The following is a 71,174-nucleotide window of genomic DNA, read 5'->3' on the forward strand; positions in this document are numbered from 1 at the left end:
GAATGGAAACCCAAATGCAGTCAGCTTCTGCATATTGTGTGCTATGTTGGTGTCCCCATGGCAAGCTCCAGCAGATACACTTCTTCTTCTGACCAATCTCTACAGACTCTAGTCATATTTTTTTCATAGACAACCTCACATATCTGCCTGAATCAGAGGGTTACACCACCTTACTGGTGGTAGTAGACACATTTTTAAAGGGATGCCATCTAATACTCTCCATCTAAGACTTCCAGCTAGTTTCTCCTGAGGCTACTTGGAAACTTGATCATGCACAGATTGATCAGGCATAGTGAAATTATGTGAAGGAATGTGTTGGCTGACATCACATGAATGCCACAACATATCAGCCTGACAGAGGGGATTGCATGCATGATCTCCATTTTCATCTTCCCTGCTGTAAACTAGCATCCAGATTCACTGATCCCTTAAGGTTAATAACAAATCAGACTGAAGACCTGAAACACAGGTAAAGAAGGTTCAGATGCAGGATTTGAGGAGAAACAGGTTATTTTATTCTTAAACAGAAACTTTTACATTGGTAGTCTCTTGTCATGCATCACAGGCACAGCAATGTAATAAGTGGCTCATAGTGCTGGCCTGCTGCCACCATAGGAATACAGTGCACTGTCAATTAATCAGTGCTCATTAGTGTGATTACCCACATGTGTCTACTCACTTATATGAGGGCTTCACGAAGACCACAAAATGTGCAACCTTTTCGCTGGTAAATGGTATTGTCAAAGGGCTCCTTCATGTAGGAGTTTGCATTCAGTAACTGGTGGACTGGGATAGGTATAGCTGAGATGTGCAGTGCTGGGGCCCAGTCTGCAATATACTGGACACCAGCCTCATAGGGGAATTCCATGAACATCACATCAGCCAGCCTGCATGGTAACTGAGGGGTCACCCTCCAGTGAGTTGGTTTGATGCAACTGGAGTTACCCCTGGACTGTCACTTCCCCTGCCCTGAGTATTTAGCATTATTGTCTTATTGATCACCGGCGACATCCCTTTCACCTGTCTCCAATTGACTTCCACTATTTAAGACCATGAACAGTGTACCATTTTTTTTTATTTGGTTCATGTAAGCTTGCACATAATATCGTCTCATTATTGGCAACAGAAAGGCAGGAGTAGCAGATCAAGACCATAAAAAGACCATGTGAGACTTTTAGTTCTTCTTGTCAATACATGATTTGAATCAATTTTAATATCAGAAAACAGCTAGGGACAAGAGTTCAGCACCATGGAGAGGGCTTAATTATTTCACAAAAGTTTCCTAAAGAATGCAAAATCTGTGTCAGTCATGAAGGTATTTTGGAGTACATTATTAAATATTTAAATACATCCCAGATGAAAAACACAGACATCACAGTAGGCTACCACCCCAGACAATATAGGAAAAGACAATAAATTATACAAATGCTCTTACCACAATAGTTATGAAGCCTGGTTCAATATATGCTAAGAAGCTACCCAAGAGGTCATTAAATACATTACTTTTTAAACATTGTGGTACATTGATACTTTGGTTGATGCATTGATTTGTGTCTTGCAGATCTGAATTTGATACAGATGCCCTAACATGCTGATTCTTGAGAAAAAAACAACAAAGAAAAACACTGACTCTTTCTATACTAGTCTAAACTCCTTTATGATGGTGAGACTTGGCTTTCCTGTGACTAGATTTCCTCAGCTTTGTATGAGAGTGTGTCCCTGCCTCATTGTTCTTCTGTAGTTTCCTCAAATTTGACCTGACACCTCATATAACGTCACCTAGACATATTAGAATTGAGATTATTATCAAGTAGATAAATACAATTGTATGTATTGTTGTTAGCTTCATCTATATATGGTTCAAATAACAGAATTTGTCAATACACTGATTGGTGTGTCGTTACCAATACGGCTTTAACTCAAACCAACAATGACAACAAACATATTTAAATGATTGATGTAATTTACTTACATTTACATTAGGAATCTAAAAATGGAAACTTAAAACCAATAGGAAAACATTTAGACAAGAATGTCTAACAATATGACCATGGGTGTTCAATGGTTTCCTTTCAGGAAGCAAATAGAATCAGTCAGTGTTGCTGAACCCTCAAGGAGGCAGCAGGAGTACATAAGTATATAAAGACTTGTTAGCTTGTCACCAGTATATCTCAAGAGTGACACAGGGGCGCAACAAGCAAAAGGCATGTTAAACACAAATGCAGACTCAAAAAGGGCTGTGCACTAAAATGTCAGTTGTGCTTTATGTGATATCTTTGGTCTTCTCTGAAATGTGTAAGTTCAAGTTTCTACTGCAAAATATTCTGAAGTGTATATAACTATGCCTGCTATGTGTCCGTTTACATTTTTTCTGTCTTATCTACAATCGGTTTTAGTTGGAAATCTTCAAGGAAAGATTTTGCAGCTAGATTCTGTTCTGACTTTTAAAGAAGGAGAAGATGTGGAGTTGACTTGCTTTCATCCAAAAGAACAAATGCACAAGGTGTTGTGGTACAAACAACCGGTGGGACAGAAGCCTTTACTGGTCATCTCTTCATATCACTTAAGCCTACCCTTTAATTTCCATAATGATTTTGACAAGCTGAAACGTTTTCATTTATCAAGGTCAGCTGGCAGCTCAAATTTAACTATAACAAAAACTATTCCATCTGATTCAGCAGTGTACTATTGTGCTGGATCTTTCTCAAATATTGTCATCTTTGGTCCTGGCACAGTTTTGATGCTGAAAGGTAAGCAATGGCTTATTTTGTTGCAATTTTACTTAACCTGTAATAATAAATAAAAGTGTTTATATAAACCAGTTGTATAAAGTACATAATCTACATAAACCTGTAAAAACTGAATTCAGTTATTCATGAGTGACATATTTTTATAGGTAAAGATTCAAATAAATATACTGTTGTACAGAACACCGTACCACAGCTACTTCAGCCTGGAGACTCTGTGACTCTACAGTGCACAGTCCTCTCTGAGAGATGTGCAGGAGGACACAATGTCTACTGGTTCAGAGATGGCTTGAGAGACTCTCATCCAGGAATCATTTACACTCATGGAGACAGGAGTGATCAGTGTAAGAAGAGCACAGAGCTTCACTCTCCTACACGGAGTTGTGCCTACAAGCTCCCTAAGAGGAACCTCAGCTCCTCTGATGCTGGAACTTACTACTGTGCTGTGAGTGCATGTGGAGAGATCCTCTTTGGGAATGGAACTAAACTAGACTTGGACGGTAAGCATTTAAGTTTACTTGGAATATTGAAACACTTTTTCATTGTTTTGGAAGAAAATGCTACAAAATTTGAAAATGCATGTCAGTGTACAACCATGCTTGTGAGTGGACTTTACAAATGGAATAAGACTAACATTTGACACTCTCTTAGAGAATACTGCTTCACACACTTAGCACATATGAATACAAACATACGTGTGTGTGTGTGTGTGTGTGTGCAAATGCATAGTGAGTAACTGCAGTGTACAGTAGTAAAAACTGGAAGCTGAACGTTTTGGAAGCTTTTTATATATTTGCAAGAGGAGGCCTAATCTGTCTCCTCATCCTATGCATGTTTATATATATATATATATATATATATATATATATATATATATATATATATATATATATATATAGATAGATATAGATATATATATATAAAGAGAGAGAGAGATTCAAAATTGATTTTCAAGAGAAATAGAACATGAAGAGGTCCTTCATCAAACAAAGTGCACACACACACACACACACAATATATATATATATATATATATATATATATATATATATATATATATATATATATATATATATATATATGTATGTTTGTTGTTAAATTTAATTATATTATTTGCAGTAGATAATCAGAATGTAAATGTCAATGTGATCAGTCAAAGCTTATTAAAAATGTTTTCAATATGTAATAAATTATGTAATTTAATTATCATTTAAAATAGCAGTAAGTTACAAATGCCTAACATTAGACAAAATGAGATGTTTTTCATCAATGTTTTAAAAGATGTTTTCCCTTTGTCCTGCAACCACCAATGTCTTTAAAAACCCAGTAAAATACATTCATAAATTTAGTTTTTTATGTTTCAGGTGTGCCTGATGGCAAGAGCATATACATGTTCATGATAGTTGGCTTGGCAGTGCTATTACTTATAAGCTTGGCCATCAATATTCTTTTATGTGTAACACGCAGAAAAAAAGGTAGGCATTTTAAAGAATGTACTCATATGGATAACAGATTTACTTGATATTTACCTGTGGTAAAGCACATGTACATATGGTGGTGTATGCACATGTACATATATATATATATATATATATATATATATATATATATATATATATATATATATATCTCCAAAGGTCTAAGTTAATCAGGAGCTTTCTTAAAGCCAGCCCCACACACTCGAATTTAAAATATTTTCCTAAGATTTTAAAAATGTATTCCAGAGGGCATTCTTTATTTATGTTAGTCTTTGGTGCTTACAGTGTGTTAAATGTGACAATGTTGTGATTTTTTCAAAGAAAGTTCCTCATACAAGAAAATTTTGCAATATTATCTTAATTTCTTTTTAAAGTTGTTTTATGCGGTGCTGTGAATAGCATAATTATCTTGAAAGGCAATGTTACCTTGAATAATCTTGGAAGGCCTGATCGATTTGACAAGAAGTATCCTATGGGATATTGACAATTAATATCGATGATAAAAATGATTTAAATCACTTAATTTTAATTGGAGGTTAATTTGCCACTAATATTTTTCAGCAGGCAGCATGGCTATACACATCGTCTTTGTATAAGACCTATTTGCAAAATAGCAAATACAAATTAATAGGTATTTTTGTGATTTAGGTTTTTCATACACTTTGGTCCTGGAAAGCTAGTTTGTTGTAATTTAAACAGAAGAGCAAAACTTTAAATACCATTTTAAAACTTGAGAATAATCTCAGAATGATCTTCAAATTCAAATAAATAAGAAATACAATCCATTATGTGAAACCTGTAGTGCATGACGTAGTAAAAATCTGGACCAATCTGTCCATGAACTGTATTTGTTGTTTTTTGTTATCATTGAAAATATAACATCACACAGTAACTGATCAAACAAAACACCATACTTTAGATTTACACTCTGCTGACAGTTTTTTTTTATGGATGTTATTTCCATATTGCAGACACCCAGCGCATTACAAACTGCCCATCACAGCAATTCAATTCTAACGACACTATGTCAGCAGCACAGGTTTGAAGTTTTAAAGTATCATTCATTGTATATGCACTCATATGTAAATGTTGAAATTTCAGATTTTTAATATTGATTGTTTTTACAGTACCATACAACTGATGTGTTGAACTATGCTGCCTTAAAATTTACTGCACAAAGCACAAGAATGAAGAGAGAGCGACACCAAGAGGAAACGCTGTACTCAGGCATAACATGTCAAAACCTTATATGATACCCCTAATTGTTCTCATTTCCTGCTTTTATTTGGCCACTGTCAGAAACTTGAATTTACCATAACTTGAAAACACAGGCATGAGAACAAAATTTTGAAACAATTATAAGGTGAAGTTAACTATGCATATAATTTCACATCCCCAATCCCCAAATATCACACTTGAATAATGAAATGATCATTTATGTAAATAAATATTTTTCCAGTGTCTTTTACTTACTTTGGTACTTTTACTAAACCTTTTCTATATAATTAATCATTCTATCTAATAGAGTAGGTCAAGTTCTAAGTTTCAATTCTTAATTTTCAACATTAAAATCACAGATTTTCTAATGCACCTATTGTGTAATGTTCATGTTAGTAAGTTTGTAAATCAGAAGGCAGCCATGGAAATTTACCAGTAAAACAGGCATCAAGTGACCCTGGCTTGATCACATGTATGCCCCAAGCAACATAGTAGAAGCCTCAAGGGATTATGTTTGATTCTTTTGTGTCAGTAATTCAGAAGATAGATTAAAATTATAATAACTCTTTTCAAGTCTGCACAAACCAGTAAACAGGAAGGTAATTTTTGTTCTTGTGGCCAATGCCTGTCCTTCCACATGATTGACTACAATTCTGCCATTCTGGATCCATATAGTTTACAAAATTGCTTTCTTTAGTTCTTCTTTGTTCTAAAATCTTATCCATAAGATGTAAAAAAGCATAGCCTAAAATGCTAATGCTTTAATCAATAACACACACAGTCTCCTTTGAAGATCATGCTGGTTTGAACTGCAAGTGATGGCCTATATATAGACTGTGCTCAAAAGGCCTCAGATGCTTTTTGGCCACTGAAAGAACGACTGCAGGATGACTGTTTTATATTTAGTCTTGCTGTTCATACCTATGGGTAAGTTAATCTTTGACTCTTTTTAGAGTGAATAATAGTAGTTTTCAGCCTTTGACAGTATCAGTTTTAATGTAGCTACAGCTCAGTAAAGTCTGTTAACCCTATTTAACTTTTTTACTACTCTATTTATTAAAAAAATATTTAATTCAGATAGGTAAGATTAGACATTTACTCTTTTGGGGTATGTAAAAAGATGAAAGGCAACCTTTGTTGGATATGTATATTTTATTTATTTCAAAAGCTTTTAATGGGCTAATAAAATCAAAAGTTATTTTTAGTGGCAGATAATAAATTTCTACTGTATTTAGTGTGAAAGCTTAGTGTTATTAAAATGGGTAACACTTTACGTTTTTGGCAGCACCTTAATAATTTATTATTAATTGTTAATAAGCAGAGTTGGGAGATTGACTTTAAAAATGTATTCCATTACAGATTACTGACTGCCTGTTAAAAATCTATCTATACTATAATCCAAAATCTTACTATATTAAAGTAAGGGAATCTGATTAATTTCTGTTACTTTTGGGTTGCCTTTTAACCCATTAACTGCTGAGGACTTCTGGAACATTGGTTACCTACACTATAACTCTTGGAATATAGACGACATGGACTGTACCATAACCCCTTATATTGTGTTCCTACAGTTATTGTTTATTGTATTTATAACTCAGGAGATGAACACAATCTGTCCATATAAACATGTTCCTTCCCAAGTGCAGCATTTCTGAGAAGGCCATTTAATTCAGAATGTCCAGACCCAACACTCTGGCCATATATATATATATATATATATATATATATATATATATATATATATATATATATATATATATATATATATATATATATATAATGGATTTATTGTATACATTTCATGCTGAGTAATGCAGACAAAAAAAAAGATGCACAAAAAAATAGATGCAGTTTGTCTAAAAGAATTAAAGGAATCTAGAAAGTCTCATAGTTTTAAAATCTGTTGGAGGATTAAATATCCCACATTTTGAGCTACATCATTAACCTAGTGCCATAAAGTTTTTTAAATAAAAATATTAGTGTTTCACAATCTAAGAGCCGAAATATTTGTGTAACAAACTTCCTATTACTGATGCCCATAAAGCTATAGAATTATAACAACAGTAAATACAAAATGTGCACTCTAAGTTTTTTAAAATGATATGTTTTAACGTTCATATTCAATCACTGTAGACATGAACAGGTATTTGTTTACAACAGTGGTCCATTACAACTATGTTTTAGGGAGCATGATTGAAGGGAAAAACTGTAAAACAGAGAAATATGAACATAACGGAACTATGACTGGATACACATTAGCAGAAGGTAAATATTTTAAAAGCATCTTTTTAAATAAGTATATCGAATATGTTTGAAGGCTATATGCCATTTTTAAAAATTACTTGATACATTGTGTGCAATTTGGTTATTGATAGATAATCTTTCTTTCAGAGGCTGGAACATCTAGCTGTGTAACTACAATACAAACAACACAGTACTTCCAATACAATAATCACCTTTCATACTTTAGGGAGTTATGGGAGTTGTAGTACTCCTTTCATAGTTGTGTTTGTTGGAAACACATTAATTTTGCTGTTAAGTGGAACTATCAACGTTGTCCTCTATAAAAGACTGAGGAGAAAAGATGAACACTGCAGAGGTACAGAGGTTTTTTTTTTTTTTTACCCCCACCCATGAAACAAATTGTTTTAAAAAAGTATATTGACAAACATTTATATATTATGAGCTGTATATGATTTTCTATAGATGAGTAACCCTAACTTATTTCTTACAATTGGGCAGTAATGAATAAGGTATTGGTTAGTAATTGACTTCATTTGCTTGACTTGTAAATTCATTATTTTCTTCTTTTATAGCACTAAGAATTCTTAGGAACACCTTTTCTGGTGAATTCCAGTTAGTTGAAGAGGTATGTTACAGTAACAGATGTCAAATCATGAAATTCCATACATCCACTGACATAGCAATAATTTAAGCCTCAGCACTTGTAGCTTTCATGCTTAAAAATATAGTTATTCATGAATTTGTACAAAATTCAAGTAAATTAAAAATGTTTTTCTTTAAAGTTAAAAAAAGAATTAATAGAAAATAGGTTAATAACTCCAGAATGTTGGTTTCAGAGTATAGCATCACTTATTTAATGCATGTTTTTTTTCAGATTTTAAAATTTTAATCCACAAAATTATCCAAACCACAAATACAAAAATGTCTTTTTTTTAGCCCGACGATGAAGATCTAAACTACACTACCATGCAACACCCTGAGGTTAGTGGAGATAACCAGGGAGATCAGAGGAAGAATGAAGAAGACAAAACATTATACTCCAGTCTGAAATGTCAACATTCAAATAATTAATGACTTACAATGTTCCGATATGTAGCATTGGCAAACATTTTTTATACATTTCTATAAATTGAGATTTTTTCATAAATTGCAATTGCGTATGTTACTGCCTTTATCAGAAATCTTTAAAACCAACAGCCCCCTAACCTCCATGTTATGGAAAACCATAAACCATAGCACTGAATTCACAATGCATGCTGTGCCTTTTTATTCACTGTTATCAGTAAGTCACCAACTGATGCATCTTCTGTTTTCGAGGCATAGCAAGAACACATCCAGGTACTTGAACCGTTCTTGGTACATGCGTGCTTGGAATATAATATTGGCAGTGGAATGTGTTGTCAGGCAAGAGCACAGGGACACAAGAACACAGAAGCAGCATATTGTCTAGCTGTACCCCTCCAAAGGCTATCAACAGCAATCATTTTTTGCAATTATTCATAGAAGCATTGCCTGCAAGTACAAATGTTAATAATGTACTTAATAATAATGTTTTTGTGTGTATTTGTTGAAAACTGTAAAATGTACAAGTTTTTTCAGATTAGATGCAGTGTGCTTCTGCTTTTAACCTGTTAGTTACCTAAAGCTCCTATTAAGGCAGACTTTAATACTCATATATATGTTTTTAACTATGTTTACTCAAGCTACTTGGTATTTAGCTCTGTAAAGCAGGCTCTTATACAATACAATCCTTCCCACTCCCCTCCCATTGGCTGATTCTCTAAGAAGTTATACCTCCTCCCAAGTCCTTCCCCCTACCCATACAGGAATACACTTTCTGGCAAAAATTGATATAAGGTGTCCATCCTCCAAAAACCAAACTCCTCCCAGGGTCAGAAATACACTAGGCCAGAATGTTCAAATTTTGCCTCCTATTTTCTTTCTATCCAACCAAACAGACCTGTGTATAAGAGGTTTCTTTAATTGAGAAATATTAATGTGATTAAAGAAAATTAAAGTTTTCAGTCTCATACTACACCAGTCTTTCTCCACTTTCTCTGTCTGTTCAGTATCCTCTCTGACACACACTCTGCAGTCAGAGGTCATTGACTCTCTCCCTCTCTCTCTCTCTCTCTCTCTCACTCACTCTCACACCTCCTGACATCTTATCTGCCATATGTACTCAAACAGGGCAATAAGCAAACTTTTCATAAAACATCATAAAGTTTCCATTTATTTATTTTTTCTGTGATCTCTAACCAAATGTGTTTACTCTATAAGTTTTATCACACAAGGTTCTTGTCCATTATCAAACATTGAGCCCTTAACACTTTTCAGTGCATTCCACATCTGAGAGTGGTGTTGGGGATGGGTGGATTGTAATTTACAGCTTATATCCGAAAACCATCTCTTTTCCCCACCAACCTTTCTTTCTTAAAGCCGTTGTTGCTGGTTCAAGTTGCCACTGTTGGGCCCCTGTGCTTCAATTGCTCAAGTTGTACTCAGTCATAATTGTAAGTTGCTTTGGATAAAAGCATTAGCTAAATGCTGTAGAGGTAAATTCTGAAGGGCAGACAAACAAAAACAGCCCACAAGAGCTTTGTGTTTAAATTATTACCATGAATAATATTTACATTTGTCAATTTTTCTGATTACAATGAAATAAAATTTAATCCTCTTACTTGATAAAACATGAGGCTGGCCACAGAAGGATTTGTAGGGTTTACATATTATTCACGTCTGTGTTTGTAATATTCAGGGCAATGGTGACAAATTTTGAACCAAGCTCTACACGTAAGGCATTTCCCAGCTTTGATGAGCAATGTATATGTATACAGTATACACACTCTCTACTATACACATGTACTCAATAATTATATGCATATATTTGCATAATTATTATTTCAATGTTACAGGGTAAAGTGTTAGGTTGTTGTTACTGTTGTTGTTACTGTGCACTGAAACAAAATATATAACCCACATGAATAAGGTCTGAGAGAAGCTACTATTAATAATAGAGGCTGAATTTATATTTATGTCCAACTCAGTGCCACTGCCAACTGTTCCAAAGAAAGAGACTCTAGAATGTACACAAACATATTCTGCACACTACTCAAGTTTGAAGGGAAGTTGTTTTGCAGCATGTTGAGTTAGCTGTTTTACATATGATGTAGTTAGTTCTGGTGGATCCTGCAGTTTCTGGTGAAACTGGTGGAGGGCAGAGAGCTCATGTTCTAATACTATTTCTTGCTGTTCAGAAAGCAGTTTGACAGAGACCGCTGAGATACCAAGGGATTTGCTGTTTAACACAATTGTGTCGGTTTGGTTCAGAGTAGTTAAGAAAATAAAAATATGCCCATTGAAGCTTTTTGTTTGTAGATTAAGGTAGATCAGACTTATGTAGTAGTCCGGTTGGACAGTGGTTGAGGGTCGAGGCTGCCTCCATGGAAATGACTCATTTAACAAATCTGCTGAAGAGCCTCTGTTTTAAGCCTTGCCCTTAGAACAAAAAGCTAAAAGAAGAATTGCAAATAGCCCAGCATACCAAGTCTGTAGACAACACATACATTGGAATGGAAGTAGGCTACATGAGCACTGTGACAATATGTGAAGGAGTGCAGGTCTGGTGAGGGGGTGTTACGGTATGACACAGTAGAAGACAAAACCGCACTAGTATGACATAGTAGAAGACAGCACTGCACTAATATATCACAGAAAACAATACTGCACTAGTATTACTAGAAGTCAGCACAGTGGCAATAGTGGTGACATAGCTTAAACATTGACTACAACAAGAATCAGCTGCCTTAGGACCTCTCAAGGTCCCTTTACACTCCACATCAAGTGTCTATGTAACTGATTGAGAGTGAATCAAGAATTATTTGCAATACCAACTGTATGAAGCAATGCTAAACATTACATTCCTATTTATACAGATAAAAAAATAACAAAAAATTTAAATGATAAATGAAATATATATAAATAAAATGTATAAAAGTTCACAAATAAGAAATTACCTTGGTCAGCAATTCTCTCCACAGATTCAAGGAACTCGTGAACGCCTGAACCAACGGAAATACATAGAACAGAATTATAGACTGTGAACAGAAAAGATAACCACGATGGTATCCTTTATAGCAAAACGCTTTGATGTTACCTTATTTATTGCTTAATTTAACTAAATAGAATCACCTACTTAGAAATTAAAGTTTTTCTATTTAGCTATCCATGAGAATAAGAATAGCGGTCGATCAAAAGTGTTTCAGTCAATCAAAATGTTTCATATACTCTATAACACAATGGTCATATTACATAATGATCAATAATCATCAGAATAAAGAAAATGTCCTTTCCCAGCTAGCTCACAAAAACAATACTTACGATAGCTTGTACACAATATGTAATGATTGTTTGCTAAAATACAATTAAGTTACACAACCGGTAAAGATATCCAATTGGCTAATTCATAAAATAGCTTTGTGAAAGAACATTACTATTTTCCCCCTAGTTTAGCTAATATGTGGTGGTGAAAAAAAACAATGTATTAATTTTCTAATATGATTATTAATTTTCAGACCCTAAGAGCGCAGGCCTTGTATGTTTTATCTATACCTGAAATTAATTACTACGTTAGGCCCCAACGAGTTAAATCATACAACGCGCGATAAAGTATTACAACCAATAGCTAAATAAATAGCTAAATACACGTCAGCCTTTTTAGTAACTTATACTAATATCAGTTATAACATGAATGGATAAATAGAATGTACCTGTTGATAATGGTTGAGCCATGTCCATGTTCGTTCAGAGGTCTTGGCAAAAGTTTTCAGATGTGTCGCTTACAATTACGGCTGTGAACTAAAGGAGTGAAGCACTGCAAAACAACGGCTTTAAGAAAGAAAGGTTGGTGGGGAAAAGAGATGGTTTTCGGATATAAGCTGTAAATTACAATCCACCCATCCCCAACACCACTCTCAGATGTGGAATGCACTGAAAAGTGTTAAGGGCTCAATGTGTGATAATAGACAAGAACCTTGTGTGATAAAACTTATAAACACATTTGGTTAGAGATCACAGAAAAAATAAATAAATGGAAACTTCATGATGTTTTGTGAAAAGTTTGCTTATTGCCCTGTTTGAGTACATATGGCAGATAAGATGTCAGGAGGTGTGAGAGTGAGTGAGAGAGAGAGAGAGGGAGAGAGTCAATGACCTCTGACTGCAGAGTGTGTGTCAGAGAGGATACTGAACAGACAGAGAAAGTGGAGAAAGACTGGTGTAGTATGAGACTGAAAACTTTAATTTTCTTTAATCACATTAATATTTCTCAATATTAATATTAGGGATGAGGGTTGTGTGAGGGGGCCTTATATCAATTTTTGACAGAAGGTGCATTGCTGTATGGTAGGGGGAAGGACTAGAGAGAGATACACACACAACTGAGACCCATACGCATGTTATTACTTAAAAAAAAAAATTAACATATGGCCTTGGTATTGTACATTAAAAATACATGATGTTTATAATTATAAATATTGTAACCTACCTTTTTAAATAATTTGAAAATGTAAATGACAGTTGTGGGGGCATAAAACCACAGATCTGTTGATCTTTACAAATCAAGACTCCATAGTGCTGAAAAAGGTTTACATAGCATTTTTAAGCATGACTTAAAAGAGCTGATTCTATTCTGCTTTTGCACCTGACATAAGGGTTGGCAGGGAGGATGTGAAGGGGGAAGTGGTAGGAAATGGCAATATGTCATCCTGGCCCAATGCAGAAACCTCTATGTTTATGGCATGTAGCTGATGCTACATGCCATAAAGCATGTACAATTTTGACTGTATACAACTTGAGCAACTGAGAGTTAAGGGAGAATCAGCCAATGGAAGGGGGTGAGTGAGTGGGTGAGTGAGAGAGAGACACACACAACTGAGACCCATACGCATGTTGGTGTATCAGTAAATGACCAGCAGCGGAGCAGAGCGGACATTAAAGTCTGGGTGGTACGTATTCATTTAAGACACATAACTTTTATTTACTTTAATCACTTGATTATTTCTTACTTTACTTTACACTTTACATGCTTACTTTAATTACTTGATTATATATATATATATATATATATATATATATATATATATATATATATATATATATATATACACACACACACACACACACACACACACACACACACACACACACACACACACACTATATATATATATATATATAGTGTGTATAGTATATAGTGTGTGTGTGTGTGTGTATACACACACACACACTATATATATATATATATATATATATATATATATATATGGGGGATGATTGACAGCTGTCAAATCAATCAATCAAATCAAGCAATAAATGATTTTGACTGTCTATACTATTACTCTCTCTATCCAGTACTCAGCCACCCATCTCAATACAGGTATCGGCCCATGCTCAAGCCAAACAGTATGCCAGATGTCCCGTGTCACACCCATATGTGGCCCAATACCACTATCTGCTAGCTGGAATGGGAACCATGAGGCAGGAAGGAGAAGGACAGCAACATCCAATTACCTCCATAGGGTCATCAAGAGCCAGTTCAATGGGAACAAGATCAATGTCATAAACACATATGCCCTGCTAGTCATATACCCGGCAGACACAATAAGATGGTCAAGAGACGATGCAAACCTTCCCCCTAAGATCCAACATCCAAAGGCGGTGTGCTAGCTGGCTGGAGGGTCCTACAAAGTGTAAGATCCACTGTCCAGGCTGATATGCGAGATCCATGAATACATCCAAGCAATGGCCCCCAAGGATGAGCTGATGGAGTGCCTCATTCAAATGGGGACCATGTAGAGGAGGTGCCATTGTAGAGCAGAAGCCCCTTTTAGTTTTGTTTTGCAGGTTGTCCAAGAGATGGCACTGCAACAAGAGCAGTAACACATGATTTATTGTGTTAATGGTCAAATAGGATTGATAGCTGATTGGTCGACAGTTGAGCCATTGAGCCAGTACAATAGGGCCATAACAGTACCACTGATAGATAGTGGAGGTGGCTGACATAAGACAATGCTACCAATGGCTGGAAAAGGTAGGACCGAAGGAGGCTGCAGAGTCAATAATCATGGCATCACAAGATCAGCTCTAAGCACTCGGTCGATTGAAGCAGAAGTGTAGGACACCAGACAAGAATACTATGCCACACCCGCCAACTCCCAGATCTCTGGTAGTAGGCAAAATGTAGGAAATGTAGAAAATGTAGTAAAATGTATTAAAATGTAGGAAAGGCAGAAAAAAGAGTCAAAGTGCCATGAAATGACATGTACATATTGATAACCTTTTTGTGCTTTGTAATACTAATGTCATAATAACAGGCTAAACATATAATAAGTCGAGGATTGGTAGACATAGGGGAGTAGTTTTGTCAAAGCTAAATTTATTTTGTTAAATTTTTAAATCATTCAATGACGCTCTTATCCATTCTAATGTTAAGGAACAAATTTGTAAAGTATATGTGTAAAACAGTGTAATATGGTGTTCTGACAAGGAAATGAGGCAAGCTATTGACTGTAAGAAATCAGCATCCAATAAAATAATATGTTGAATTTTGTGTACGTAGTATAGCTATCCTGGTCCCTTGTCAAACTGAACTTTTAATGGATGAATTCAAAAAACAAAGAACTGAAAAATAACTATTTACTGTATTATAGTGTGAACTGTCTATTCCAGACCTGCAATTAAAATCTTAACTGTAATTACAACTCCTGGTTGCTGCTGTAAGTTTATTGATTTCTTGTGTTGTCATTTCAGTCAAAGTGCCTCTGATGTGTTCAGCCAATCACATCAAATGCTGAAGTTTAACCATGCATGATGTGATGTGTTATTCCACCAATCAGGTTCAACATGATATTTTTTCATGATAGTTATGTACTTCTTCAGCTCATCAGACTTCTTTTTCAAGCTATGAGGAAAGAACTCAAAAATATGATCTACCCATCTACTCTTACATTCTGTTTTCTCTGTTTTGTTGGTAAGCAACTTTTTTATATTAAAATAATGTATAAAATTGCTTCTTCTGTATGAAATAATGTTATCAGGTGAAATGCAATTCATTTAGAAATAATGCATTTGTTTTTAAATTAGGTGGATTCAATGCTTCATTTATAACTCAACCCAGAGCTGTTCAAGCAGTCCAGGTTGGAGATAATGTCACTATAGAATGTTACTTGCCTAAGACAGACTTCAACACTATGGTGTGGTATAAGCAGGAGCTTGGCATGATGCCTGAACCCATGGCAAAATGTTATAATTACCTTAGGGAAATTACATTTTTGGATGGATTTAAAAATGAACGCTTTAATGTTTCAATAGGCCAAGGAATTTTTCACTTAACAATTTCTGCAACAAAACATGAGGATACAGCTATGTATTTCTGTGGCATCGTAATGTTAAATGAGTTGCGATTTGGGCCAGGAACATTTTTGATGATAAAAGGTAAATTTAATTGCATTATTTGCTTCTATCTTTCTTTTTGAAACATTATCTGAAGATGTCATAAAAAAATTCCTCAAAACAAGTGATACAATTTAGTGCTCCAGCATACCTGATCCAAGTCGTAAATGGTTTTGTTAAACATCTCTTATCAATTGATGACGTGTGGTAATAAGAACAAAGTATTCAAATTGACTTGTAGGACTGTAGTATTGTAATTATTTAATGAGAAGTCATTAAATTCGAAATCTGAAACATGGAAAAATCTTCCAGTTTTATTTTAACATGTTTTCCATATTTAAGGAGTACAGTTCAACACTCAAGCAGTTCTACAGAAGCCTATTGTAGAGTTAGTCTCTCCAGGAGATACTGTCACTCTGCAGTGTTCTGTTGTGATTGGAGAACCAAAGTGTGCAGAACCACATCGTCTCTACTGGTTCAGACATGGCTCAGGAGAATCTCATCCAGGAGTCATATACACTCATGGAGACAGCAGTGATCAGTGTAAGAAAAGCTATGAGGATGGCTATTCTACACAGAGCTGTGTGTATGAATTCTCAAAGAGGAACCTCAGCCTCACTGATACTGGAACTTACTACTGTGCTATTGCTGCGTGTGGTAAAATATTATTTGGGAATGGAACCAAACTAAACATTACAGGTAAAATCTTTGTCCATAGTTAATTAATAATTTTTATTTTATTTTATTGTTAATTTTATTACATACCAAAATATTCACTTCTGAGCCAAAAATGACTAGACACTGTCAAGAACAAATGGCTATAAATCTTATGTAAACCATCTCTAGGTCTGAGTTGTGAGATGTAAGCACAATGTGACAGTTTTATTAAAAATTGTTTTATACTCTCATAATGGGTATGTAAAATATGCATTTGCAGATAACTCTGTGAACACTTTCAGTCCAATATTTCTTATACTGGTCTTGACCAACATCATTTCAGTGTTGTTGATTATCATAACCATGGCTAGTCGATGTACAAAGCAAAACCCTTCATCAGGTGAGTTCTTTAATAGCGGTATAGATATCATTTCTGGGTTTTTTTCATTAATGGTATATTTTGGCTCTTTTTTTGTATTACATTCAGTATTTTTTAATGTATTATTTTTATTAAAGGCTCTCCAAACTGTGAGATGTCTTTGGACACTCATGTAAGTCAGACTATGATATACTACTAAACTTCATTGAAAGAAAAATTAGCAAAACATTCAAGTTAATTTTCATGTTCAGTTATGCTTTTTAATTTGCATATTTGACCTCATCTTAAGAGGCACAGCTAGGAGCATGCAGTAAAACCTGTAAATTTATTCTCTTTTTGCAGGTTGCATGTGAGGAAACCTTGAACTATGCAGCACTGAGTTTAGCCAAACCACTGTCCTCCAGAGGCACTAGAACACAACAAATGTTAGACATCGACATGTACTCCCAGGTCAAATATGAAAACTAAGCTGTTGATATAATACAACTTAAAGAATTATCTTCTTTTTTTTTTAAGGTAATATGTGCTGACAATTTTAATCTGGTGTGTTTTATATTTTATAAATCATTACTGCTCTTTTTTTCATATCAATATGCTGTAAAGAATAACCATTCATTAAAATAAATTAAATAATTTAGAGACAAATAAAATAAATTTGCTTTAAATTAAAGCATCCTTCTTGGTTACTGCTATATGCAACTTTTTGACTTCAATCAGATTATATTTCGAGCCCTGGATTAAACCTCTATGTACCTAAGGTGTGTATTATCATTGCTATACATATATATATATTTTTTTGTTATTAAGAGGCCATGATAGCATAAACTTCTTGTCACAAGTTTATGTACTACCCTCCAGTGGCTTGGGCACACCTAACTGAATGTTTGATCTTATGGTTTTCATAAACTTAAATGCATTTTAATCTAATGGTGCATGCTTAAATTTGTCTGACATTTGCACTTGCAGTCAGGATGAAAGTGAGAGTCTAGTAGAAATAACACAGTGTTTCATGAAAACAAAAGTAACCTCAAGAGTAAACAGACACATAAAGACATAAATCCAAACAACAAGGGAAAAAACAGAGCGGTATATATAGGCTACACTAGGACACATTAGGGAAAGAAACTAGGAACAGGTGAGACAAATAAGTGATAAATAGACACAGGTAGAATGACTCAAAGATAAGGATGATACAAGTGGGGGGGGTGGAGCCAGGGAAGACAAAAACAAAGAGTAAATAGAGAACAAAGGAAAATAAAAAGACAGAACCACATGGGGTTTTTCTGGCCTTACCTCTATGGCATCCCCTTTTTCCTGCGTACTCTTCATGCTTTGCTGACTTGGCTCATGCAGTTTTAAGAGCTTGAGGGCCAAGTCATGAGGTGGATGACAAAATTACAGGGATACTGTTCCACCATCCATCAATGTGCTTTACACCTGCATGGTAACACCAGTGTTGTTTATTGCCACCCTTGTGCTACCAAATAGTGCATGCAGTCACATTTTGGCAGTAGTTTCACCACATGGGCCCACAGCTAAGGTGCTCTATGCTAGATAGCCTCAGACTACATGATGAGGAGTTGTACCAGGGTAGAGAGATAAATGTATTCATCAGGGAACACAAGGCTTATCCACAAATGGTGGGTGTGGTTGCCAAGCAGAAATACACCTGACACAGGTCAACACTCCAGGGGTTTGTGAAACAGCTGGGCAATGTAGGCAATCCAAACTTGGGAGACATAAACTAGGCCTTAGGGAGATGGTGCATTCTAGGTTTAGGTGCCCTAGGTCATATGGACAGCCCAAATAGGTTGCATGCATTTGAACTGGAAGTTCCATACAAAACTCCAGAGGGTTGCGAAGCAGCCATTTGACCCACGGGCCCCAAGCATAACACACATATACTAGTTCTTAGAGAGATGTGGAGTTCAGGGGCCCTATGTCACACAGTTGACCTTTTGTGTGGTTGAACTGAATTGCTATGAATGGCCACCCTCCTATTTCCGTGGTTTCCCTGTCGTGTCTGTTTTCCTGTTGTTCCGTTCCATGGTTTCGTTTTCTCTGCCCCTCATTTGGTTTTGCACACCTGTCCCTTGTTTCTAGTCGTAAGTTCATTAAACCCTGCCTTACTCCCTGTGTGTTGGCTGTTCCTTGTATGTGAATGTGAATTACTGATTTTCTCGTATCTGTCATAGCCTGTTTCCCTTGTTTGCTACCATGTGTTTAGTTCTAGCCGCTGTTTGTGTTTAGTTACTCGTGTATCCTAGCCCTTGTCTTGTGTAATCATGTATCCTCGTATTCTCCGTGTTGGCTCTTTGACCCTGGACTACTCTGATGACACTGACTCTAGATTTTCCCTTAATAAATCTCGCTGTGCTCTGCACATGCATCTGCCTCCTTACCGCTCAACGTTACATGAATGAATGAATGCCTTTATTGTCATTGCACAAAGTTCAATGAAATTAGATGGCTGTACTATATAGTGCAGGAAAAGAAAGAAGAACTAAGTTAAGAACTAAGAACTAAGTGTCACGGAACTCTCGCCTCCCACGAGAGTACCGCAACCACTGTCCGTGCCTTCTCCGGAAGCGGAGGGGAACACCCCCAGGAATTTCTTGGGGGGCCTGAGGCTGTTGAGCCTGGACCGAGGAGGACAGAGGGGCACCACAAAGACCAGAAAGAGGGTGGGAGCGGGATCTTCTGAGTCCCTTCCCTTAAGCAGACTTGCCAGTGAGAATGGAGGGGTCTGCCCAAAGCTCCAGAGGCAAACCATCTCTGGGACACTCCTAGAGCGGCAGGCGAGAGGAAGACTGTCGGGGAGGGTAAAACGTCCGGAACCAGGGTGGACGTGCACCCCCACGTGTCTGTTGAGGCCAAAGACACGTCAAGGCACCTGCGAGGATGGCGAGCGCCACGTCACAGCACCTTATGTTTGTGTGTGGGCACTATTGTGTGTTTGTGTTTGCGCCTTTTATGTTTGCAGGGAATCTGCCTTTCTCACTCTCACCATGAGGTCTCCCTTGCTGGCGGCACCTGGCCCGCCTGGTACTGGGTGGGCACTGGGCATGGCCGTGCTGTGTTTGTGTTTACGTGTACATGGCACCTGGAGGTTCGCGTTCACTGGAAGGACGCATCGGGAGCCGTGCCCCTTGGTAGGGGGTTCTGTCACAGAACGCTCGCCTCCCGTGAGTCACTTGGTTGGCCTGCCATGTGCAGTGGGAGGATCCGGTTTCATAGACACACCTGCACACACCTGTATTGTGTTAGTCTTCTGTGTATTTAAACTCTTGTTGTTGTATGTAGTGTTGACGGTTATTCACCTAAGGTGTTAATGTTTGTGTTGAATGTTCTTGTGTTGGTGTTAAATGTTACCGTGTTTATTGTATTTGTTCTGTGTTAACCGTGTGGGGTTTATTGTTTGTAAATCACGTGAGTGCTGTTGTCTTTATGTTTCAATTAAATGTTTGTCAAGGACGTCTGTGCATCCTGCTCCACACCCTTTGGCAAACGTTACACTAAGAAGAAGTTAAACTACTAAATAAAATCTAATAAAAACCTAAAAAACATTAAAATATTAAATGATAAAACTTGAAATATTGCTTATTCATAGTATTGTAATGTGTGTGTAAATCAGAATGGTCAAGGTTGGGCAGTGTTCAATTATGTAATGGCTCTGGAGTAAGTGTTTTTGGGTCTATTTGTTCTTGATTTAATGGACCTGTTGTACCTTCCAGAGGGAAACAAGTCAAACAAGTGTTGTCCCAGGATGAGTTAATAATGGCTCTGCTGAGCAGTGAGAGGTAAAAATGTCCTCAAGTGAAGGAAGTGGGCACTCCCTCTGGAGTGAGGGAGGACCCTCTGGACTCTTAAGAGGAGCAGCCTGAAAAAACACAGAGATGCAGTAGCTCAGCACACTCAATAGAACAGTGGCAGAAGGATACTGGCAAATTCTCAGCCCGTGTGCTCTTCCTGAGGATCCTCAGGAGGTTGCTGCTGGGCCTTCTTGACAACAACAATGGTGCTGGTAGTCCATGAGAGGATTTCAGCTATGTATTCTCACAGCAACCAGAAATCTGAGAATTCATGTGGATAGACTCTAGATCAGATTTGTCCTTCCTATGTTGGTCTTTGAGGTGTTCAGAGCAAGGTTTTACTCTGAACACCATAATATCAGTTTTTGGACTTCATGACTTCATGTTAAGCTTAATTCAATCTGGCTGCAGAGATAGTTTCACTTATGTGGTTTGTGTTTTTTTTAATTTTACTGTGTAAGTTGTTCATTAAGAGATTTTATTTACTCAATATCTTTTTTCAATTTTTTCAGTTTTTACTGACATCGGTCTTTTTTGACTCCATGTGTGTTGAACTATGATATGCGACCAAACTGTTCAGACAGTGTTATCAATGATTCAAAACCATCACATGTTCCCAGGGAGGTATGCACCCAGACAATGAGGGAAGGGGCATTGGAGTGGGACTTATAGCTTGTTATGAGGGCAATAAAGGATTGTGGCAATAAAGGCCCTCTCTATGGCTCAATCCATGTCCCATCTGATGGCTTCAATGAAGCAGCGGGCAGCAGAATGAGCTCGACAGGTGGGACTGGTGGGAGAGAACATCAGGCTTACCAATCTTGAATCCAGGTATGTAGGTTATGGTGAAATTTAATTGTGAAAAGAAGAGTGACATCCAGGATTGATGAGCTTTCAGTATTTTTGCTGTTTGTAGGTATTGTAAGTTTTTGTGTTCTGTGTGATCTAGCCAGTGACACCACACCTCAAAATAATAAAGATCATCATAAAACTTCCCCAGTTGATTATTTACATTAAGACAATACTTGTATTACAAGTTTTCAGAAATTTTTTGCTTATATATGCGAAGACTCTGGTAGCAGCCTACACAGGAACAAGCACAGGCTTCTATGGTACCAGAAAGGGTCAATGTCAAGCACTGAAGGCCTGTTTCTGTGGGACTAAAATAGTGGGGTGAACTAAGGGCAGGTGAAGTGAATACTACTTAATAGGCAGGTGACTAGAAGGGAGGGACACAAGGGAGTATAGAGATGACTGTGTGTGTGCTGCTGTGTGTAGCCCGGGGTATGACATTGTAATAACAAGTTTGTAATTTTTTCAGTGAAACACTTTTAGTCTATGTAATAAAATGAAAATATGCATTTTTTTTATGGTTTGAGATGTAGGCTCAAACAAATGCCATCTAGAAAGAGCAGGAAGCATGTAAAAATAAGGGAATGCTACAACCATTGGGATTGGGAACAAACAGGAGCGTTGTGGGAAATGCAGTGGTAGCTCAGTAGTTAAGGTACTTGACTTGTAATTGGACGGTTGATGGTTCAAGCTCCACCACTGCCAAGTTGCCACTGTTGGGCTCCGGAGCAAGGCACTTAACCCTCAATTACTCAAGTTGTACTCAGTCATAATTGTATGTCGCTTTAGATAAAAGTGTCAGATAAATGTAAATGCAGGCCATAGAGGGGCAGACATAACAATTACCTGAATCATCTTCATTAATGCAATTATGCACATGTATTTAAAACATGCTACATAGTTGTTAAAAAGACTTAAAATGCAATATGCTGTCTATAGTTCACTGCTTCCCTTTTGTTCCTGTTTAAGAGAGATTTTATCCCTGTGTAAGAGTGTCTTAACAATGAAGCTAGAACATTATGTTTTAGCAAAATAATCGTGTACACTCAATGCACAGTGACTGATGACTTTGTGTGCATTTGGAGAGGTTTTTGGGCACTTTGGAGATGTCTAGCACGGTGTAGTACTGTGTAGTTACTTAGTAATTTCATGCATATGCTCAAAAGTGTTTATTATTTATTAGATAAGTCCCTGATGAATTAGGAAATGTAGAGCATGACTGAAAAGTAATCTCCAGCATCAACACACATTATAAACCCCCAAAATAAAAGCCGTTTTTTTTTTTTTGACATTTTTATCTGTAGTAGATGAGCTCAAATAGAACATAAATGATGGAAAAATAAGCCTTGATGTAGATGGATGTCTTGTCCCAAGACTCTACTTCAATTTGAATCCTGAATGATCAATTACAGTTTCAATACAATTTTAGATAACTAGTTCTAAAGTGAAGAAGTACAAATCGTTAAAAAAATGAGCCTAAAACTGGAGGTGCGCATAGTGGTTTTAATAGAAAGGGATGATAGAGAGAGAATAAAAAAACAAACTGAGCAAAACTAGAATGAAATAGAAACTGAAAACTGGCAAAAGAAATATGGACATAGGAGTACAAATAAAGCACAGATTTAACACTGACAACCCAATATAAATGACAGTGACACAGCCACAAAAAAAAACAGCCACAAAAACCATCAGTAGGATTTGAAAACACAGAAAATACACAGGGGTACAAGAAATAGAAACAAGTAACACCTGGATACAATAACAGATTCATGGAACAAGACAGGCAGGGATGGAACTAAAAAAACACATGGCAAGAAATGTTGGTAAAATCTTATAATAATGATAGTTATAGCAGGGCATGTTCAGTCCCAGGATGGCTCAAAGATAGTATCCACAAAGAGTGTTCAAGAGTTAGGAGTAAGCGTGAGTTAACAAGGTGTTTACCTTTTTGCACTTGGTAACATGGGTATACGGAAAAATGGCTCAAACAATAATTGCTCTGAGAAAATTATGCCACATGCCAAATCTAACTGAGGATCTCTGCCCTACATCCTAACACCTCTGGCTCAGCTTTATTTAAATGTAACTGAGTACAATTGCATTCAATCATTTTTTGAAGGCAATGCTTCATAAGACTCCCTTCATTTATGTTGTAGAGATTTATTCATTCGGTTCTATAAACACACACAAAGCAACACATCTTGTCTCTATCCCAGAGAAAGGGCCCATTTCATTTTTTTTTTTACCCTTCAACTATACTTCTGTCCTAGTTATGTGTGTGTGTGTGTGTGTGTGTGTGTGTGTGTGTGTGTGTGTGTGTGTGTGTGTGTGTGTGTGTGTGTGTGTGTGTGTGTGTGTGTGGGTGGGTGTGTGTGTCCATGTACACATACATGGTAAAATAATATGTCATTCTTATTAGATTGTCTTGAGGCTGAGCTAAGTATGCAGCTGGTCTAATTGACAGCTGGCAGCAGAAATAATTTGGCATAAACAAATAACTAATATACTGTAATTTACAACACACCTAAAATCAGAGTGCACATTAGATAAAACAATTAGCCAAACAATCAAAGTAGTTATAACTTGAGTGTTTGTGGTTAATTTCCCATAAAGGTGTGAACACACACCCTTCCTGTGCTACTGGTATGCATATATATATATATATATATATATATATATATATATATATATATATATATATATATATATATATATATATATATATATCATAAAACATAACAAAATATATAAAACAACCAAGGAGCTCCAAAGGAAACTTTAGTATTCTTTTTGCATTTTTATACTGAAACAGAATTACTTAAAGGAGGTTTTAGGTTACCTATCAGCCCTTTTCACACATTTATTGTCACATGGTCATTTCCCTGCAATTCTCTGATGTACTCTTTTCACATGTGTGAAAGTTAGTCGTAACTGAAGAAGGTCAGGTTCACCCCATATCCGGAGGACAAAAAACCACAACTAGCACTCACAGACGTAAATGATCCAGTTTTATTTTGGTGTAAAAAAATACCAAAGGCCCTTTTATATGCATCAGGAATTCATATCATAAATGCACAGTTTTCTTATTATTCTATGGTCTACAATCTTTCAGGCATATTTCCATGTATAAACTACAAAGTGTGCTAGGGATGCAAATCATATTACAATAACAGATCTGGCGTCACCCTTCTCTCTAACACTTCAGTCAGCTCTTTTCAGATATTCTGTTTACTCAGCACATTGTTTTTAGTTTTGTTCCTTATTCTCTTCTCTAGTTACTTACACAAGTATGTGAAGAAGAAGCTGAAAACATGCTGACCATTGGATTAATTTTACTCCTTTCTACAATCAGTAAGTCATATTATGTGAATGCAAATATTGTGGAATACTTAGATAACATTGTTAATCGTTTACATTGTTAATCATTTGAATGCTTTGTGCTTTTTTCTAGCACTTGCAAAAACACAAAAAGGTCTTCACCGAGATGGTGCTGTAGTGTTTGCTAAGGAAGGAGGCAATGTCACAATTACTTGCATTTACCATAATACTATGGCTATGCATTTCTCATGGTACAAGCACAAATTCGGACAAAAGCCTGAACTCATCTCCACTATCTACAAATATGAACTGAAGGCCACATTTTATTATGAATTTAAGAATAATCCTCGTTTTTCCATGGTGAATGAAAATGGTATGACTCATCTGGAGATAAGAGAGTTGCAGCTCTCTGACTCTGCTACATATTACTGTGGAAGTGCTCATTCCAACATAATAGAGTTTGGGGATGGAACGGAGGTGCTTGTACAAGGTAATTGTGATTTTTCTACAGGTTAACAATATTCATAAATTAAAGGTTATCTTAAATTAATCGGTTTTAGAATTGACATTTTGTGCTAAAACCATTCTGAGTGAAATATTTAAAATCCCTAAGTAACCATGCCATTCATTTAGCTTCACAGTCCCATAGCCTGTCTGTTCTCCAGCAGCCTGTGTTGGAGCCAGTTCATCCAGGAGACTCTGTCACTCTGCAGTGTACAGTCCTCACTGAGAGCTGTGCAGGAGAAGACAGTGTCTACTGGTTCAGACATGGCTCAGGAGAATCTCATCCAGGAATCATTTACACTTATGGAGACAGCAATGATCAGTGTAAGAAGAGCTCTAAGGCTGGATCCCCTACACAGAGCTGTGTGTACAAGCTCTCCAAGAGGAACCTAAGCCTCTCTGATGCTGGAACTTACTACTGTGCAGTGGCCATTTGTGGGGAGATACTCTTTGGACCTGGGACTACACTGAATATAAACATAACAGGTGAGTTGTATTAGACTTTATTTTAAAAAAGAACACTTTGGACTAATGAATATAAAATCTGATAACATAATTAACACTCTTCCTGCAATATTGTTTCAGGGGTGGATTGCTCTGACCATATGCACAATCTGATTTTTCTTTCTATCATTAGAACTTCAGTTCTGCTGTTTAGTGCTGGCCTCATTTCCATATACTGGTATACAAACCAGAGAAGAAATAACTCATTTTCGGTTACTTTCTGAAAAGTCTACCAGATAGAGACACCACATTGGACAATAGCTGGTGAGGAATCACACCACCAGCAGTGACCAACTTTGACCTGAAGACATTGTTTTTAATGTAGTCCACATTATAGTACTGATTAAGCTTTAGAAAATCATTGTGTACTTATTAGATGCAAGACAATAGGTTATTTTACAATGTCAATACAACTGAGTCAAATTAAAACATTGGCTTCCTTTCTTTTTTATACTCATTATTCCAGTTACACTGAAGTCAACCATTATGTCTGTTTGTCTCAACACACTTTTTTTCACAATGTATCACACAACCCGTTGAATAAAAGCTTTTCTTTTTTCATTATGGTTGATAGATCTATTGCTTAAATGATTACGAGGGTACTCATGAGGGGGAACTTTAACTGACAATACAGTAGGTGTGTGTGGAGTGGTGGGTAGATGTCAGAGTTAATGGGGCAAATTATATAAAATCTGGAAATAACAAGGAAGCCATAATATCTAAGACAGCAGACATAATGCTGCATGTTTCTTTACTTTTAAAATCTGAATGTAGTAACTTTTAAATACATGGATAAATAGTTGGATATATTGGATCAGCTTGTTAGGAGAGACACCAAAGGCTGGGGAGAGCACCTGCCATCCTGTGGACCTGTCAGCACTACTGGCATGAGGCAGGTCTACTCGAGGTGAAAACTGCTTCTCTGGGGCAGGAGGACGACACCTGGGGCAGCGACTCTGACTCCATCTGCCACCTCACAACAGCAGTCTAGCCAAGGAGCTTGAGATGGACGTTTTTGGTGCATGCTGGAAGCCTGCCACCTCAAAACAGCAGTCTAGCCAAGAAGCTTGAGGTGGAAATTTTTGGTGCTTGCTGGAAGCCATAGATGCTGCGGGAAGAAAGACTGTCCCAAGCCTGCTCCTGAGCTATAATCCAAGCTTCCCACCCTCCCAATGCTGGTGGCTAGGGTCTCCATGATTCAGGGGCTCCCATCATCTCAACTTCTGGTGTAAGGGCTTGTGCTCATCTTGACATTCCAATAAAATCAATGGTTCATTGCGAGCTTTTAGTCTTTAGTTTTTAGTCACACAAATAGTGGCACGACGATGACAACAACCAATAGATGAACTCTCTCCAGCTACAAACAGGAAGCAGCAAAGCATGTACAGGGACATCTCTGGCAGATAGTTGAGACATACTGAAACTTATCTCTATCTTTTTAGGTGTTTTTCATAACCAGCCACTACACACACAAGGACAGCTGTGGCCAACCACTGCTTCTATTTCTGCTCCATTGTTCAACAGATTCTCTTTTTGCAAATTTTTAACAGGAGCATGATGGCACATAATCTCAAAATGAATCAAGTAACATTTTTGCAAATAGTGATCCCCATAGTCTTTGTAAAATCATAATCTGTGACAAAACTCTGTCACACATTGTTTTTAGATTTAGGTTGTCAGACTTTAGCCTTATAAAAGTCTTTGCAGTATCATTTCAAGGTCTTCTAGGGTATAGTTAGCATAGCATATAATAATTCATACTTGTATTTGTTCTGTAATACAGTTTTCATCAGTGTGGTCAAAGAGTTCACCAAAGTCTAAGAACGTAAATGTAGTTTACATTCATATTAATTTTGTCTGACTTTGTTTTTTCATCCTCAGAGTGCAGCGGCACTGAAATTAGAAATGGTGCTTTGACCTATTTAATAGACTGTACTGTCAGCAACTCAATGATGACATTGTTTGACATAATGTGTGAGGTTGGTTTTTTTTTCCCATATAAATAAGGACATCCGGTGTTCATTTCCTCACTCTTAACTGTGAGTTTTCCTTGTAAGTACAGATTTTGACAAGCTTCCTATAACTTTGATTTCATGGTAACAGCATCCCTTTCACTGTTTTCTGTTCACCCTGCTCTTCTAGATGGACTTCACTGATCTCACAGGTCAAATTTTCTAAAAAACATGATTGCTTACTTTTTCCTCATGTTGTACCTATTTGTCTGTAAGTAGTCTAAACATGTTTTTTTTAAAATACAATTTACAAACCTCAGTTCTTACAGAATTTATACATATGTAAGCAGTGTGAAAGCAATTAAACAGAATTATTCATTTTAAATAAATGTCTTTTTATGCTTCCCCAGGTCATACACATTGTGAAGATGTGCTTCTTCAGGAATCACTAAGGACAGTTGAAGTTGGTGACAGTGTTATCCTAACTTGCAAATGTTTGAAACAAAGACGAACCAGTATAGTATGGATCAAACATATTTTTGGAGAGAGGCCTCTTGTAATTGCCACATCATATCAGGACCAGCCTGGAATATTCCATAATGCCTTTGACAAGACTGACCGCTTTAATTTAACAATAGGACACAATAGTTTCAATCTTGGCATCTCAAAAACAGATCTTTCAGATGTAGCCACGTACTACTGTGCTGTAACATTTCTTTATGATATAACATTTGGGCAAGGCACTCTTCTATTAGTAAAAGGTAAGAGCCAAGCGAGTGAAATGGTGGTCTATCATAACTTTACTGTTTAAAGCTTGTGTAATTGTTATTATTCAGTCAAAATAAATATCAGCACTACGCTGTTCATTTTGAATTCTAAAATATTTGAGTTAACATTTGTAATCCCTTAAGGTAATGTGAATTTTGTTTGTATATTTACAAAAGAATTTGTAACAATATATTGCACTATAAAATGCATATAGTTATTCTCTCTCTCTCTCTCTCTCTCTCTCTCTCTCTCAACATGGAGCATCAAAAAGTCCCACACTGCTGCAGCAACTTGTGTTAAATCCTGTTAATCAAGAAGACTCTGTAACTCTGCAGTGTACAGTTCTCACTGAAAGCTGTGCAGAAGAACACAGTGTCTACTGGTTCAGACATGGCTCAGGAGAATCTCACCCAGGAATCATTTACACTCATGGAGACAGCAGTGATCAGTGTAAAAAGAGCTCTGAATCTGGATCTCCACAGAGCTGTGTGTATGAGCTCTCCAAGAACCTTAGCCACTCCGATGCTGGAACTTACTACTGTGCAGTAGCTGCATGTGGAGAGATATTCTTTGGGAATGGAACTAAATTAGACTTCAAAGGTAATCCAATTCCTTAAGTGATGAAACTTGTAAATATATGTTACAACTTTGATTAAACTGATTCAGTATGTACTTCAAAGCAAACTATATACAGAGTGGCACATGCAAGGCATATCATTACTCATTTGCTTATTTTTTTATTAAATGTATTTAAACATTATTACTATAAAATATTTATTTTATAATTTGTGTTTGTGTTTGTGCAGAAGATGGCTATAATCAGATGAAGCTGCTGGTCATTCTCGCCATTGTAAGATCAACTGTTGTCCTGCTTACTTTCATTATTTTCCTGCTTTGTTACCTTTTACTCCATTAACCATAATGAACACTTTCATTTGTGATGTATCTTCTAAAAGAACTTCATCTATTGAAAGGTATTTGAAGAACAAAAGTTTGACTATGCTTAAGAACAGCAAGAGCAACATGCGTTTAGCAATAACATTCCTAGCTCATTTCATTTTTGGTCATTCTCAAATATTCCATAGCTGCTACAGTAACCTATTGAATTTTCAATAACCAAGGTAACTGAGCACTCTTAAAATGTATAAACTTTAATTTTGAAGTACTCCATATTTATTGTAATAACATAATTGCATGATTGTCAGAGCACTTGTGAGACTTACGTCTGATTGACGACATATGTCCAAAATATCAGTTTTTCTAGAGCCATGAAAAATGTTCTTCTCTGAAAGTGGCTAATAGTGGGAATAAATTCTAAACTATATAATTAGTAAACAAATCAGCTCAGAAATTGAAAAACACAATGTTTTAAAATTGATAGTGTATGATTTCATGTTTAACATGGACTTATGTGGTTCAAGCAACATAAAATTAAATTTCAAAATATATCATCTAACTAGTTAGCCAGTAAAGGTCAGTCGTTAGTGTTAGCTAGCTGGCCACTTTATAATCTCAAATATTAACTGTACAAACATACACATACTCCTTCAAAATAATTGAGTTTTTGAGAAAGCAAAATAGTACTTTTTGAGCAAGTAAATCTAAAGGGTTAAAGTTCAATTTGCACCTTAAATGTGGGATGAACATGATAAAACAGAAATTCCTCTCAACTTTCTCAAACAGCATTGCAGCAGATTATATGTGATGTTGATAAACACATCTGGCAGAATATGGACATAGTAGATAAATAGATTTTCAGTTCTACACTGGTTATTCTGTTAACCACTGCTAAGGATAGACAGATATATGCCCACATTCCATATACTGAAGATCTAAAAATTCAAAACCTAAAAAAAGATTAAAAGTGGAGATTTTTGGTGTTTATCATCAGACAGCAATGATATACAGCTGTACAAACAAAATCTTAAATTCGTCACTCCCTCATTTAATACTCACCCCATCTGTGGCTTTAAAATGTTGTTGTAAACTCGCATTATTTTCTCTTATACCTACTCATAACATTAGTTACGAAACATTTTTTTCATGCTTCCATAATTGTTCTTTGACAGCAAACAGATGCAGGTTTCAAAATACAAATAACAGTCTGCAAACATTTGGACAATGATACACTTGTTTTGATTCTGTACTCTATTCACATCAAACATCAGAAGAGTCATCTATGATATGCAGTATGTTGGCTTTAATTCAACACTCTATGTGCCCATAGGAAAACATTGCACCCCCCACCGCTTTGCAAGAGACCAAAGATAATGCAATTAATATAATCTGAAATAAAATTGTCTTGCTAAATATTTAGCTGAAAAGTCATTTCCTCCTCTATTTTGGGGACTTTTTTGCATTCATTGTTTTCTTCAGTAAGATGTTGCAAATTATTATTGTGGTATGTAGTAGTACTGCACTTCATTAATTAATTGCACTTCAGACCCATTTACAACTGATAGGACATGGTTAAACTGAGTTTTGAGCTTGGTGTAGTCTAGGAACATACATGCTTCATGTACATATAATTATTGGAAAGGATTACTGAATGTTTTCTCTAAACCTTTGCACTTGTTCCTATTTGGTGAAGGTTTGTGGTTTAGTTTCCCTTCAAGCTGACAACAAACGTATGTGATATTCAACAGGATACAATAACGACATAGAATAATGGTATTTTTAGCAATATGCACTTCAGACAAGTACATTGAGTAATCTGCATAATCTCCTTTAAATCATATCACAATAGATCACATAGCAAAAATCTGCCAAATTTAAGACTTCTGAACTATATTTGACAAAAATGTATTACCTGTTAATGACTGCAATAACTGTTAATAACTATGTAAATACACCTATATTTGACTTCAGTGTTTTTGCACTTATTGCAGAAACACATTTGCTTAAAGGATGCACCTTTAGAAACTAACCCATTTCACACTTTCATGGTTATTTCCTAGAATCAGCTTCAATGTATTTTTCACACATGCAAAAGATAGCTGAAAAAGAAAAAGGTCAAGTTACCACATGCATGCAGGAAAACCCACAAATATTATACTCGCAAATCTAAATAGTTCAGTTTAAAGGAAGTTACACCAATATGCACATTGAAGTGCACAGTTTGGGACTTTTTTATATTTTATTTCTTGGAGTACAAAGTCATTCATGGTCTCACAAAGTGTGGTAGTGATGAAAGCCAATATTACAATAAGAGATCAGGCATGCCACGTTTGTCTCATCCTTTTGAAATATTCTGTTCACCTACCACACTTTTGCCAGTGCTCTTTAGGCTCTTCGCAGATGCTTTTCTTATAAATGTACAACTGTGAGATTAATTGTACTCATTTTCACAATCAGTAAGTCATATTATGCGAATGCAAATATTGTGAAATACTTAGATAACATTGTTTTTATTGTTAATCATTTGATTGCCTTGTGTTTTTTTCTAGTTCCTTTAAAAACACAAAAATTGACTTCATCAAGATGGTGCTGTAGTGTTTGCTAAGGAAGGAGACACTGTCATAGTTACTTGCATTTACCAGAGTAATATGGGTATGCACTACTCATGGTACAAACACAAACTCGGACAAAAGCTCATCTCCACTATCTACAAATATGAAGTGAAGGCCACATTTTATCATGAATTCAAGAATAATCCTCCTTTTACCATAGTGAATGAAAAGGGTATGTCTCATCTGGAGATAAGAGAGTTGCAGCTCTCTCACTGTGACATTTTGAGGATAAGCAGGATGTGGGGACGAGGCATAATTACACACAGATTTATTCTTCCGAACATGCAACACTTACAACTACCTTAAACGCTATACACAACTCAAACACCAACAACACACCCTACAACACAGCAGACGTATATACACTCAAGATGATTACACCTAAGCCAGAACAGGTGACCAACATGAGAGGGCGTGGTAACAGAGATGCCAACCAGCCTGGGGAGGAGTGTTTATCACCGGCTCGGCGCATGTGCGTGGGGAAGCGCCCTGGTTGTGTTCCCTATTTGTGAGGCAGTCCCCGGTGCCGCTGTCCTGTTTCCTCCCCTTGGCTTTGGCGTCGGTGCCTACGTTCTAGCAGTCACCAGAGGCTGCTTGCCTGTTCCAGAACGCCTGACCCTGGGCAGAGCCTTAGGTGGAACATGGGGTGCGGGGGGCTCGTCTTCCTCAGAGCTTGTGACATCACTCGGAGGGGGAGGTTTCCGGTTTCCCCTAGATACCCCCCTAGAGCGCTTTGCTCTGGGCTGAGCCTTCGGTGGAGCCTGGGGTGCTGGGGTCTCGTCCTCCTCTGAACATGTGTCGTCGTCTGCAGAGGGCGGGTCCTCACTAGGTACCCCATTCACCTCCATCACCGGGTCCTCCTCGTGATTGTACCCCCTGTCCAACTCCAGAGTGACATCACTGCACCCACTTCTCTCTCCATACTCTGCATAGTCCTCCGCAAAGTTCATATAGGACCCAGCAGATTCCGCCTCAGAATACCGGTCCTCACGAACCAGCTGGTCTCCGTAGGGCACAGCGGCTTCGTCCTACGAATAGCAGGCCTCATGATCCAGATGGTCTCCGTAGAATGCAGCGGGTTCCTCCCCTGCTACAGGACCATGGAGCGAGGCCAGGATGAGCGACAGTCTCTTCTGGGGGTTACAGAAGTCCCCGTCGTCCAACTCCGAGGACTGGAAATCATTATACCAGTCCCGGTAGTCCAATGTAGTATCATGTGCCGCTATTGCACTCAGCTGGGTCACACTCCCCTATTGTGGGAGTCCAGAGAGTACCCCCAAACATGGGGGACTTCCCTGCACAAGTTGTGGAAGCATGTTTGCTTCCCTGCTTCCCTTTCCTCTTTCCCTCCTTCTGCGATTGGTGTTTCTGTGACATTTTGAGGATAAGCAGGATGTGGGGACGAGGCACGATAACACACAAATTTATTCTTCCAAACATGCAACACTTACGACTTGCTTAAGTGCTATACACAACTCAAACACCAACAACATGCACTACAACACAGGAGACATATATACACTCAAGATGATTATACCTAATACAGAACAGATGAACGACACGAGAGGGCATGGCAACAGAGACGAACACACACATGAAGACGTTTGAGGAGGGGGCGGGTCCGTGACGTGACACTGACTCTGCTACATATTACTGTGGAAGTGCCCGTTCCAACATAGAGTTTGGGGAAGGAACAGAGGTGCTTGTACAAGGTAATTGTAATTTTACTACATGTTAACTGTATTCATAAATTAAGGATTATCTTAAATTAATCTGTCTTAGAATTGACTCTTTGTGCTAAAACCACTGAGTTAAATATTTAAAATCCCTATGTAACCATGCCATTCATTTAGCTTCACAGTCCCATAGCCTGTCTGTTCTCTAGCAGCTTGTGTTGGAGCCAGTCCATCCAGGAGAATCTGTGACTCTGTGACTTTCCTCACTGAGAGCTGTGCAGGAGAAGACAGTGTCTACTAATTCAGACATGGTTCAGGAGAATCTCATCCAGGAATCATTTACACTCAAGGAGACAGGAGAAATCAGCGTAAGAAGAGCTCTGAGGCTGGATTTCCTACACAGAGCTGTGTGTACCAGCTCCTCAGTGTAACATGGGGAGAACAGAGATGGAGCGTGTGCAGGGAAACTGAACAATTTAATAATAAAGGGCAATCCAAAATGTAGACTGAGAAATAGGCAGGGTAAAAGGTCCAATACGACAGGCAAACAAATCTAAAAAGGGGCAGGCAAAAGATTAATCCAAAAACACAAGCAAAGAATTAAGAGACCAGAGAAACAATACAACTATATCACTTAGAAATGCAAGGCAAGCAAACATGAACAATGAAGACACAACAGGTTAACAAGCCACAGCTGCAATCAATATTCAGGAGACTGGGAATGAACAGGGGTTTTCAGGGTAGCACAGTCCTTGTCAGATGATGTTGCTGCAGCAGGTGAGACACCAAGAGGCTCCTCTGATGCGAGAATTTACTACTGAGCTGTGGCCATGTGTGGGGAGATACTCTTTGGAAATGGGACTAAGTGAAGATGAGTATTAAAGGTGAGTTACATGTGAGTTACATTTTTATTTTAAAAATATAAACTTCCACTTTGTGTTTCTAAATAAAAATTTGGGATAATTATTTTATCATTTATCAGTTATCATGATATGTGCAATATTGTTTAGGTGTGGGTTGCTCTGCACACATGAACAACTTGGTTCTTTTTTCTATTTTAAAAACTTCAGTACTGTTCTTTAGATTTTGCATTATTGTCATATACTGGATTGTCATATTCTACACAAGTATAGGAACACACACACACACACATATATATATATATATATATATATATATATATATATATATATATATATATATATATATATATATATATATATATATATATAAAGAACTGTTACTTGAAATGTTAAACAGGAAAAAAGTGCAACTATAGACATACAAATAGCTAATGACTGACACTGGCATAATTTCATTTGCTTTAGCTTTAGAACTTTAGAAATTGTGACGTGGCGGCACATAGGGATTGAGAGGTGAGACTGAAATAAAGAGATCTTTATTTTCCATCAATTAAACGGCTGTGAAGCAGTGAACAAAAGAAAAAAAAACAGGCGTTGAATCAGTGTTGTGCTTGGTCATAGTGCATAGCTTTAAGGTCCGCTAATAGGCAAAGACCCTATAGGCCTAAATAAGATGGGGAAAATAAGGAACAAGTGAATGTAATTAGTAGGCTGGCGACTGGGACCAGGGCAGGTGCTGTGCATGGGTATGTGCAGGTGTGGGCATGTCCCTCCTGCTGTATAGCCGGCCTACTGTGATAGTAGCATCACTGATGGGTTGTTGTTGGTATGCAATCTCTTAGTCTTCATACATAAGCTTCACCTATCTTTCAAAAAAATGTTATTTTGTATTGGTGTAAGACTTACTTATGACTTATGAAGAAATTGAAATATTATCACTTTCTATTACATATATTCATCTAAACATATCTCTACATTAACCATGTGTATCTTAATTATTCACATTCTATGTCAGACATTGAAGACAGAGATGCCTTGATTTATGTTTCACTAAGTTTTGCTCATAGACCATCCATCTCTAGAACAACTGGAACAAGTACACATCAAGATTGCTCAGGTGAAAACATGCCAGCATTAAAACTATAAAATCAGGCCTCACAGATAATCAGAGACTGTATGTATATATACAGATAAATGTAATTAATGCAGAAAAAGAAAATAATTGTATTCTAGCAAACATTAACATGACTTACAAATTTATCTTAGCTTTTTAAATGTCTAACTGAAAACTTTCACTTGTCAGAGAAAGGGCTTAGATAAGCAACCAATGTTATATGTGAATAAAAGTCTTCTTTCTAAAGCTTAATCAGTGGTACACTAAGATTTCTTCTGGCAACCTTTGAATCTTAGTAAAATGTGGACGGGGTCCTGTCAACAACCTTGGTCCTATCTTTTAATGCCACAGAGAAGCAACTTAGTAATTTAGGCTTGTTGAGGTAATTAAACAATTATTACATTTTGTAGTTTAATTTTGTCTTCTGTTTGGATCTTGAATGAAAAGGCTCCTGAATTTTATTTGAATGTTAATTAAAATCATTCATAGTTTTAAGGTTGTAGGCTAAATTATCATTTGTTACATAAATGTTGGTGTAAGTATACATTTGTTTGTTTGTGTGTGTGTGTGTGTGTGTGTGTGTGTGTGTGTGTGTGTGTGTGTGTGTATGTATGAAGATGTACAGGGGTGGGATTATGGTCCTGTAATAATATAACTGTAATAATAAACAAGCTAAACAAATCAAAACTAATGCCGTTTAAGTTAATGTGCTCCTTGAAGTTAACATTGCAACATCACATTTTGCAAGCTATCTTATTTCAAGCAATTTCCTGGCTAATTAATGTAGAACGTCTGTTGATGCATCTGATTATATATTTGAAATGTATTCAAACAAGAGGTCATGTTTGTAACAAGAATGAAGAAAGATCAAAGAAAGATATCAGGATTTTTTCAGATTCAGAAGCTGGGTGTGGCTGTGCCATTTTGAAGAAGTAGCAAAGCACGAGTGCAGGACATAAAGCGGGAGCAAATTATTTTGCAGATCGTAAACATAATTGTGTAATATAATTGTTTGCCTGAACTGCCATAGGATTTTGGCACCTAATAGCTAAAAATTATTGAGGTATTTTAAACTTCGGCTAGTGAATATGCAAAGACCTCAGAATTTGTATTTACCACCAGTCAAATTAGAGGGGCTGCTTTCAACCAAAAATGGCCAAGGGCATTACTGAATTTAAGGTAGAAGCTGAACACGAGGTAGATCCACAAGAGGGAGAGAGCAGGATGAAACACTGGCCAAAAACAAAAAAAATACACAAGGTCTAAGAAACAGGGTATAAGGCATCAGAAATCATGATCATGCCCTAATGTGTAATATATCCATCTCATAAGGCTTTGGTTGGGTTTCTGTAAGGAATGGGGAAAAGTGAGAGGGTTATGATTTGTATATACCACAAGAGGGCTAGCACATAGACTTTGAAATGCTGCAGAACCCTCTCTTTAGATTATTTTTCTCTTTAATCCAACTGATACAAACTCAAATTCCTAGAGAAAGAAAACCCACAGGGTGGGCTACACCCTGCTCAGAAGACTTCATCAAATTAGCTCCAACACCAATGTTGCAAGCATCAAAATGACGTGAAAAAGGGCTGATTTAGCTTTTAGGGATACCTAAAAGAGTCACTTCAGCTCATCTAAAGCTTGCTGACATGCCAGTGTCCACTCAAGCTTACACCTTTGTTCTTAGGTAAGAGGTGCTGCCACCACTGAAAAATTCCTGATAGTACCCTGCCAAACCCAAAAATCTCAAAGAGTACAGCCTAGTCATTGAATTAATTATTTATTACTTTTGATTTAGAAAAAAAAAAACTACAAAAAGTATCAAAACACACTTACATGAACACCACACCAGGCAAGCAGGAAGGAAACTTAATTTACAAGACTATAGGCCTATAACACTGTAATATATTGAATTACATATATTACACTTCTCAATGTATGTATGAGACAAGCATGAGACTTATTCTTACAGTGAAAATACTTAATCAGTTTTTTTACCTTCAGAGCAAAATAAAAGTTCTGGCTACTCATATGCACAATGGAATCATTGTAGTTGTTTTCAGAAATGTAAGCGAGCAGCACATATGACATTTGCAGTAAGAAGTGTACTGACTAGTGTGTTGGATCCTTGAACAAAACATTCAGTATTTTCTGATGATATAAAGGAAGATGATAAAGACCAAATTCATTCTTTATCTTATTACTGCAGTTGGGAAATGCATGAATAATGAACAGTTTTACTATTAAGTGAATGCTAGTCCAAAGGCTTCTATATGAATCTTTTTTCAAATCTGTGGACTATGACATTTAGAGTGGGTTTCAGTGCCGTAGCCTGATAGGCTGTTGCGCCGGGAGTTGCGCCGCTGGGGAGGGGCTCTGTCACGGTATGGCCCCTCCTCCCAAATGTCTCCTTGTGTTTGTTTGTGTGTGTGTGTGTGTTCATCCGTGTGGCCACACCCCTATGTGTTTCACACCTGCTCCCTGTTTTGTTGTTTGTGTGTGTGTATATAAGTCCTTTCTGTAAGCGTGAACGTTGTTAGTGTTTGATCCCATAATAGTCTTATCACTATGTTGTCTTCGTTATATGTATTACAACTCCTCTTTGCATCCTGCCAAGCCTCCATCATTCTAGAGTGTGACAAGCATTTCAGCCTCACTTTAAAGTAATGACTAGGAAAACATTATGTTTGTGTAACATTGAGCGGTAAGGAGGCAGACGCATGTGCGGAGAGGAGCAAGATTTATTATGGCCAAATCCAAAATCAGAGTCGTTAAAGCAGTCCAGGGTCATAGAGCTGACAAAGAGAGTACGTGGATACATGACTAACAAACAAAAACACATGAAGGCAAACAAGAAAGCAGGCTGTAACTAAGGCTAGGAAAACACTCGGGACTAAACAAGAGAGGCTAACAAAAAAGAAAGCTTTGGAACACAGATTCAAGAAACAACCACAACAAAACACATTCACAAATTCAGTTGAGAAGCAAACCACTGGGATCCAGACAGGGTTTAAATACATGAACTTAATACTAAAAATGATGGACAGGTGTGGAAATTTAAATGAGGGAACGAATTTATGGCAAATAACGAAACTAGGGCATAGAGCTAAAAAACACAAGACAGCGAAAACACGGAACACAGAACTGATCAGGACAGTTTGAAAATGCAAGAAACTGTGCAGGAACTCATTTCAGGAACTCATTTTCCACACGAAGGGCCCACACACTTTTGATGTTTTTACGTCTGCGTTAGAGGAAATACATTCAGAGTACCATGTCAGGGAAAAGATTACCAGGACAACTAATGACAGTAGTTCAAAGTTCTTGAAGGAATTTTGCATGTATGGAGAAAAAAAAGAAGAATTCACTGATGAACAGGATGGAAATGTCTCCATTCTTGATGATGAGTCAGAAGATGAAAGTAATTTAGAAGTGAAATACCAAGATGTCTTCTATTTTGAATGACACTGGCCTCAAATACCAGCTTCCAAGGCAACAAAAGTGTGCATGCAATCTGCTGAATATCTACAGTTGACGGCAATACTGCAGAAGTTGTCAGTGAGACGTATAAGAGGCTGACTCTGTCTGTCTCTGCAAAATGAGGAAAGGAACTGTGCACCATGGAATAAAACAAGCAGGTCAGCAATGGCTTTTGAAACAGTTAAACGTCAATGAAAATTACATTTCCTTTGCCCCAATCACACAAGATGGAACTCCCTATTTCCTTGCTGTAGAAAGGGTTGTGCATGTCGATAGGGAGCAAGGCGAAAAGGAAATCTGCAATGTATGAATAGATTTAAAGATAAAGATGTAAGTTTCTATAATGTGCTTGATTTTTTCCAAATGTGCTTAAATGTTTAAATTGTAATTGAGTTGCTAATTGTTGATATACAATTGATATTACCACCATTTTTTGTTTTGCAGGCTGCAGCCAGCAGAATTGGGATTTTTGGATGAGTACATTGCTGTAATAAAACATTTTTTCATGGCCCTTGACATCCTCCTAAGAAGAATCCTTTGTACATGTGGGTTTCATGCTGCCAACTCATTCTCAACTGCAGGGAATGTTGAAGAGCCTTGACTCATCCTGAAAAGTCTGTAGGCTCCTGCTTATAGCCCTACAGACAGGAATTCTGAAGAAGTTCAGCTAGGTCATAAAAGATACTGATTGCTGTAGCTATACTTCTAATAGAATTCAGAACATCTTGGGCCACAGAGGAAGTCTTATTGAAAGCTGGTATTGTATCTTTATTAAAGAAATTCAGAAGGCTGGTGTGCATTAATAAATAGCAAAAAAAGTGAACAGTAGAACAATTGTACAAATGGAAAACTGAATAGTTCTCTTATGTGCATGCTTTTCTAGTCTTTACAATAGTAATACGTCAAAGATTTTTGTTACTCAAACGCTGTAAGCTTTCTAATAGAGAGAGCTCCAAAATAGTGTCCTGCTAGCCTATACAATAATTGAGTAAAATTATTTGAAAATGATATCTTGGCACAGGGCTTGACTACATCCGGAACCACCTTGAGATGAACTTGGATAATGATGAGGTTCTTGCAAACAATAGCCACTCTGATAAAAATTTCTTTGCATCTATGAAGTTTGGGAATTTACTTGTAAACAGAAGAGCTGTAGTGGTACCTTTCATGTTCACCCATAGAGGTATAAACATTTTGCATTCCTTTCCTCAAATCAAGAAATTGTTGCTCAAATTCTGCAGCTTGTGAGAGACTGTTAATAATGCTGTACTCCTATTGACTGCAAAATGATCAAGAATTCACACCAAACATCTTGAAAGCCAACTGCTTTTAAAACTTCACATGTGCTGGATGATATATGTAAGAATGCAAATTTGCTAACAATGACACACTTCAGTAAACTTGTTTAAGCTATGACTGAAAGATAAGTAAAAGAGTTCAGAATTATTAAATAGGCATATGACATTTGATTCTAAAGCTGTTTTGTAAAAGAAAGTGACTGCAGAAAATGTTTTGTTCTCCTTGCATTTAAAATACAAAGCATAAATCCAAGTGTAAGTTCAAACCTACTATGTAGTGTTTTTTGTGGATCTCATATGTGTAGCTGTTACATTTATGTTGTTTCTTAAAGATTTAATTTGATGTGGTGTTTGTATGTGATGCAGCACTGCTGCCTAAATAAGGCTTTTGCAAGTAGAACTCCCTACTTGAGTGGTCTTTTTACTAGATACTTTCTTACTTTTACTGAAGCAATAATTTAAAGGACTACTTTTACTTCTACTTGAGTAATTTTATTTTAAAGTAAAAGTACTTTTACTTGATTATAGTTTTTGGTTACTCTACCCACCTCTGGTTATAGTCAAATTCTTACACTAGGAAAAGTAGATCAACTGAAAAAAACCCAAATTATTAATTATTAAAATTAACATTCCAAGGCCCTGAGGATTAACCCTCAAAACACCCCCATTTAGTCCCCACTGTTACAGGATCTTAATACAGGATCTTGTTTTGGGATAGAGGCAGCAATAGAAGCAGCCAATTGCTTATGTGCCTCACTAAATGCTGAAATGCAACATTGATATGGCAATATGGCAACAATTATTACTAAAATAAGCAAAAACAAATGAGTGCTCATGTTTCTAAAATGGACAAAAGGCATCAATGAATCACAATAGCATAAAACCTCTTTTCCTGAGCACATTACAAAAAAAGGTTTGCCCTCTAGTGACCAGTCATGTCCTCACTCTGACCTACAGTGTCAGTCATCGAATTACATCCTTGCACACTGTAGGTAGTTGACAGTAACCTTGCATATTTCTTTGACAATATTCAGCCAGGACATGTGGTTACTGTACTCTTCTAACATCTAGGTGTTTGCCACTGTATTTTTAACATAAATGTGTTAAATGAGTTAAATGTGAATTATTTGTATAACTTTTAGGCAACACACTGACTTACCATTTTGATTTTGATAGATCACACTGTATAGCTTTGAACGTAAGTGGATTGTTTTCATTCTGGCCTCTAATTGCTTTATGTTTTTTTCATTTGGTTAAGTAATATTTACCATTATCTTTACTGTTTGTACTTCACACCTTTAACAAAATAAACAATTGTATAAATTATGCAATATTTGTTTTAAGTGACATCTTTATCTGTGTTAGGTACAACAGGGATTAGGAATTATTTAAGTATTAAGTATTTCCTTCAGCGGTCACAATAAGAAAACACAGTCCAGTAACAATGTACAGGTAAAGGTAAAAACAACATGCATGTAACAATAGAGTGAAACACACTCTATTGAAGAAAAATTGAAGCTGAAAAAATGCTGATCATTGGATTCATTTTTCTCATTTTCTCAATTAGTAAGTAAATATATGTCTTTTAATTATTTTTGAATACGTATGACACACCATAGTTACCTAATTTGTTTTATACTTCTTTCCAGATCATGGCAGAACCCAAAAGGTCCTTAATCAAGACAGCACTCTGCTGTATGTTAATGAAGGGGACAATATCACAGTTACTTGCCTTTATCAAAGTGATATTGATATGCATTTCTCATGGTACAAGCATAAATTTAGTCAGAAGCCTGAACTCATTGCAACTATCTACAAATATGACACGAAGGCCACATTCTATGATGGATTCAAGAATAATGCTCGTTTTACCTTGGTGATCGGAAAGGATAGAAATCATTTGGTGATAACAGAGTTAGAGGTCTCAGACTCTGCTACTTATTACTGTGGAAATGCTCAATCCAACATAGTGGAATTTGGGAAAGCAACAAAATTGACTGTAAAAGGTCATTTCTGTTTGTTAGCTATATTTACATACTTTCATTTAATATATTTTTTGGCTTAAAGTAATTTTTTTGTATCACTGCTTTCACATGAAATTATGGCATTGTTTTAGCTTCACAGTCCCATAGCCTGTCTGTTCTCCAGCAGCCTGTGTTGGAGCCAGTCCATCCAGGAAACTCTGTGACTCTGCAGTGTACAGTCCTCACTGAGAACTATGCAGGAGGACACAGTGTCTACTGGTTCAGACATGACTCAGGAGAATCTCTTCCAGGAATTATTCACACTCATGGAGACATCAGTGATAAGTGTAAGAATAGCTCTAAGGCCAGATCTCCTACACAGAGTTGTGTGTATGAGCTCCCAGTGGAGAATCTCAGACTCTCTGATGCTGGAGCTTACTATTGTGCTGTGGCTATCTGTGGAGAGATTATTTTTGGAAATGGAACTAAACTGGATATCAAAGGTAAATTCATTCATTTAACATATTACTGAGTCCACCTCATAAAAGTGTGTTTGCTTTTGAAATTTGGTCTATATTGCTTTATAAATTCTCCTTTTTATGTTGGAAAGTATTTTGGATTTTTTAAATTTCTATTTTTTACTATTATACCAGAGAATTGTACATCTTGGAATTCAACGATACTTGCTTTGGCAACATCAAACATAATTTGTGTGTCTGTGATTGTTATACTTGGAAGACTGTTATGCAAGCACTGGCTACAAAGTAAGACAAACTTCAAATTGCATAATTTTCAAAAGGACTTTTAGTAAAACATTTTTTTATTTTTATTTTTTTTTTACTGGCATACTAAACTTGCTCATTAGAAACATATAAATTGTCTTCTTTTCATAAGGTGCTGCTCACATTTCTCAGCTGAATCAGGTAAAAATGTTTGTGTGTGTTTTACATTTTTATTTATTTCACAAGATAGGGTTTCCAAGGTGACAGAGATACTAGGGAAGAGCCAATCATGACACTGACTGATTCAGTCTGCCATGCCATATCTTCTCTTTTCTCTGATAGCCATAACACTTGGCTCACAACTACAATAATGTATAATAATCTATTACTTCTCTCCCATACATAGTCACTACTGATGTTAGCACTACCACATATTGGCACTTTATGTATATAGTATATTGTTGTCTTGTACATGATATGCCTATTGTGTATTGTATGTATATTGCCTGTATTGCCTGAGAGTTAACAACAGTCATAACCACATTTCTTGTGTGTGTCAGCATACTTGGCCAATAAACTCAATTCTAATTCTGAATCGAAAACTGTGAACAGTTATCAAATAGATATTCTTTAAATTGTTCTTATTTTATATTGCTTTGTAGTAATTTTATTTACTTGATATTTTATTGTGTATTATACATACTAACAACTGTGTGTGCTATGGCATTGATTTTAAAATACTGCAAAAATATTTCCCGTTGTATATACACATCAAAAAGCAAATAAACCAACACAGTAGTGTAACCTTATGTTTGACTACAAGTAAAGCATTTATTTATACATGTAGTAGCCTATAAAACAAAAACATGAGAAATGTATTTGAGCAATTAAGAAAAAAAATTGTAATGATCCTTTTCTCATAGTGACATCTGTCCACTTGACAGAGCAGTACGAACAGGTTTTCAACCCAGTTAAAGCAGTTCTATGTCCCACCGTCTGATGCCCATGACTTTACCCCCTGTTTTGACCATGCTGCACTCTAGTGAATCTACTGCATGAAAGATGCTAATGTGAGAAAAATGAAAAACACTGCAGTGAAGTGAAATGCTTGTTTCAACTCCTGCTGGCTGGTTTGTGGGAATGTCACTAAAAACACAAGCAAGTTTCTGTCAGGACCATCTCATACCAATTAACAACTTTACCTGGTCAACTCTCCTCCATCTTGTCACAACACTGGTTTCAACTTATGGGTTGATGTTATATGACAAAATGCACCAGATGGTGCTGGTGCTGGTATTCTTAGAAATGAATGAGAGGTGAAGCAGAAATTGTCTCGCTTCAATGCAATACAAATGTGCCATGTGTGTGCATTATTCCCTGCCTAAAACGTCTGAACAAGCATGTATTAACACTTAATGCATTATGAAATTGTCAGGCAATGAAACCACCTTAATTGACAATAAATTATCTAAAAGTATATTATTATATATTTCATTTTAAGTTTGGCTCATCAATTATTTTGGCATATAAACATGACAATGAAATAACTAAACTGAGAATTAAATATCAGAGTAATTATTTTGGCATGATTTTTTGTTTTTCTAAAATAAATGAACAGCACATGGATACATTTAAATACAGCTAGAACCCTGTATTTATTAACTGGACATTTTATTAGACTCATGTTGTAGATGTTTGTTGGTATTTTTTTTTGTTAGCCATTCCCTAGTCATGAGTACTCAGTGTAATGAAGATAAGACTACAAATTATTCCCCTGATGAAACTTTGACCTGGTCAAAGTGGGGCCCTCTCTTACCCCCGGGCCACAGACCAGACCCAGGACCCGATAGTGCTTTGAGGTTGAGCAACAAAGCCATAAACAGCCTAGCTGTCAAGATCGCCTGGTGTCCTGACCCTTAATCCCCTGTCCTTTGATGTTATAAACTCATGTATGAGAAGAAGAAAAGCTTCCTAGCCTAGTTATACTTAAATAAACTGTGACCATAAATTCCATCAGACTCACTCAAATCCCTACCAGGGCAAATATATTTTCTCATCCCACAGATTCACAATGTAACAACTTGCCATTTACTCTGATATGATGTCAAATGATAATCAACGAGTCATATATAGTTATTTTAACATAATCTCCAAATCATGACATTTGCTCCTCTTATTTTATATGTATCTATTGTCACATTCTGTTCATTACTTGTTCCTTATTAATTTGCAGTACTCATCCAGTTTACTTCATCTGTATGTTTCGTAACCTCATGCATATTGTAAACAAATTGTTACTCACTCCTAGTTGCATTTACCACAAATCTTATATGAACCAATTAGACAATATATTACAGTTAGTAGTTTGTAACTTCTGGAAAATAGGAAATTATCAAATTGCTCTACACCGCTCAGGGTTTGTTTATAAACTTCATTCTAAAATGAAGAGGCAAAAATGGGCAGGAATATGTGATTTTGTTAATTTTTCTTTCTTTCTTTATTTTCTTTATAGTTGATTCATGTTGGATCCTATGTATTCCTGTATCTCTTAAATTACTTTTCCTCAATTTTGAACACAAAGGCTGTAATGTTGAGCGGTAAGGAGGTAGACACGTGTGGAGAAGAGCGAGTTTTATTATGGGCAAATCCTTTGTACAGTCCAGGCTCATTGAACCAACGCAGAATCTGAGAATACATCTTAAACAAACAAACAAAAGCACATGCGAAACAAGTTAAAATAAAGAAGCTAGGAGTCACAAACAAGGCAAGGACTACAAACAGAGGCTTTGACTCACAATGACCAGCCAAACCACAGGCAAAAAAGGCCAGGTATACATACGCAGTGTAATTGTTAGATACTGGAGCCTTTCGGTCTTCAGGCAACCAACGCAAGGTCTCTGCCTATCAGACATGACATGGAGGCTTGACCGCGAGCTGGTTGCCCGAGGTCATCTGCTCCCTGTTCTTGTCTACTTTACCACTCTCATTCTTTTTCTCTCTCTCCCTGACTCTCTTTAAGCACAGGAGTGGCTCATGGTGGGCACGGGAACAGCTCGTGGCTCATTCTTACAAAGAACATCTAATCTTTACTAACCTTGTCTCTTTCCTTTCTACGTAGACGCTTAGAACTTGCTTCACATTTCCCTGTCATCCTGTAGATTTAGATAGTAGATATAGGACACATATATACTGTGTGCTTTCCTCAATAAAGTGGCTCTCTTGATTTACTACCTTGGTGTCAGTGTCTCTTGACTTCCCCGGATCTGACTACAGAGGACGGAGGGCAGAGGGTAACTTTGAGGAGATCGAACCTGAAGGGCTGGTCATGAGGACTTAACAAGACACAGGTGCTACAAATGAAGCGTGGAGAAAATGAAACACAGAAGCAGAATAATTACACTAGACAGAGAAACCAAGACAATAAGAAAGATAGAAGGGGCCAACCGTGACAAAGACTATTACATTTGCTTGAACTAGGCATCCTAAAATGATAAGTATTTATTTTAAAACAGTACTGTACAAAAGAAACTGCATAAACACATAAGAATTACAAATTACAACTAACTGCTTAAAAGCTAGGTGCTGTACCACATGTATAGCTGTTTTGGAGCTAAAAAATTAGACACATTTCCCACATTGCTAGTACTACTAACAACAAAAGTAATAATAATTGGTATTAAGTTTTATTGTTATTATTTCAGCAATAGGAACTTTACAATAACTGAAATCCAATCATTTACATAAATTATACAACCATACATTAATTTCGTAAAAGAATATTGTAAGGAAATCCTTACATGGTTTTCTACTGATGTGTCTTTACCTGTGCGTATACAGACTGATCACTGTTGAACTTTGCTGTGGTTCTTCGGGCAAAGGGAGAATGAGCAAAGCTCAGAGCTGCATAGTTCAAGGTGCCTGGGTCCTCAGTCTGTAAGTAATCACAAACCAACATGTAGCACAATGAGAAAATGCTTGAGCATTTTAAACATATGTAACATTTTAGCACATGTAACCTAATCTACTAAAGTTATTACATAATAAAATAATCATCTGGTTTACTTGAACTCTTTGAGCTTCAGAAGAATTTTAAACAAATGATAATTAGATCAATTAAACCAATGTGAAATATGGAAGGTACATTCACCTACAATAAGAAATGAACAATTACGTCTCAAAAATAAAATGCACCTTTATGATGACTGGTGTGTAATCTTCTGCATAATAATAGAACCACAAGCAGGCATATGATGTTTGATGCTGCTAAAATAAAAATAGTTGGGTCCATAGTACCTTTGTCTGAAATAACCAAATAAGAAAACTTATAGTTAAATCAAAACAATAAATGTGATTCAGAATTAAATAAATAAAACATGCACTGAACATTCACTGTTTATAAAAGGTCATAGCAAAACAACTTTTATTGTTTTAATCCAACACAAATGGTAATGAATGGCTGCCTGTCAGACTAATATTTTATTTGAAATCTAAAAATTTTTTTTTTAGCATTAAAAAAAAAGATATACATTTTTTCCTCTTATGCTGAGTTTGTTTCATTTAGTTTTTATCTGCAAAGTTTAATTTAGTTCCATTGCCAAAGATTATCTCTCCACATTCAGCCACAGCACAGTAGTAAGTTCCAGCATCAGAGAGACTGAGGTTCTTCTTGGGAAGCATGTACACACACCTCTGTATATAAGAGCCAGCCTCAGAGCTCTTTTTACACTGACCACTCCTGTCTCCATGAGTGTAAATGATTCCTGGATGAGGTTCTCCTGAGCCATGTCTGAACCAGTAGACACTGTGCTCTCCTGCACACCTCTTTATGAGTACTGTGCACTTCAAAGTTGCATTATTGCCTGTTATGACAGGATTTAAAACAGGATGTTGGAGAACATCATACTGACTGGCAGGTGCATCTAAAGAGAAAGTTATTTTATGCTTATTGAGGGAGACAGTCTGATTTGTACAGTAAATTATTTCATGGCAAATTATGAAATGTATTTAGTATTTTAACAGACCAGCACTTACCTTTGAGCTTTAAAACTGTGCAATCCTTCAATCCAATATGTGAATAAAATGAAACAGCACAGTAGTGTGTTGCAGAGTCAGATGATTCTGCATTGGAGATACTCAGAGTAAAGTTGTTTCCTTTTCTTACAGCATTATGGCGTCCAGTCTTGTTAAAATGTTTGTAATACAAAACTGGTTCAGAGTGATATGCAGAGGCAATGAGAAGAGGCTTGTCTCCTGGAGTGTGTCCGAACCATGCAGTTGTTGAAGCAAGACTGGATAAAAATGAACAAGTCAGATGAATATCTTCACCAGACTTAACAAACTTCAGCCCATCTATCTGAATATTTACCTCCTTTGAGGTATTGCCTGAAAAAAAAAGTGAAAAGTGAAACAACATTGATATAAAAAAATGGAAAGGTTTATGGATTAGTACAGCAAATATTATAGTTGCTGCAATGTACTGTAAATGAATGTACAAAATAAACCTATTTAGTTATACACTAAATATTATACACTACCTAAAGTTGTTAAAAAGAAAGAAATTATATAAAATCGAATCATCAACAAACTCCTCAAGTATTGTATCCCCTGGGGTAAAAAAAATAAATAAATAAAATCAGTTACACTATTTGTTATAAAATCAGTTACACATGTTTGTTTTGTAAATGTTTCATACCCCGAGATAGGATGAACTTCTATCACATGAAAAATGTGGGTAGGTCAGGATTTTCCCCAAACTCATCTAGCCTAGAGTGTGGTTTTTCACCTGACCCTTCAGAGTACTTTATTCCCTATTGTTATTTTGTTGCAATATAAGATAGCACTGTATAAATAAAATCCTCTCTTATAAGAATAAAAAACACTTCTGTAAGAGAAAAACAAACTCCTAGACTAAACATCTTTCTGTTAAATAGTATGTGAAGCATTATGTACTTGCTGTCCTGGGGGGGGGATGCTCCTGTCCTCATTTCCACCTGTTAGACAATCAATTTCAACATGTTCTTTATGTTCTTTATCTGTCAATAACATGTTGATACATTTATCTTTGCACCCTTCCCTACACCACTTCCCTTTTCTCCTCACACACACACACACACACACACACACACACACACACACACACACACACACACACACAGTCAGCAATCCCCCCTCACTAGAGGTCCACCTCTCTGGCATACTAGTATGGTCTCCATGGTTACTATCTCACCTGTTTTTACTTAATGCCATCAGTCAGTTTGTTTAAACTCACTATACTCTAAACCAATTGCTCAGTGTGAACTATTGCCTCCACAAGTATACATTACATTCCTGTTGCATATTATTTTGCCTTCTCTGTGTTTTGATCTCTGCCCTCTGCCTAGCCCTTTTTTGTATCTCTGCTGGTTTTTGATCTGTGCCTTGCCTGGTTTGACCCTGTGTATATCTTTTTGAAATATCCATTTGTTTTGCCTCTATTATTAAATGTTGCATATGTATTCCACTCAGTCTTTGAGACTCACTCATTATGTGGAGACACTTACTGTGTATATTTTCTGTCTATCCTCAGTAAGCTTCTTGCCCAACACTTGACACCTGTGTCTTGATTCGGAGTCAGTGTTCACTGCAAATCTATGTGATTGCAGAATGATAAGATCATTAGGTATCCCTAATTGCCCTCTGTAATGACACCCTGTACCCTGTACCATGTACCTTGTCCCTGAACCTGGACCACAGTCATGCTAAAACCTTTCCCATTGTAAGACTAGTGCAAGGGTCAAGATGACCATAGGTATCTTCAAGGTCAGGTTCCTCATCTTGTGTGGGCTCAGGGTCACCTCAGTTTCTTCATCCTGAAACAATGATTATTGGTCAGGCAAGATCTATGGACATTTAGATCAGTACAACTGCAGGAGGCTCAGTCACTGCCACAACATCGATCACCGTATGTTCAGACACTTAGTAGAGGGACCATTCCATAGTTTGTGCTGAACTTACCTTGAACATAGGCACAGGATTTGTTGGCTCTAAAGGGCTTCAATTATAGGCAGGCCACTGTTCACTGCCTGTGAAAGGTGGTGGCAGCCCCCTTCCTGTTTTGGGGGCCTCAGCCTTCTACCTGTTAGCTATAGAGCCAGAATCAACTATACGCCATGGCAAATTAGGTTACAATTAAGGACATTAAGTAGTTAATACCACTCATACTACTTTGAATTATGTAATGAAATGAGGCCATGTGTTTGATTCCACTTGGATTACATCTAAATCATATAAAGAAAAATCAGCATGTGTAAAATTTAGACAAATATTACAACCAATATATTAAATATTTTGGCCTATCCTTCTGTTAAATATTGAATTATTAGGATGTTACAAAATGTTTTGAAAATGTAATTATAGCATGTGCCATGCTAAAGGAACAGTCCTTTACAAATGCTGTTGTATTGCTTTTGAGTTGAAATATACACTACCAGTCAAAGGTTTGGATACACCTACTCTTTGTTTATTTTTACTATTTCCACATTAAAAAAACATGGACTATAACAGACCAATAAGATAACACATATGTGATTATGCTGCAATAAATGAATAATGACTTTCTTATATCTTAGATTCTTCAAAGTAACAATCATATACTTTGCTCACTCTTGGTGTTCTCTTACGAGCTTCATGAAGCAGACACCTATGATGCTTTCCAATCAGTCTTGAAAACATTCTCACATATACAGAGCACTTGTAGGGTGAAGAACTAAAGTTCTGAAAGAAAACTATTTGCTGAGGGTGTATCTAAAATTGTGTGTTAGTGTGTGTTTTGAAAATGAATTCATATAACACCTTTCCCAAATTGTATTTATATTAGAAACAAATGTAAGTGTAATCCATTAGATTAAAATGGCTCTATTACTATTAAAACATTTATTGTGTCAGGTGTGTCCAAACATTTGATTGGTACTGTATGCCCATAGTCTGCATATGCTCTATTCTTTTTCTTATCTTTAAAGGGGATGGTGAATCCTCTTATTGATGCTCCATTGAGGACAACTTTTTTTAATAGTTAACAGAGATGCACTTTTGTTAGGATCAACCAACTAAGTATTGACTGATCTTGTTACCAAAATACTGATCAGCTGGGCAGAAACCAAAAACTCTGTATATGACATGCTGAAATAAGTCAACTTGGAGTTCAAGGTTAAATTTAAAGTTTGCTAAACAAGCTTTGTGAAATACCCCATATTCATACTCACTTGTTCATAATCTGCACAAACAATCATGATTATTTCCACTTCCCTAAAATACATTTTGACATTTTCTTCATTCACATCTGTTATGAATCCTGTTTTCAGCCCATCATAGATCATAGATTTCTGAATGCTCAGAATAGTTTACTGATAAATGCACTTTCCTGTGAACTCTGTTCTATGTTTGCATGAAAACAATAACCGCAATCTAGATGATGTTGATTTGGTGCAGTATATAGGCTACTGTGGATTCTGACCACATCACAGATAAACTTTAACAGCCAGAAAGACTTGAGAGGAAGGGAAACTGTTTGAACCTGTTAATACCTATAGTGTTCAACTTTCATCTCAACTTTTGATTTATGTACAACTAAGACCTCTTCAATGACACCTTGCTATGCATTATACACAATCATCTTAATTTTATTACAAATACATTTTAACACAGTACAAAGCTTCATGTTAATAAAATGTCCTTGTGTCACAGTACATACGAGTAAAAAATCAATTAGCAGAAAATGAACACTAATGATATAAAATATCAAAGTTAACATTTAAATGCTTGGTTTTGTCCAGCAGGTCTTCACTGAATGCTTCAGGTGATAATTTATCACTGATGTTCTCAGTTCCAACACAATGCAAATATTTGAAGTCCTGTTTTAGTTATATTCTATATTGCCTTCTCTGTTCATGTTCGCTAGTTTTTTTTTCTGTTTGCTTCTCTGTTGTACTTTCTCTCTGTGTTTTCGTCTGTGCTGCTTTCCCTGTTAGTATTCGCTTGTCTGATTCCGCTCTCTTTCCTCGTCAGGTGTTCTCCCATCGCTTCTGTTTAGGTTTTTCTTCCCCTTTTCATATATGCTAGTGTTGTCTGGTTTTCCTTTTGAGTTCTGATTACCTGTGTCATTTGTCTTGGTTATTGTTTTTCTTACATTGCCCAGTTCTGTATACTCCCCGCTAGTCCTAGTTTCATTCCTCATCGTTTTTCTCCGTTAGTTTTTCCTAAGTGTTTTTGTCCTTTCTGCCTAGTTCTCGCCCTCAATATGTTAGCTGTCTGTTCTTTGTTCTGTTCTGTGTTGTTAGTCTATTTCTGTTTTTAAACATATTATTTATTTATTCTATTCGATCAGTCCCATTCCTTATGGCATCCTCAGTTAGTTCCATTCTTTATCACATTCAAGGCACCAGCATTTTGCAAGTGTGTTTGCTCATCACCTCCCACACGTTACAGAATGACCAACCTACTAAGAACACAGTGAGTGTGCACCTCTCCGGTCAGTGGTCACTTTGCTGTGAAGAAAAGTTCTCTCAGCAAGACCACACCGGGCAGATTAACTCCCCTGGCACTGTGGGGACAAGGAGTTCTCGATGTAACTCCAAGAAGTCCGCAAAGGATAAGCAAACATGAGACATGAAGGTAGTCGAAACTCCCGGTAAGTGCTCACACCTTACGGCTCACAAAGCAAGCATCAGGGATGCACAGCTTGTAGGGCAGGACCTAGAAGGACTAGGAAAGGTGCTTACTGCAGAAGTCCAGTTTCTGTTCCTGGTGTGAAAGGCGCCGCCTGTCCTAATCTGGTTTCTGGTCCTGGCATAGTGAATGCCTCCGCCCATCCTGGTCCTGTTCCTGGCATAGTGAAAGCGGCTGCCCAGCCAGGTCCCAGTGTAGAGACAACACCCAGCCACTTCCGGGTCTCCCGAAACCACCTCTGGACCGTGGCAAAGAATGCCCCAGCAAGTCTTTGCACCCCAACCTTAAGGGTCAGGCCCCACTGGGCATGCTTGTGAATGCTCAGGCCCTGTCCTGTAATCCTTTGGTGCCCACTGCCCACGGCATTTCTGTGACTGCATGCAATGGACATCCAGCGTCTCCTTTGTCTGTGAGGTTGGCTCTTCTGGGACTGACCCAGCATTGACATCAAAGACTTACATACCTGCTGCAAAGCCAGACCCAATGTCTGCTGTTTCAGTTGCCCCAGCTCCTGTTTTGCCTGCTCCTTTTCCTGCTGTTGTCCTTGTTCCTGTCCAAGTGTCTATACCTGTTTGTGTGAATATGGTAAAACCCGTTACCCTGCCTTGTTGCATTAGTGTTCCCTTACCCGTTCCAGTACCTGTACCCATGCTTGTTGTGTATTTTGTTCCTGTGCCTGTATCAGTTGTAGTTAGTATAATGTCTTTACTTCTGCCCCTGTACCCTCTACCCCTCATCGTGTCCCGTGTTCAGCTCCTGCTTCTGACTGGTCTGTTCCTTTGTCTCGTCTGGGTTCTGTTCCTGCTCCTGGTTTCTTCTCTGGCTCCAGGAGTGTAAATTATTCCTGCATGAGATTCTCCATGTCTAAACCAGTAGACACTGTGAGTACTGTGCACTTCAAAGTTGCATGACAGAATTTAATATAGGATGCTGGTAAACAGCATAGGGCCTGACTGGTGCATCTACAGAGGGAAAGTCTGTTATTTTCTTTTATGTACCAAATCATTGTTATGCTCTCAGTAATTATATCAGGTTATTATTGCAATGTCAAGTTCATGACAAGTTATTATTATGATCGCAATATAAATATATATGATACATTTCTGAACCTACCTTTGAGCACTAAAACTTTGCAGTTCAATATATCCAATATATGAATAATATATTGTATCCAATATATGAATAATATGAAACAGCACAGTAGTATGTTGCAGAGTCAGATGGTTCTGCATTGGACATACTCAGAGTAAAGATGGATTCTTTTCTTATATAATTATGCCATCCATTCTTGTTAAAATATATGTATATACAAAACTAGTTCAGAGGGGTATGCAGAGTCAGTGAGAAGTGACTTTTCTCCTGGAGTGTGTTTGAAACATGCAGTCGCTGAAGCGAGATTAGATAAAAATGAGCAAGTCATATGAACATCTTCATCAATCTTAACAAATTTCAGCCAATCTATCTGGATAATGTTCACCTCTGAGGTATTGCCTGAAAAAAAATGTGAAGTCCTAGTTGATTTTGAAAACTAATAGAAAATGTTTAAACATTTTTGCAATCCATGTATTTTAGACAGTATGCAGCATTTTATACAACTGGAAAGACAGGATTAACTTCCTTGTTGCTGATACGTTACCTGGTGCTGTTGAGAGCAAGAGGGCAAAAAAAAATTGAATCATCTCCAAACAATATATTTCGTAGAAAAAGTATTTAATTAGTTATAGAAAAGCACTTCAGTAAAGGATCTACAGTTAAAATTCCTTCTAAACATAACCTTACTTTATTGTAATAGATTTTGTAGAGTTACTTACAGGCAGAAGTGAAGTTTAAAAACTTTTGCCACTAAAAAGACCAACTTTCAGATCTTGATCCACTGGCTAGATACCGTGTTAATCTGAACATGCAAGTCTAATAAAAATAATGTATAAATATGTTTCAAAGAAACAGATATTTTTAAATAAAAGGTACAGTTATAGGTTGTTAATCTCAGCCCACCACCAGTCAGGAACAGATACACCCTTCTAGACCACTTCCCCATTCTCAGTCACCCACTTATTGATTCATTCCCAGCCCCTGTCTCTCATCTCCTTCAATCATTACCATCACCTGCCTCTTACAATGCCTCATACTATTTTATCCCCACAGTTGCCATCCTCTAGCACTTCACATTTAGCCTGCTACAGCCTAAGTAGCCAGTCCTGGCGCTATTGCCTTTTGAGTAGACCTTGTTGCTTTTTTTTTTTTTTTTTTTGCTTTTACAAGTGTTTTCCTTATTTGCTGAAATAATATGACTTCTTTTTCATTGCTTGTGTATTGCTCCTGCATAAAATGTCACATTGGTACAACTATAGAATACATGCAACTAATAAAGTGACCACTCTATCTATCTATTTTTGCACAGTGTTTTGCAATTAATCTAATTTTCTTGTAATCTCATGAGCTACATTATCTCTAAAGGCAAAAATAACACAAAAGCTATCAGTTTCTAGATTAAAAAACAACATCCTGGGGACAAACTGGATTGTGTAGATGCCCCTGTTTCATCATTTGTTTAATAAAGACAACAGCTGTATAGTGCGGTACAGGATGGACATCTCACCAGATTATTCTGCTGTAGAGCTTCAAGTTTCAAACAAGTGAACATCTCAGTGTAAAAAAAGAAATGGATGATTGTATCGGTAAGATCTATATTTCTGTATTTTAGTACAATTTCTACATTACATTACAGGTTTCCTAACACCATGTCAAGATGGCCAGTTATTTTGTTTTAAATGCAGAAGGTTAGTATGACTTTCTACCCAACCCTATTTCATTTACTGTCTTTATAAAGGTGCCACATTGACACCCATTCTTTAGTTTAAGAGAGCAAACTCACAGAGCAGTGCAAAAACCACTGTTGTGGCCATTAACATCTTTTCTACATCAAAGAGGTTCAAAGTACTCTCATGATAGGGTTCATTGCATTGTACATGTTTTAAAAATGTAAGTTTAACCATATGCTAGGTTACCAATACAGATCTACTAAACAAATATTAGTCATACAAATCTACCAAAATGAAAGAATTAATCCTTTATATTTGCTGATCACAAACATGCTGCTTATATTGCAGTACCTAAGTGCTCAACATCTCATTCTTTTATAGAGTTCTGCACACATGTGAATTAATCTTGACGTGCACGGGTGTGGAGGACAATTGTCAGGAGTTCAGTGATGGTCAGTCCTCTCACAAAGCCTTCAAATATGCACCACACCAAATTAAATGCAAAGATAGGCTAAAAGGCCTATAATCCATTGTCATTTTAAAATAGAGAGAAAGAGAGAGCGAGTGAGAGAGAGAGAGTGAGAGAGAGAGAGAGAGAGAGAAAGAAAGAAAGAGGGACCACAAGCAATAACAGGGAGGGAGTAAGAAGCCAGAAATAGGGACCCTCACATGGTGCCCAGAGGTGGAGTCCAGATGTAGTGCTTAGAGGATGCAATAATCATTTATACAATACAGTAAGGCAATACAGTTTTTACTCAATTGATTAAACATTGCTAATTAACTTTTGACATGCGATTGCCCATGCCCATCAGGAGACTTTTGCCTGTAGCACTGCTGCAAAACTCAAAACAAATGTTACTGGAGTTGGCTCTTATCAACCTTTTATACACTTTGTTTAATTAATTAATTTATTTTTTAATTTAATTTTTTTTTACAAAACATGTCATAATGCTACATTGATTATCACAAATTTCATGAGAAACTAACAAGTTTTTTTTGAAAGATTAGAATCACTATGTTGGAATCACTGACAGAACTCTAACAGCAGCAAGACCAAACACAATAAGGAGCTTCATAACTAAACTTATGAATCCATATTGTAAGAGCCATGTTACATTAGCTGTAAGTTAATTTATTATTCTATGATGTAATGTAGAACCATAATGTTGATGACAATTCATTGTTCTTTTGTTATGAAATGTGTCTCATTAATTAGTCCTGAGAAAAATCAAATAGGATGGGGCATATGTTCACATAGACACTTCATTTCTACACACAGAATAAACTACGTGCCACACCAATTTTCATCCAGTGAACTTCCAAACACGACTACTGGATATGAACACACACAAGGATTAAAAGTGACACTAACTAGGAGCTCTGTGTAGCTAATCTGTTGTGCAGTAGATACACATGGAGGAAATAGAGGGAGTGGAAGGAGAAAGGGGAGCCGCGTAGAGGATGTAGAAGAGCAATGGTAAGGCCTCAGTGCAGGAGACAACTAGTCTCACCTCAAATTCAGGTCACACTTGTCACTACATGTTACCGTTGTGAGAGCCAGTTCAACGAAACCACTTGTTTTTTTCCTCTTGCCATTTTAAGGACTGCTTTCACCATTTCAAACTATATTTCAAGTAAATAATTACATCAATAAATGTAAATAAAATATAAAATAAATAAATTATTTCTATTTATTAGGTTTATGTTTGCAGCAAAGATGGTGTGACAACTGTGTTGTCAATTTTTCTTGATTGCTTACTCATGCTGATTCATATGATTCTCTGACTGATTCTCAGGTTTCTTTCCCTTATGTCAGTGGTGCAAATACATTTTACTAGACTTGACTGTCATCACAAAACATTCTCTAATCACAATCTTCATGATAATTAGACAAATGAAGTCAAAAAAGCATATTGTGCAAAGTGGCAGAGACATACTGCTTCTAAGCAAGACAACAGGACAATAAACAGTAACTTACAGTAACAGGAAGTAACAGTACGAAAGTGTCATAAAGGATGGTCTACCATACAGCTACAAAGTAGTTGTGCTGTATGTTATTATACATGTATGTGTACATATAATGGCAGCAATTTATTGTTTTTAACTGCTGTACATGCTATCACATAACACAGTATGTATAAGTCACCCGTCTGACTGTGTGTTTAGCCATTAACAATGTACATTGTAATGGATTCAAACTGTATCTGAATTCTAAAAAAATTTGCAACACATCCATAAATAATCCATTAAATAATTACATACTTTGTGTTCAAATTCAATTGATAAGTGTTTCTGACTGTCACACCGGCTCCACCCACTTCCTCTATGGCCAATGGAGAGAATCCTCAATGGAATTCTACTCTCCCATGTGTTCGTCTCTTTCATTTGTCTCTTGTTTCCAGGTGTTCATATACACCTTTGCATCTCTGTGTCCTTTGTGAGATCTTGCCAATCTCTGAAAAATGCATTTCTGAGTGTTTTTTGTCATGAGATCTGAAGTTTTATCTGTGTATTTCTAGGCTGTTATTACCCCAGCCTTTGTTTTTTATTACATTTTGGATCTCATCTGTTTTGTTTGCTTTATTTGGGTTGTGATTGGCTTTTTTTTGATATTGCATCTCCCCTATGGACTGAGTGTATTGTACTTTTGTTTACTCTGCCTAGTGAATACAAAATAATCTCCCAGTGCCAAGATATCAGTCACAGATAAACCTCTGCAATTTTGTTATGGAAAACAATAGAAGGGGGCATTCAGTGGGAGTCTAAGAGCTGAGAACAGCTTAGGTAACCACGGTGCTTTCCTGAGCAGTCGCATTCAGCAGTTGCATGACATCATGGCCACATAACCCTAACTGTAACTCTAACCTAACCCTAACCATTGCCTTTAAACAGGTTTCTCCAGTCTCCAACCCAGTGGCTGACAAAACAGCCCATATGGAATCATAAGAACATTCCTTAGCAGTACTTGCATCTAGCAGCTGTGTCACATGCATTTCACTGCATACCTCCAGTGCTACATTCAGGATGCAGATGAAATCACCATGACTTTATCACTGCTGCCCAGCTGAGCCAGTTCCATGACATTTGTGATCACCCCATATCCAGCAAGCAACCAGGTGTGCAACTTTTAATTCTTAAACAAGGGTGGATTATGCAGTTACGTTTTGTTCTTTAGTCACTAAAAATGGATGGAGTGAGCTTGCTTTGAAATCAGCCTTTTGCTGCAGTCTTGGTACAGAACTACATTTAAAACTTTCCAGTGAAGATAAGCGGTCTCTGTCTCAGTACATTCAATTAACCATCCACGCTGACTACATATTTTGTGCCTGAACATCGGCTGCCCCGCTATCTTTGCTGCATGAACAAGCTGCTGTGAACAACACCCCTGCTAAAGATGTACCTATGGAAATGGTTCACAACAAACTTAGTCCAGGGGAGGAGTGCCCCTCACTCTCAAGATCTATGCTTGGAGACTGAGACACAAGCGTCACAAGCACATTCTTTTCTAAGCACCCATTTCCTGCATAGCACTATTGTTCTTTGATATCCCTGACTAGCTCAACACAACCCTGGGACTGAAGGGAGCTCACTGCATGTTTCACATAATTTAAGTCCCTACCCTAGCCCCAAAAGTCCTAAAACAAAATTCCTGGTACAAATTCTGCCTGAGTACTAGCAAGGTCATGTCCTGAAATTTTAGCCATAGACAAAAGTCAGGGGCATGCTATCTCAGGGATCTCCATCCCCTGCTGCTGCACCACTCTCCTTTATTGTGAAGAAGCATGGGGGACTTCACCTCTGTGTGGATTACCTAGGACAAAGGTATTCAAATCACAGTCCTCAAGGTCCTACAGATTTTCCAACCTCCCTTTATCCAGGAGACAGTTGTGATAAACGGGCCAACCAGTCGTTTATTCAACTACCAGGGATTTTGTTTTCTTATTCTGGCAACCAGACATTCCAGGACGTTCAGGAATGCTTCATGTCCATTCTCATGTCCATCACCTTGGCCCCACACTCATTTTATTAGGCAAGGTGGATGCCTCTGAAACAGGAGCAGGGACTGTGCTTTCCCAATGCCAGGGCACCTCTGACAAGTTGCATCTATGTGCCTATTCAAGGATGCTTAGTACATCTGAAAGAAACTGGGCCCCTCAACAAGGCCCTTATCCCTCAGTTGCTCAAGTTGTATTCAGTCATAATTGTAAATTGCTTTGGATAAAAGCATCAACTAAATCCCATAAATGTAAATGTAAAATGGGAATTCTTGGCTATGAAAAATGCCCTTGAAGATTGTGGACACTGGCTCCATGGAGCTGAGCATCCCTTTCCGATCCATCACAGACCACAGTATATACTACTAAAAGACTAAACCCCCCCTAGGCCCAGTGAGCATTACTATTTTCTTGTTTCAGTTTCATTATGACCTACTGCCCAGACTCCAAGAATGTGAGGGCAAAATTCTGGAGACCTGACTGGAATTCTAGTCCCCCTTGAGTTAATGTCTATTACCTGTTCCTCATTTGCCTGTGTGTTTAAATATCACTTTCTAATGTTTGTTTGGTTTAGATTGTCATTTATGTTAGGTCTTTGTATAACCTGTATGGGCTACATATTCAGACAGTGCCTTCTGTCTACTCTTCCTATAACTGCAAAATAAATTGAGCCTGCAACTGGGTCTGCAGAACAAATATTTGTAAGGGTTTGAAAATGTGTTTAGCCATTCTAGAACAGAGATAATTGTTCAAGTAACCTTGTTATATTGCACAGTTTAAATATGCCAGGGAAACTGTGGGGAAAAAATCACCTCCTTGCTTTCTCCAAATTATTAGGGTTACACATTCTTACGAGTACCATGACTGTCAGTGCGGTGTTAAGAAAGGTCTGCTTCCCAAAAATATTTAGCAGTGGACCTGTGCTCACCAATTGTAATTTGTAGAGAAGTGAAGCCAGACTCAAGTGTGTAGTGAGTTACTTTTGGGGCAATCCCAAAATCATAGTCTATGGTCATTAAGCAAGAAATAAGACAGGAGGGAATTGTCACATGACTTCCAATTAATGCGCAGCTCCAGAAGCATTGACATGCTCAACGGTGACCCTGGGCCCCATGGTGGGATAGAGTCAGCTGGCTGGCCTTTTAGAGGCAATCATCACACCAGATAAGCAGAGCCAGGTGAAGGAACTGCTAAGGGAACCCGGGTAGCAGTCAGATCTGGAGCCAGGGCCAGAGTGGAGGTCAGGGCAGGAGCTTATGGAGGAGTCAGGTCTGCAGAGAGTGGATAAAAAAAGAAGAAGCAGGGCCTGAAAGGATCCAGTGCTGAAAAAGAGCCAGGGTTGGAACAGGAACATAGGCCATGAAGAGGTCCAGGAACGCAGCTGCTGGGTGCATGAGGGCACAGAATTACAAGTTATTTCAGGGAACTGGTGGGTCTGGGTAAAATTGTTTTGCTCAGTAATTAAGATACCATAATGCTCCTAAAAAAGGTCAAAGCCTCTACCTCTACTTTCAACTTATTAACCAATCAGGACCATTTATTTTTTTCTTTACGTTAGATGGTCACCTAGCTGTACTAGTGATGGAAGTTTGGTCACATAAATGTAAAAGTATTTAAATTCTTACACCTCTTAATGCTTTAATGTTGCAAGATTGGTTTATAGTACATCCTACAATTTCAATTAGGACCCCCCCCCACACACACACACTTAATTCCCATTTACACTACAGTTTGAGAGGTGGTAGGAGCAGTCCTGATAAATTGTTCCTATGTATGAAATTGCATTTGACTATAAAAAAAATCCTATTCTAAGAAAATATGGTCATTTTTTAAATATGGATATTTTGGGATTAACCTATTAGTAATTATTTTTCTATTTATTTCATTATTAATATTTTTGTATCTTATATGGTTGGAGTGGGGTGTTGTTTTTGTTTTTCTTTTTTGATCATGTCAATTGGTCATGTGATTTAACAATACATTCAGTGAAAAGCTCTTAATGTGTCACTGTGTCCTGTTCCAGTAGTTTTGATTCTAAATAGTAAAAGGATTCTTCTTGGATAAGTTCTTGTATATTATATTTAACTAAGTCAGTTGAGAAAATGAACATGCTTTGAGCCCATAGTGTTGATATTGTATGTTTAAACCTAAATTAAAGTTTGTTACTCTAAAAACTTTCACTGTGGCAAATAATCTATGGATTATTTCAGTTTGCTGTACCTGTGCAATTTGAATCCCTATTGCTTTATCTTTCATGTTTGCCTCTTCTTGGCTTGGCTGAGTGATAAAGGTGGCCATTTTATGTAGTTTTATTATTCATTTTGGTGTTTAAAATATTGTGAAGGCTTAACATTAAGTGTGTCAAAGGGTTTTATATTCTGTTATAAGCACATACAAAGGTATCAAATTTGATATATAGAGATAAGAGATAAGCTTTAAAAATGCTGCAATATTATTTTTTTTGTTTATGGCTTGTGAATTAGTTCTAAATAAACATTCTGTTTCCTCAAAACTACTGAACCAATCAAATCTATCCCCAACTTCAAACTGTCCAATCATATATGGCCTGTTTTTCTACTGAACTGACAAGAGATCAATCTTTTAAACCTCACTATTGTCTTCAGCAGGAACAATGGCTGGGTTCTTTATCACCTTTTGTCTTTTTGTAACTGGTGAGTGTCATTCTGTTTGAATATTTTTGTTTCTTGCTACTAAGCTGAATAAGGTCATTACACATTTCTTAAACTTTAAACACTTCAAAGCCTTAACACTTTTTTTTTTTTTACAGTAAAAACGTCTGACATCTCCGAGCTTCAAATGAAAACAGTAAAGCATGGAGACAATATTACCATAAAGTGTGACCTCAACATGGCTGAAGAAAACAAAAATAATCATTTAGCCTGGTACAAGCAGAATTTTGGAAAGCTGCCAGAGAATATTGTGAGATCATTTGGGGACACTAAAAAGTACAGATTTGATCCGGCATTTAACAGTGGCCGCTTCAGTATTAATGTGGATGGTGTTTTTGATCTCAGCATTAATGAAATTAAAGAAGATGATGTAGGAACATATTTGTGTGGAAAAATAAGCACAAGTATTATAGAGTTTGTATCTGGGGCCCTTTTGATGTTTGAAGGTATAGAGTACATACATAATTTACTCCAACATTACACCATGGCCAACATTGTTTACATTTGTATTTTATGTTTTACACCACTTTTAGTTTTTTGATTGCTCTTTTCTGTTTTTCCTAATTCATTTTAAAGCTGAGAAGAATGTCCGCAATGCTCTGACTAAAATGCTTATCAAGAGGGGAGAATCTATCATGCTGCAGTGTTCAGTACAAGCTGATACTTCAAGCTGTATAGGAAACTACAGTGTCTACTGGTTCAAACATGGCTCAGGAGAATCTGATCCAGGAATCATTTACACACATGTAGACAGCAGTGATCAATGTGAGAAGAGATCTGAGGCTAGCTATTCTACACAGAGTTGTGTGTACAAGCTCCCCAAGATGAACCTCAGCCTCACTGATACTGGAACTTACTACTGTGCTATTGCTGCATGTGGAAAGTTAATCTTTGGGAATGGAACTGCAGATGAAGGTGCATCTGAAGGTGTGACCTTTAATAATACTGGAGGCACATTGGGAAGAATGAAACTTCATTGAATTGTATAATTTTAGTATGGGGCAACATTTGCCTATAAATACGTTGTGTGGTATTAATTCAAAAATATTTTTCATAATTACAGAAAATAACCACTGGATTGTTATTGCCTTGGCAGCATCAACTATAATACTTGCCATAATGGTGGTTTTGTTTGGAATTCTATTTAAAAATCAAATGAAAGGTAAGTTCACTTTAACTACTATGTACCAATCTGACAAATATAAAAACTTGCTATATGTAGACATTTCTAAAGTATTGATAAGAGTATACAAAGTATAAAAGTATACAGAACAAAAAGTTCTGTTTTTTTTTTTTCATAAAGGTGCTTGCAATTACAATCCAAATCACACAAATCAGGTAACTGGTCTCCCATCATGCACATTCATGTTCCTACTCGTAAAGATGGCTCTGTCCTAGAATCCACAATGCATTTGTTATATTTATAGCTAAAAAGTGCAGATTAAAAAAAAACATCCTTTTTAAACTCTACTTGTATTTTGTCCTGTGTATGGTTTATAACAGCTCATATTCTTTTTCAGGCTGAGCACTCAACTATATTAAACTATGCAGCTGTGAGATTTACTCAGAAACCTTCCTCCTCCACAACATGCAGAGTCAAAGACAGTCAAGATGTTTATGCACAGATTAAAGTTTCTTAGCTCATGGGAAATGGGTACAGATTTAAATCATCACCAACATGGACGTGGACTCCCACATGTTAAGAGATCTTAACGATGTGAGTCCAGTACTCTGAATGGCACAATCAGATGTCATCAGCAAATTATTTCATAGATGTAATGAGTGAATTATTTCAGTTTTAAAATGTTACTAAAACAGACATGGTAAAATTCATTAAGGTTTGAACATGACTACTTTCAACTTATAGCTAGATATAGTACAGGTTCATGTAGTGTCCTACCACAAAATAAATTTGTGCCTTTTTAAAATGTACTTTCTGTATATTTCTAATAAAACCATGATTAATGTGCTTGGTATGCTTCACCACATGGTATGTTCACCACATGGTATGTTCACCACATGGGATACTATTTAGTATGGTGCCTGGTCCAAGTAGAAAATTAGACATACTTTTAGTATGTAACATTTGTCATTGTCTTGGATCATTTTAAATTGTAATTATACACAATTTCAGTATTCTGAATACTTTTCTCTCGTTTTGAACTGCTGTCAGAAAAAATACATTCTTTGGTTTAGGCCCCTAATCAGCAAGCCAAAGCAACAGTGGCAAGGAAAACTTAAGAGCAAGAGGGAGAAACATTAAGAGGAAACAGGCTCAGAGTCTACACAGGAAACAACTAAACTAAATACAGACTAAACAGAAGAGCCACTGATAGTGGTGGAGGCTCTGTTCACTGTTATTAATCTCTTCAGTAGGTGGTTCATACAGAGGAGCCAATCAGGTAGAGCTGGAGGGATCATAGTTGTCAGGATGGTCTGCAGGGCACTCAGCAGGATCTCTCCTTCAGGGTCAAGCTTTCATCATCATTAGAAGAGACAAGAGGGGCAGCTCAGCAAAGAGAAGTAAACAGTTATATATAAATAATATGATTCACAAAGTGCAGGATAGAAATAGAAACTAATGTTTACGAATCATACCACTAAGAGGTTTAGTTTAAAATAGTTCCAAGCAGAGTGCCTTGAGTGAGTATTTTACTTTTGTGTGGGTGGATGCGTCACTGTTTACATTAACAGATTTTTGGAGGTCAGTTAGGTAGCATCTGAATCAGGAAAGGGCTTTTCCTGTAACCTCAATATTTTGAATGTTTTTTTGTTGTAATAGAAAGTATCATATACATAGTTGAGATATCACTGAATCCTATGTCATTTTCAATAACTTGCCTATGTGTTTAAAAGTCCAGTTGTTCTCATCTCACCCAAAGACCCTGCAGTCTGAGTTTAACATGGTATTATCTTTAGAGAGGATAATGGCAAATATGGTGGCTTTTATGGAGAAGCTAAGCATTTTCTCTATATACATAGAATAAAATATGCAGATGTAATGATTTGATACCATATCTTTAACAAAAACCTAACCTAAATTGCATATATTAAAATGCTGTAATGTCCAAGTTGCTTTATTTTGGCTTTATTAGGGTTTGCATTCAATAGAAGCAGAACAGTTTAAAACAGAGGCAGACACTTATCAGTGGTGAATCTGTCATAATTGGTAACAGAAAGGCATAAGCAAGTCACAAAAGGACACTAGAACTAGGAAACCACAAGGAATAGAAATATGGCTCAGCACCTACAAAAATTACATACTAGATTTTGCGAAGCACCCGGGGAAGTTCATGCTTTAAAACCCACCCACGTACTCATACCATGTTTCTATGAGTAGCTATGTACTCTTGAAAACCACCTACATACTGATACCATGTTTCTATTACATGATCAAAAAGTTTGGGCACATTTTAAACACTCTACGAAATGAATGTCATGCTAAATGCATAACTTTTGTGACATTAAATGACCTAAACTGACAAAAATACTGAATTAAATACTTTTTTTATATGCTATTTTATATTGTGGTATGTGGTTTTAGAGGCTGTGTATACAGTATATATTACATACACTGCTCATTACCGCAAATGTCTTATCAGCCAATCACATGGCAGCAAATGAAAGCATTTAGGCAAGGTCAAGATGGCCTGCTGGATTTCAAACAGAACATCAGAATAGGAAAGACTTTGAATTGACTTTGAAGTGACTGGAATGTGCACTGGTCTGAGTATTTAAGAAATTGCTAATCTACTGGGATTTCCATGCCCAACCATATCTAGGATTTACAAAAAATGGTCTGAAAAAGATAAAATATCTGGTGACTGGCAGTTGTCTTGACAAAAATGCCTTGTTGATGCCAAAGGTCAGATGAGAATGGCTAGACTGCTTCCAGCTGATGGAAAGGCAGTAATACTAATGTAGCCCATTTGAAAATGTGTTTAGTAGTGGTTTGATGTATTGCAAACATGATCTGGTAATCCAGGGATGAATAGTGATGTTTGTGTAACTGCCCCTTTAAAAGTTTTTTGGAGAGGGTGGAATGTGATGTATGAGGTGGGTAGCAAGATGGTTTTCCAGTTCGGTAAATTAAATTTACTAAAGCACAGTGGTGATTTGAGAATCTTTGCATAACTGCCATTTGTGTCTAACAATGTCTTATGAGTATGTTGTGGGACTTTTTTTTTTTCACTTAGTGTAGAGAAGTAGCATATCAATGTATTAGCCTAGTAGGCCAAAGGTAGTTTCTGAGTAATGTCCTGGGTCACTGAGGGGCTCAGAGTGAGTGTGATGCACTTGCATGTCGAGTGATGGCGTGTTGCAGATCCTACTCAGAAGAGAGATTCACATTTGTACCTAGAGAAATGACCATAGAAAGGTACCTTTCTTTTGTTGAAGTCATCTTCTGAGACTTCATTAATAATGAGGTCAAACATTTCTTCACTTAGAGAAACAGTGAAGTGGCCATTGTCAAATGCTGGAGCAAATCTGTACTTTGTACCATCCTTGTACCAACAAAATATCGCTTGGACTTTGAGATGAAGCACACATTTCCTTCTGACTCAGCTCAGCATTGTGATCAGCAGATCTCTTCTTTTTTGCTTTTATCTCAATTATCTCCTCCATTAGTCCTTTCCTCTTCTGTGTTTTCCACTCATCTTGCTTTAGATGTATTTGGCTAATTTATTCTCATATTCAACCATGCAGCAAACCCCGAGGACTTTTTCACAGAATTTGTTGGCTGTTCCAAGGGAATGTTTGAAGCTTAGATGTGACTATGTATTTGTTGTCTATGCCCAAGAAGATCTTACCATTTACTGTTTGCCAAGGCTTCTATTTCTGCTTTTAAGGCAAGTCTTAAAACCTACTTGTATAAATTTGGTTTCATGAGAGGATAGTAATATGTAATTTTGTGTTTGTGAAATTAAGTCTTGTTTAACAAAGCACTATATGCTATGTCATTATTCTCAGGAATGAGAATATCTCTTTATTACTTTAAATAGCAAAACTGCAGTATTTTTTCCTCTAATATGAATCTACAACATAGCATTTCCTCTATTAATTATTGGACCAAAAAAGTAGGTGAAGTGCGAAAGTGAACAGTTATTAGACTTCTATATTTGTTAACTTTAACCTGCATCCTTGCCCCCCTAAGATTATCATTTATCTTCCCTAGCAACCACCAGGTACACAGCACAGTAGTTGTCAGCGTTGTCATGTCTTCCATGTATGCTCTAACCTGAGGTAACAGGAAGCTGTTGTGTAGCCTCTCCGCCACCTACAACCCACTTCGAGGCTACAATTATTATGTCCATCTCCACTCTAAATGCTAACGGTGAAATGGAACAATCAGCCATAATGCCCATTTCCAATCTCAGCAAGGATGTAACCAGCCCTACTGGATGTAATCAACTCTTCAAGTATTGTGCCAGTCTCCACACTCTCACACTAAAATAAATCTTATCAACCACATTAAAAAGACATATAGGCTGAAAATATTCTATACCCATGGAATCCTTTTCTTTAGGAATAAGGATACCTCCTGCTAATCTCCACTCCAATAATTCCTTTCTACCAGTTTATGACCATCATCTTCCACAAAAAATATCCATTTGCTATTCTGTTTAACCCCCAGTTGGAATATGTAGTGACAACTCCATCTCCTTTGCCTTATTGTTATCTTTATAAACATCCTCAAAATACCCCTATAATTAACTTTTTCATACTTTTCAATCCTTAATTCTCCTTACTAAATAAGGTCACATAATTTAAAGAATTCCTAAAGAAGTCTGCACTAGCACACTCCACTCTTTCTGTAGTGTATTAATACCCTCTTTCCTCCTGCAGTACATGCTTTCATTGCTTTCTAAGAGACCTTAATTCCTGAATAAGACTGTTTCTTCATGCCATCTTGACTTCAATATACACTGTCCCTTTTCCTTTTAATGCAACCTACCAAATCTTGCCATTCCATATTCATAAATAACTTTTATAAATATGACCACAGCAACAGCTTTGAGAACCCTTTAAAATCATGTGGACTTACACAAGAATGTTTCATAAAATGTGTCCATTCTTAATCACATAATCTAATATTGTATACAATCAAGGTGTCTACTATGGTCTTCATGGTAGAACTAATCTTTTTTTTTTAAATACTCTGAAACCCAAAATATTGATAGACCAATATACACTAACATAAGTCAACTATTGGTAGACATGGTTGGGGTTTATTTTGTTAAATCAAAATCAATTACTGATATAAAATTATCAATTTCAATTATATCAATTTCAAACTGGTCGAAATGATCATCTTGTTCATTCTACTGTTAAACATGCAAGGCCATTAATTTGAAGAGTATGTTTAATCCAGAATTTACAATAGTTATCAGTTACTATAAGTAACCTCCACCAAACATGTCCTGCATCTGCTGATCAGTTCTGTTCCCAGTTAGGAGGTACTGTAACCTGCATTCATCTATGCAAAATTCTTTCAGAAATGTAATAGTTTGGGGATAATTGCCTAGGATTTCAGTGCTTCAGAAGACACCACATCGACAAAATGGCATTAATGTCAAGACTTTGACTTAGCCATTCCAAATAAGAGATGTTTCTGTTATTCTGTTTGACCTATGCTATTGTTGATTTACTCATGTGTTTTGGATCATGTAGTAGCCAACAGGTAAAGTTCACCTACAGGAATGAGTTCATCCACCACATCACATGCAGATCTTAATTTAAAAGACATTTAAACATGCTTTTAAAATGCTTTGCAATTAGAGCACTTTGTTATAGATTACCTGACATGATTGTTTTCAAGGCTCACTGCGCCTAAAACAAAAGTCTATTGGTTTAAAACTAAGCTGAAATAAATAAACCAAATAAACTAAGATGAAAGTTTCGTGTGACAACACTACAGGACAACATAACTCTTCAAAATTTTTTTCTGTACCCCAATTTGGCTCACCTCTTTACTGCTCTAAACAGCACCACAACAATAATCTTTCTGTGGTGTGAAACTACAGCATAGCATTTCCTCAAAACTACTGGACCAATCAAATCTGCTTATAACTTTAAAACATCCATTCAGACAACACAAAGCCTCTTTTTCTGTTGAACAGTTGAACAAGGCACTGATTCATTAGATTTTACTATCTCACTGTCTAAACAGTAAAAATGTTTAGTCATTTTTTCACTCTTTGCCTCTTCATAACTGGTAAGTCATATTTAAAATAAACAATATGTTTATGCTACATACCTGTTAAGTACATGGTACATATAAATACCTCATGTATTTTAACCATTAAACATTTCCTTTCTTTCTCTCCAGTTAAAACTTCTACAGTCAATGAACTTCAAGTACAAACAGTTAGGCAGGGATTTAGTGTGGAAATGAAATGTGGCCAAAACATAGTGAAAGACAGAAAAATGCATTTAGTTTGGTATAAGATGAGTTTAGGAAAGGTGCCTCAGTCCATTATGAGAACAGTTGAGGATGGTACAAAGCACAGATTTGCTCCAGCATTTGACAATGACCACTTCAATGTTTCTCAAAGTGAAGAAATGTTTGACCTCATTATTAATGAAGTCTCAGAAGATGACATTGGAACATATTTCTGTGGAACAGTGAAGGCAAATATTATAGAGTTTGCATCTGGGACCCTTCTGCTATTTGAAGGTATCTGTGTGCACAGGTTTACTGTTCTGCTTCTTTTTTTTCTTTGGCCTGATTCATGGTTCTCTCTTATTACTTGCTGTTTTTTTTCAAGATGAAAAGATCAAGTGGCAGCTTCAGACTGAAATGGTTTTCAAGAACAGAGAATATTCTACAGTCCAGTGTTCACTACATGCTGTTAATGAGAGTTGCACAGAAGAACACAGTGTCTACTGGTTTAGACATGGCTCAAACAAATCTCACCCAGGAATTATTTACAGTCATGGCAACAGGAGTGATCAGTGTAAGACAGACTCTGGTGCTGGATCTCTTACACGGACTTGTGTCTACAACCTTCCTAGGAGTTACACCAGACATTCTGATGGTGGAACTTATTACTGTGCTGTGGCTGCATGTGGGAAAATACTCTTTGGAAATGGAACTAAAGTTGATGTTGAAGGTAATATCTATAATAAATTATGATACTTTTTGCAATGGATTTTAATTGTATAACTAACTATAATGAATGGTAAAAATAAACCATTGTCTATTGTCTGCTTTTGACCTATCACTTTTGATAATTTCAGAAAATACCAGATGGATTGTTACTACTTTGACAATATGTAATGTGATCTTTGTTATCATCATCACGGCTCTGTGTGGACTTCTATATAAAAATCATCAAAAAGGTTAGACAAACTATACTAATTAAAGATTTGTCTTTAATGTTGGAATTATTTTAATTTAAACATATTTGATATTGTCACAAATATTTGAACATTATTACATTTTTTTGAAAGGCTCAATTAATGGTCACTCAAGACACACAAATAAGGTAAAATGTGAATTAATTGGCCTTCA

At 36.8% G+C, this 71,174-nt stretch overlaps 7 protein-coding genes across 14 annotated transcripts in view; all 7 read left to right on the top strand.

Annotated features, from left to right (window-relative positions):
• Window positions 1–2,165: 2,165 nt before the first annotated feature.
• Window positions 2,166–5,635, top strand: LOC113581822 (uncharacterized). 5 transcript variants are annotated; one of them, XM_081695079.1, is made up of 7 exons: window positions 2,166–2,295; window positions 2,397–2,524; window positions 2,679–2,750; window positions 2,897–3,247; window positions 4,112–4,222; window positions 5,197–5,264; window positions 5,353–5,635. In XM_081695079.1, exons 3-7 carry the CDS (start codon window positions 2,741–2,743, stop codon window positions 5,476–5,478), a joined length of 666 nt encoding a protein of 221 aa, XP_081551205.1. In that variant the 5' UTR covers window positions 2,166–2,295; window positions 2,397–2,524; window positions 2,679–2,740; the 3' UTR covers window positions 5,479–5,635. The 5 variants fall into 5 exon arrangements, with proteins under 5 accessions (XP_081551205.1, XP_081551207.1, XP_081551206.1 ...); XM_081695081.1 differs by having other exon boundaries at window positions 2,682–2,750; XM_081695080.1 differs by having other exon boundaries at window positions 2,397–2,503; window positions 2,682–2,750.
• Window positions 5,636–5,772: 137 nt separating this feature from the next.
• LOC145643549 (uncharacterized) lies at window positions 5,773–9,706 on the top strand. Of its 2 annotated transcripts, XM_081695082.1 has the most exons (5): window positions 5,773–6,370; window positions 7,628–7,708; window positions 7,914–8,042; window positions 8,260–8,312; window positions 8,624–9,706. In XM_081695082.1, exons 1-5 carry the CDS (start codon window positions 6,331–6,333, stop codon window positions 8,756–8,758), a joined length of 438 nt encoding a protein of 145 aa, XP_081551208.1. In that variant the 5' UTR covers window positions 5,773–6,330; the 3' UTR covers window positions 8,759–9,706. The 2 variants fall into 2 exon arrangements, 1 of the variants encoding a protein (XP_081551208.1); XR_014115973.1 differs by lacking the exon at window positions 5,773–6,370 and having other exon boundaries at window positions 7,408–7,708; window positions 7,835–8,042.
• Window positions 9,707–15,661: 5,955 nt separating this feature from the next.
• LOC113581829 (uncharacterized) lies at window positions 15,662–26,723 on the top strand. The gene is made up of 11 exons (XM_081695066.1): window positions 15,662–15,716; window positions 15,830–16,180; window positions 16,481–16,837; window positions 17,076–17,195; window positions 17,312–17,346; window positions 17,517–17,637; window positions 19,764–19,996; window positions 20,158–20,326; window positions 25,290–25,646; window positions 25,790–26,146; window positions 26,246–26,723. The coding sequence occupies exons 1-11, from the start codon at window positions 15,671–15,673 to the stop codon at window positions 26,386–26,388; spliced, it is 2,289 nt and encodes a 762-aa protein (XP_081551192.1). The 5' UTR covers window positions 15,662–15,670; the 3' UTR covers window positions 26,389–26,723.
• On the top strand, window positions 26,303–31,265 carry LOC113581804 (uncharacterized). Of its 3 annotated transcripts, none has more exons than XM_081694516.1 (5): window positions 26,303–26,428; window positions 28,307–28,387; window positions 28,527–28,877; window positions 29,146–29,484; window positions 29,691–31,261. In XM_081694516.1, exons 2-5 carry the CDS (start codon window positions 28,348–28,350, stop codon window positions 29,798–29,800), a joined length of 840 nt encoding a protein of 279 aa, XP_081550642.1. In that variant the 5' UTR covers window positions 26,303–26,428; window positions 28,307–28,347; the 3' UTR covers window positions 29,801–31,261. The 3 variants fall into 3 exon arrangements, with proteins under 3 accessions (XP_081550642.1, XP_081550645.1, XP_081550643.1); XM_081694519.1 differs by lacking the exon at window positions 26,303–26,428 and adding an exon at window positions 27,002–28,216 and having other exon boundaries at window positions 28,307–28,328; window positions 29,691–31,265; XM_081694517.1 differs by lacking the exon at window positions 26,303–26,428 and adding an exon at window positions 27,002–28,216.
• An 11,312-nt stretch (window positions 31,266–42,577) lies between these two features.
• Window positions 42,578–44,510, top strand: LOC113569245 (uncharacterized). Its single transcript, XM_081695067.1, has 4 exons — window positions 42,578–42,830; window positions 42,941–43,291; window positions 43,436–43,552; window positions 44,455–44,510. Exons 1-4 carry the CDS (start codon window positions 42,578–42,580, stop codon window positions 44,508–44,510), a joined length of 777 nt encoding a protein of 258 aa, XP_081551193.1.
• Window positions 44,511–60,254: 15,744 nt separating this feature from the next.
• Window positions 60,255–64,184, top strand: LOC118240128 (uncharacterized). The gene is made up of 5 exons (XM_081695068.1): window positions 60,255–60,324; window positions 62,758–63,105; window positions 63,236–63,586; window positions 63,723–63,821; window positions 64,180–64,184. The coding sequence occupies exons 1-5, from the start codon at window positions 60,255–60,257 to the stop codon at window positions 64,182–64,184; spliced, it is 873 nt and encodes a 290-aa protein (XP_081551194.1).
• Window positions 64,185–69,785: 5,601 nt separating this feature from the next.
• The window catches only part of LOC145643399 (uncharacterized), a 1,645-nt gene continuing 256 nt past the window's right edge, over window positions 69,786–71,174 (top strand). The window contains exons 1-5 of the mRNA XM_081694515.1: window positions 69,786–69,875; window positions 69,990–70,337; window positions 70,429–70,773; window positions 70,901–71,002; window positions 71,114–71,148. Coding sequence (XP_081550641.1) covers window positions 69,836–69,875; window positions 69,990–70,337; window positions 70,429–70,773; window positions 70,901–71,002; window positions 71,114–71,148 — 870 coding nt within the window. The 5' untranslated portion in view covers window positions 69,786–69,835. The remainder of the gene's footprint in view (window positions 69,876–69,989; window positions 70,338–70,428; window positions 70,774–70,900; window positions 71,003–71,113; window positions 71,149–71,174) is intronic.

The sequence above is a fragment of the Electrophorus electricus genome, chromosome 13 (genome assembly GCF_041902795.1).
Source record: "Electrophorus electricus isolate QZ-2024a chromosome 13, ASM4190279v1, whole genome shotgun sequence".
Lineage (NCBI taxonomy): Eukaryota > Metazoa > Chordata > Actinopteri > Gymnotiformes > Gymnotidae > Electrophorus > Electrophorus electricus.

Coding starts and splice junctions, on each gene's coding strand:
- LOC113581822 (XM_035520044.2), top strand. CDS start 2,220: ATGCAGACTCAAAAAGGGCTGTGCACTAAAATGTCAGTTGTGCTTTAT. Junction 2,296..2,396: donor TTTGGTCTTCTCTGAAATGT/GTAAGTTCAAGT, acceptor AATCGGTTTTAG/TTGGAAATCTTCAAGGAAAG. Junction 5,265..5,352: donor ACACTATGTCAGCAGCACAG/GTTTGAAGTTTT, acceptor TTGTTTTTACAG/TACCATACAACTGATGTGTT.
- LOC145643549 (XM_081695082.1), top strand. CDS start 6,331: ATGACTGTTTTATATTTAGTCTTGCTGTTCATACCTATGG. Junction 7,709..7,913: donor TGGATACACATTAGCAGAAG/GTAAATATTTTA, acceptor TTCATACTTTAG/GGAGTTATGGGAGTTGTAGT. Junction 8,043..8,259: donor AAAAGATGAACACTGCAGAG/GTACAGAGGTTT, acceptor CTTCTTTTATAG/CACTAAGAATTCTTAGGAAC.
- LOC113581829 (XM_081695066.1), top strand. CDS start 15,671: ATGATCTACCCATCTACTCTTACATTCTGTTTTCTCTGTTTTGTTG. Junction 16,838..17,075: donor AACCAAACTAAACATTACAG/GTAAAATCTTTG, acceptor ATGCATTTGCAG/ATAACTCTGTGAACACTTTC. Junction 17,638..19,763: donor CTCCCAGGTCAAATATGAAA/ACTAAGCTGTTG, acceptor CTTCTCCGGAAG/CGGAGGGGAACACCCCCAGG.
- LOC113581804 (XM_081694516.1), top strand. CDS start 28,348: ATGATTGCTTACTTTTTCCTCATGTTGTACCTATTTGTCT. Junction 28,878..29,145: donor CACTCTTCTATTAGTAAAAG/GTAAGAGCCAAG, acceptor CTCAACATGGAG/CATCAAAAAGTCCCACACTG. Junction 29,485..29,690: donor AACTAAATTAGACTTCAAAG/GTAATCCAATTC, acceptor GTGTTTGTGCAG/AAGATGGCTATAATCAGATG.
- LOC113569245 (XM_081695067.1), top strand. CDS start 42,578: ATGCATTTCTCATGGTACAAGCATAAATTTAGTCAGAAGCCTGAACTC. Junction 43,292..43,435: donor AACTAAACTGGATATCAAAG/GTAAATTCATTC, acceptor TTTTTACTATTA/TACCAGAGAATTGTACATCT. Junction 43,553..44,454: donor ATGCAAGCACTGGCTACAAA/GTAAGACAAACT, acceptor TCCACTTGACAG/AGCAGTACGAACAGGTTTTC.
- LOC118240128 (XM_081695068.1), top strand. CDS start 60,255: ATGCCCTTGAAGATTGTGGACACTGGCTCCATGGAGCTGAGCATCCCT. Junction 60,325..62,757: donor CCGATCCATCACAGACCACA/GTATATACTACT, acceptor TTTTTTTTACAG/TAAAAACGTCTGACATCTCC. Junction 63,106..63,235: donor GGCCCTTTTGATGTTTGAAG/GTATAGAGTACA, acceptor TTCATTTTAAAG/CTGAGAAGAATGTCCGCAAT.